The 64,654-nt window shown below is 37.0% G+C and overlaps 2 protein-coding genes across 4 annotated transcripts; one reads left to right on the top strand and one right to left on the bottom strand.

Annotated features, from left to right (window-relative positions):
* Positions 1-4,207: 4,207 nt before the first annotated feature.
* On the top strand, positions 4,208-15,473 carry lnpk (lunapark, ER junction formation factor). 3 transcript variants are annotated; one of them, XM_040000173.1, is made up of 16 exons: positions 4,208-4,356; positions 5,323-5,393; positions 6,596-6,637; positions 6,840-6,890; positions 6,983-7,119; positions 7,335-7,393; positions 7,951-7,991; positions 9,117-9,200; positions 9,294-9,345; positions 9,511-9,627; positions 9,890-9,976; positions 10,266-10,371; positions 11,029-11,099; positions 11,424-11,594; positions 12,367-12,447; positions 13,729-15,473. In XM_040000173.1, exons 2-16 carry the CDS (start codon positions 5,367-5,369, stop codon positions 13,926-13,928), a joined length of 1,326 nt encoding a protein of 441 aa, XP_039856107.1. In that variant the 5' UTR covers positions 4,208-4,356; positions 5,323-5,366; the 3' UTR covers positions 13,929-15,473. The 3 variants fall into 3 exon arrangements, with proteins under 3 accessions (XP_039856107.1, XP_039856106.1, XP_039856108.1); XM_040000172.1 differs by having other exon boundaries at positions 4,209-4,356; positions 9,872-9,976; XM_040000174.1 differs by lacking the exon at positions 12,367-12,447 and having other exon boundaries at positions 4,211-4,356; positions 9,872-9,976.
* A 448-nt stretch (positions 15,474-15,921) lies between these two features.
* On the bottom strand, positions 15,922-37,023 carry LOC120714120 (acetylcholine receptor subunit alpha). Its single transcript, XM_040000171.1, has 12 exons — positions 36,732-37,023; positions 29,912-30,052; positions 29,177-29,308; positions 26,509-26,645; positions 20,942-20,986; positions 20,467-20,576; positions 20,128-20,323; positions 19,793-20,030; positions 19,467-19,690; positions 19,247-19,361; positions 19,021-19,145; positions 15,922-18,537 (listed from the first exon to the last, which is right to left on the bottom strand). The coding sequence occupies exons 1-12, from the start codon at positions 36,784-36,786 to the stop codon at positions 18,409-18,411; spliced, it is 1,647 nt and encodes a 548-aa protein (XP_039856105.1). The 5' UTR covers positions 36,787-37,023; the 3' UTR covers positions 15,922-18,408.
* Between the last annotated feature and the right edge of the window lie 27,631 nt (positions 37,024-64,654).

Below are 64,654 nucleotides of genomic sequence, written 5' to 3'. Positions count from 1 at the left end.
AGATGTGTAAATGTAGTTACTATTATGTTGACAGGCCTGCTTTGAAAAAACTATTCTGATCAGTTTTGGATGGTTTGTGATTATGATGTGTACAGATCAGTTACTTTGCTGGGGAATTGACCGGGTTCAGTGGTAACCAAACTAAAGTTGTATGAAGTACTTTTGTGCAAAACAAATGTAGAGCAAGCTGATGCAAGTCTTTAAATGAGGCAAAACATCCTTGATGGCAGAAACCACAAAGGACTGGTGTATATGTATCAAATAAATATATCCAGTGAAAATGATGCCCACTGCTCACCATTTAACCATATGGAACACAATATGCTTTGACATTTTTCACTTTGTACAATGTGTGTATATTAAACGGTAGTTACTGTAGCCCCTGTGGACGTCTAGGACACACGTGATAATGTCTGGCATGCAGAATAGGCTTCTTTAACACCTTCTCATCGCAGAGTGCCAAATACCGATGTTCGTTCTAAACGGCAGCTTACAGTGGTCATGGTCGTTACCTTTGGTAGTGCGTATGTTTTAGTAAAATCAATATAAGGCTGTGTATTTTTAGTAATCTTGTTCGGAAAATGTAGTTACTCTAAACTGCGGTAAGAAAGAAAAAATAGAAAAAATAATGTTAGGGTGTGAAACGGCAGTTGTAAAAGCAAAAAAACAAACAAACAAACAAAAAAAAAAACCCCACAGAGAATGAATGAAACTTATAGTTCACTAAAAACATGTGTTGTTTGTCCTCCATCGATTAACTAACCAGATTTTCATTTACAGGAAATCCACCCACGCCAGGAAAATAATATCTTGTAAATTCTGTATCTCCTAAATATCCGTAAATTTATTTTTATTATTATTATTATTAGTAGCAGTAGTATTGTGAAATTTCGCGCAATTAATATGTTGTAATATGTGTATAAGTGTTTAGGACAGTGTATTTAATATTTTGTGTTTTGATATATTGTGACACAAAGCACTGAACATTTTGGCCTCGCACCTCATTCAGTGAAACAGATGCCCAAAACTAAAGCAATAAATAAATAAACATAGGCTATATTAAAATAAAATAAAAATGATGCGGGTCGATACATTATTAAGGCAGTTTAGTGAGGGCCTAACAGTCGAATCACTAAATGTAAATAAAACCAGAAAAAGTATAAGAGGCGAAATTAATCAACATGTTGCCTAATGCCCTAATCAGTAAAGTATGTAAAATCCTACAGTTAGAAAGGTAGGCGGAGTGGCGTCATCCAGAACAAATATACGGGCTCTGCGTTGGACATTGTCCGTAAAGCAGGTCTTTATTTTTTTTTTAATTACACACACTGACTACGGAGTCCAAAGAACGATCTATCCCCACCACACTCACTTCGAAATATTCGCCTTCTTCTTGTCACGTTTCGCTAATTGAGGGGAAAACAAAGTGCAGGAGGCCCCTCATCCTGCCTGACGTGCACCCGAATCAACGTCGCCTGTTCAAAGTCGATTGTAGCGCAGCTTTTAATGCAAATAAGGACTTGCATTAAAAGTCCTTGAATGAAGTTGGAGAGGAAGCTGCAAATATCGTGGAAATCATAAAAGATCTGATAACAACATTTAAAAAATTTCTCGTTTTTTAAATTGTTTTTGTCGAGTTATACTTTTTTGTTACATTGTTTCTGTATTTTTAGATACGTATGCAGAATCTGACGTTATCAACAATTACCCAGGCGATGAAATCCCTGTTAAAAAAGCTGTTTCACACATTTTTTTCTAATTCTCTTTAACATAAAAACATCTCTTCTCTACTTTCATCTAAATAGAGGAAAGAAAGATTAGTCTAATTAAAAACTCAATTAAATGCGCGTTTTATTGTACTTTGTCTAAAATTGTCAAACACCAGTGATTATTGTTTAGTGACATCCAGCTGTCCCGCGTAAATTAGCGTGTTTGTACTCTATGCAAGTAGGGCACTGGAGAGTTGGAAAAGTCCCTGTTGCTCATTTTCATTCAGTGTTTAATTTATTACAGGTTAATGAAACGGAAATAACATCAGCATCAGGATTACTCATCAGCTATATATACAGCATAGGCCTATCTTTGTGTGTGTGTGTGTGTGTGTGTGTGTGTGTGTGTGTGTGTGTGTGTGTGTAGGAGTGATTGTGTGTGAGAGAGAAAAGAGGCAGAATTTTATTAGGCCCATAACTCTTAAGACTCCAGAGGAAGCTGGAAGCATAAAAGTTGAAGGCCAAATCTCTGCACACTGCAGCCAAATCTGAAACAGCTCGGCTGAGAGCTGAGAAATAAATATTGGTGAGATATCACAACTTCACATTTCCTGCGATGGGACAACAGTGAGACACCACGGGAACTTGTGATTAAGATGCTGAGCTGGAACCCAAATGGTTTTTTCTTTTTCCTTTCTTTCTTTCAAGCCACTTTCATTTACTAAAGGTTTATATCAAAAAGAAGGAAAAAAAACATAATTTAGACCTATAATGGAGGCTAAATGTACACATATACGAATTGTTCAGTTGTTTAGTTTAACACCTAGGCATATACATATTCTCAGTCCTACTGGTGGGTTTAAAGTCCACATCATACAGTAAAACTGCGACATCTAATGGCAAGAGTTGGAATTACAATTTAAAGTTAGCCTGCAGCTTTGTCGGCCTTCAAGGTACAGATGCTGACAACAAACTGGGGAACTACAAGAAAAAGGCTTGACTGGCACTGAGTTGAATGTTTTCATCTGTAGTGTTGTTATGGAAGAAAGTAATGTCTTATTACACAGCTGAAATAACTGTTCAGTTTTATGCTTTTGGAAACATGGCATGATGCAAGAATTTCAAAAGAAAATACTCTCCAGTGCTTTAGTATTATTATTATTTAGCTTAGATGGTTCTCCTAATTTGAGAAAGACGAGAGAAAAGGCTATTAGAGCTGTAGCTGTTACTTAAAAATGGAGACAAAGCACCAAATACAACTCCAGTTTTTTTCTGATGTTCTTGGTTACACTACTAAATTGACCTCCAAGTTACAGCAGTAAAGATGCCCCAAGGGGCCCATGTATATGTCATCCTCTCATAAGCAGCCAGCTGAGCCACTGTTTTAGCCCATTCATCCTATTTCTCCAGCGAGTAGTATCCGTAAAAGCCCAAACAATCCACCTTCTTTCAAAGAAGAAATCAAAGTCCAAAAGAAAAAAAAGAGCGAGCTTTGTAGAAATCTGAAACCTCTTTTTGAAGACTCCAAACATAATCTTTCAGGTACCATTAGACCAACATCTGAGTGTGTACAATACATTCCCCTGGTTCTGGTTCCCATTATAAAATTGTGTAGTCCATCTCCTTATATTATGATTATTACCTCTCAAAATAATTTACACATATGCATATATTTGTATTGTACTATATGTTGATGATACCCACATAAAGGCAACCTGCAGATATTTGTGCTCATCCTATAAGTCCTCTGGTTTTTCCGCTGAGTTATCAGTTAGTTAACAGAGCAGACTTCTAAAGCGAGAATGGTTCCTTTGATTCACATTGATTTATTTATTTATTCACCTATTCATTCATTTGTTTTGCAGTAGCATCAAATTCATTGATAGATATGTATGTTTTTCTCTGACAAACCAAATTATATGTTAACCTTTAAATGCACAAGTGGGTCAGAAAACCCCCCGCAGCCTTACCATATAGTTGTATATGTCAGAAAGAAAGCTGCTGTACATCTGAGCGCAATGTATCACAACAAAATGGTGGATGAAAATACCAGAAAGGAGAAAAAACACAATTAATCACATTCTACAACAAGACCAAAGGAGGTGTAGATACTATGGACCAGATGGCTGGAAGCTACACCTGCATGTATGGAAATGGTCTGGAAGGAAAGCCAGTGTTAAGTGAAAAGCAATAGATGCTACTGTGAAACACTAGCAGCGCAGAAAACTATCAAGAAAGTGTTCACATCCATGACTTCATGAAAGTACACCAGCATATCCTATACAAGCCATATACATGTTAAACTTGTGTTTTTAATGTAATTTTCAATTATTGTGGACCAATCTGCCTTTCTTGTTTTCATTAGTCCTGTTTTTTTTAATTTTTTTAAAGATTGTTTAATAACGTTAGATAAAAAATAAATTTCACAAAATGAAACGAAAAAGACTACACCGCACAGGACTCTGGGAAATGGGTCAGCCCACCCACGTCACATACGTTCCGTTACGTCTCAACACCGCGCCAAACTCTCTTTCTGGTTGGCAGTTGAAATGTCAGTTTAGGTAGCATTAGCAGACAAGATGTGCTTGTTTCTGCGTGAACTTTACTGAATGGTCAGTGAACAGAAACACCCAGACATCGAGTAAATGTAAGTTTCCTCTGAGACTACGTATTAATTTGAAAAGACCACGTAAAGATGAATATTATTATCACAGCGTGCCTGCTGCTGATGTCGGCACCAGTATGTTGTTATTATAGAAGCTAGCTTAGTACATCAGTTTACGTACTTTCTTGATCAGAGTTCTGTATATGCCCCAAAAAGTAGTGGTCATGCTAAAGCTTAGTTTTCTAAGGCTCTTCTTTCTTCTGAGTATTTAGGTTACCGTGGCTGATTTGCAGCAGTGTAAAATGAGCAGCTAATACTAGCCATAACTACCTTACGTTAGCGGGAATACAGCAAGTTATATCATTGTTTGCTGCTGCTGTCAATAGGAAATGTCTTCTTTAAATAGCTAGGAAATACCAGTTATAAATCTCGGCAGCATCATTAGCGGTTATGTCTTGTGACCGCCCAGGGACTTGACTCCCAACTCTTAAAGCTAGGTCAGCTAGCAAGCTAGGTACTCAGCGGAAATACAGCACAGTTGGAGCTTTATGCATGTTGCTGCGCATTTTTGGAAACTACAAACTGTTTCCAGTTTCAGAAATATTTGTAGCTGGAATGACAGCGGTGACATTAGCCGTGGCTAGGCTCATCTCATTATAGGGTCTGGCCATTTTAAAGTGAAGAGGATGGAACTTTAATCAACTGCTATGCATTACATTTAACCAGTGAGAATCTGAAAATTGAAATAAGAAAGTGAAAAGTGATATATTTAGCCACGTTTGCATGTATAAAGAGCCATAGGGAGAGATTGTGTTCGTAGATCCATTGCAACAAGAGTTGCCCTTGTCTGTGATTTTGTAGGCAGCTTCCTAAATCCTGTTATGATGTAAGTGCATAAATGTCTAGGTCGGGCTCAAACGTGGAGTTTAACATCAAAAGTTGTGTAACTGTTGCAGCAAAGACCATGTGCTTTGTTTACCTGTAACGTGTTGTTTGTGTGTTTCTTAGTGAACCAAAGAAATCAAAGCAAAGACTTGTGTAGTTTCAAAAACATGGGGGCCCTAATATCTCGATGGAAGGTAAGTGACTGACAGAAAACATGTTTGAATACACGAAAATGAAACAGAGAAAAATTCAAAATGAAAACTGGATTTTGAATAAAAACATGATGAGAAATTTTCTTGGTTATGATAAATCACAGAGTGACTGGCATTTAAAAAGTTGATTGTATTGGATTGAATCCAAGTGATTATTCTGAAATGAACCACATGCACTGAATTTCCAGTCAGATGTCTAACCCCAATCCATAAAAAACCCAAAAAACACTTAAAAAGCTTGTCAACTTTGTCCAAAATATGGTCTAAAAGATTTTTTTAGCTCACTAGTCATACTCCAACTATGCATGCACAGCGTTTTAAGTGACTTGTTGTTAACCTTACATTCAAAATAACTTAACTGACTCATTTATATATATATATATATATATATATATATATTTTAATATTTGCCAAACTCGTTATTTTTACTTCACAAGCCTTGAATAATTAAATAAAATGCTAACTCTGGATGCTGATTCTCAGTAAAGTTTTGCCTTGTGTGACTCTACTGTGAGACAGTTTGATAACTATGAACAGATTGAGCTTAGCACCCAAGCTAGGTGAATTCATACACTATATTTAGACATACTAACCAAGTCAAAGGGAAAGAAAGAGGAGCAGACAGGCAGCATGAGAGACTTGGCAACAGTGAAGGTATTGATTGTTGTTCTCACTCAGAAAATCAAACATCCCATTTGCTTTAAGTTTCCTTTGACTAAAATATTTAGTTAATCAGAAGGGTATACTATGAAGGAAGTTTAGCAAAGCCAGGATTTCTTTGCTGGCTTGACAAAACCTAAAACCACAGTCAAAGGTAAGGGCTATCACAATGGGACTTATCAACTTTTTAAGTGGGCTTTCTGGGTTCTGCTTTACATATAAACCATATTACCCAAGCAGAAAATCTACATTGCTCTTAAAACATGTTGTTCTAGTCATAACCTATAACCTGGCTCCAGTCAGGTTATGTGTTAAGCATAAGTTACTACAGTGATTTAGCGAAACAAGAGACACTTTTGTGAGACAGAAAACTCAAAGCTCAAAATAGCATGATAAAACCATTAATCTCGCTTTTTTTGCAGACCCCTCTGGAGATGAACACTTGATAAATCAAAATCGAGTCTTTATTGGCAAATCAGTTGATTACGCTAATGGTGATTTTCTGACTTTTATCCGCAATCCAGGCAAAGCTAACAACAGTTGAGCAGCTGGAGAACCTGGACAAGGTACTGACTGTGTATATTTTTTACCTGATTTTATGGATTTGCACAATGTTTCAATTCCATTTTAGGTTTACTAAAAATATGATGTAGTACGCCACCTGGAAACACCAACATACAACAAATACAACTACAAACCTGAGTACATTCCATAGTAGTAGGTTTTTCTTTTGGTGTATACATAACCTTTACCATGTTTCTCTTGTAGGAGATTAAAGAGCTGGAAGAGTTTAAAACTAAAAACCAGCGTCTGCAAAAGGTAATGTCAGCAAAACATTAAAGATCTATAGTTGTATTCTTGAGCTGTCCTTTCTTTTTCTCGTTGATATATTTGTATGTATCTGTCTGCAGCTATGGGTTGGCCGTTTGCTACTTTACTCATCTGCCCTTTACCTGTTGACCTCCCTGATCGTCTACTGTCTTTACCTCCCCGAGCATTGGTTGCAGAGAATAGCCATGGCCCTGCCTTTCTTCATATACCCTGTGCTGTGAGTGCCAGTGTTGCTTTTCACAATAATTCACAGCGTTGTCTTTGTTTTTATCTGGTACAGATAACTTTCAATGTGTCAAAGTAAAAAAATACACTTCATATTAGGTCTTATTATTTTCCATAAGTTGTGAGGAGAGAAAGGGGTTTCTGAATGTGATGAAGATGATGAAGACAATTTTCTTCTCTCTGCATTTCTTTGTGGCTCTTCAACAGGGTGTGGTTCATCAGAAAGTTATTGATTTTTCTCTTCTCCAAACGCACTGAGAGAAACAGTAAGTGATCTATCAGTCTTCCTTTGCTTGTCTGTCCATTAAACTCAAAAGCACATATATTATTTTCAGGCTTCTGTTAAGCTAGAAGTTGTCTCTCATAAGATACAATTGGGTTGGATCAAATCTGTCTACCTACTGCTCGCGCTGTGCCTCCTTCTATAATTAATTAGGTCATACTCATAGTTGAGCACAGGGAGGCTCAGGCAAAATGGCCTGCTGAGCAGTGGCCTATTGAAAAATGGCTTGAGGAGTAATGGTTGTTGACTATACGATTTGAAGCATTTCAATTTGATTGTCCTTGCTTACAAATGTGTTTTCTTACAACCTCCTAACTTTGCGACTCGAGTCACAATCTTATTGTTGACAGTACATACTGCTTATGCTACAAAGACAATGTAGCATAATTTGATCCTGAGATATGTTAAGATACTAGCAGAATCACAAATTGAGCATATAAGAATTTAAACTGTGTTTTATTTCCAGAGCACGGGTTGATGGAAAAAGGAGCTTATTGGAAATGATGCCAGTTGACTAAAGTTATTCATTCTTCTTTTTAGGTGAAAAACTCGAAGATTTAAAGGCTGCCAAAAAAAAGATTGTAAGTATTCCGTCTTTCACTGTAAAGGCCATTACACACTGAATGCACTGCAAAATAACAGTTTGAAATTACAAACTTTTCACATCTGAACTTGTCGTGTAACACATATGAATGCATTTCGTTTTTGCTGGAAATTCGTCCTCAAAATATGCACTGTGAAAAAAATACAGTTAGTATTAAGTGACGATGAGCTGGGCCTGATGCTTCTAAAGAAGAAAAGGAAGAAACAGATTTTGGGTTCAACTCTCAATTCTCATAAGAAGGCAGCAGCAGAGGGAATTCCATTTTTTAATCCAGGAGTCGAAGCTGTATCACAGTCGCTTTCGCACATATGTCGGTTGGCCTGTTTTTGTTGATGGCAGAGTTAGGACTGAAGAGGCAGAGAGATAATTTGAGAGAGCCGATGGACCTGAAGCAGCTTTTAGCCGTGTGTCTTAGATAAAATAGTTATTTTATAATTTGTATATTCATTACAGGTGTGTATTTTGAGCTACAGTCTGCTTATTGCCAAATACAGTGGTCTGATTGGTCAGATCTCGTTATTTGGATCTGAAAAATTGGGTGTTACACGTCCAGTTTTATTATTTTATTTAACTGTGATTGAAAAATTGTAAGTTTTCCCCCAGTTTTGTCTGTTTGTTTTTTTTTTAGTTATTTTTTATTTCTCTTCAGGATTGCAGTGGTATGTCAGATTAAAATTTCCACTCAATCTCCGAACCCTCTGTGGTATCAGAGCTGGGTCTGTTCTTTTATTTTGTATGTTATTTAGTTTCACGCCTTGAGAAGCAGAAAGCATCTTCAAGAAGAAAATCATTCTGGCCTTTTTTTTTTTTTTTTTTTACCCCTAAGGCTTAATATGTGTATCTGCTAAAATCTCAGATGAATTTGAATCTCAGTGACTTCAGCCTCAAGCTCAAGTTTTCTGAAAATCTTGTGAATGCAATAACTCGAGAACAAAGCAACATAGTGTTTTGAAATTGATACCATAAGTGTATTTACTAGGAGGCTGAGGGGTATCACTGGCCCCATCAGTATATTTTTTTTATTCCTCGAGTTACTTCAACATTTCTTATCCTGTTGAGCCTGGATGTTATAGCTTAGATTTCCCTTTTTTTGTCTTTCCAGCTTGAGGAGGTGATGGAGACAGAAACGTACAAAAATGCCAAGCTCATCCTGGAACGTTTTGATCCTGAGGCTAAGAAGAAAGCTGTGAGAGCTTTTCACTTGCTGTTTATTTTATCTGTTTATTTTTGTATTGTATTTTTATTTTGTTTCACATTGCTCCGCTTTGTTTTGCTGCAGGAACTTGAGTCAACTCCAGTGCGTTCTCCGATGACTCCCAGGCCAGGACAAGGTACCCCATAATTCTGTACAGAGTGTTACTTCATTTTACTTGGAAAGTTTCTGATCAGAAGAGTGGAGCTCTTCAAAAGAGAGAGAGAGATTTCTGTGATGGCATAAACAAATCCTATGTTTGGAAAGGACCAAATGCTTCAATTAATTTCTTCCCCCTGGGCAGAGATTCGGCAAAGAGGGGTGGTAATGAGACCGATGCCAATGGGCACCCCGCATGCAATGGTCATGACTCCTCCACCGGGAGCACGTCCCTTGCTGGGACCAGCAGGCACACCTGTGGGTAAGCAGACAAAATGAGACACTTTAAGTATAATAAACAATCCTAATATTTCTTAAATCTCATGCCGTGCCCATTTGTGATGCATGTAAAAAGAATATTCAGCATCAAAATCTATATGAAGTTTTAGGTCAAAGGCACAGAACTAAGTCAAAGGCAGCTGTAGTAAACAGCAATGCCAGCTGCCTTTGACTTAGTTCTCTTAGATGCCAGTTTGTGTCCATCTCTTGTGTCGCTCTTCCAACAGAACGTGTTCCTCTCTCAGCTCCAGGAGGTCCACCAGACAGATCTGCTCTGTCTGCTTCGGTCCTACAGGGCGCAGTACCGAGGACTCCCTCCTCCCCAATGCTAGGTAATGTCTCTAAGAGCATCTTAGCTTGGAATCAGGCATCTATGCATGGCAAACAAGAACTTCTGCAGTGCCTGATTTCTCCTAACTTTTCAAGGTAGTAATTTGGACATCACCACTCTTAGTGTTTGTACCGTCTATACTGTTTTGAGGCTGGCAAAAAGCCCACAATCTGTTTGTTTTGGGGTTTTTTTTTTTTTTTTTTAACCCTATCTGTTTTTTAAAACTTTTTAAACTTAGTGTATTTGTAATGTGAGTCTGTATTAATTTCCATGTGTGGACTTATTTACAGGTATGCACCCTCCAGGTCCTCCGTTAGCTAGACCCATCTTGCCCAAAGACAGGGGAGCTCTGGACAGAGTTATTGAGTATCTGGTAGGGGATGGACCACAGAACAGGTGAGGATCCTTTTTTGAATTTACAGCCCTTTGCAGAATTGTCTTATTTCAAACTGATGGATTAGGCTCTACAGGAAGTGTTGGGCAGTCAATGTCAGCCCAACACTGCCATGTATTGAACTGTACTATAATATAGAATCAAAATAAATGCATTCACTCATGGTAAAGGCAACATTACTTTATTCTGTGAGCTCTGCAGCTTGTACCTGAATGATCTGCATAGAAATGAACACCATAGCAAAAAATTACACAAGGGTGAAAAGCTAGGCTGCTCATTTTATCTATTATTTGTATGGTAAATGTGTTTTTAAAAAATGTAGTTACAACAGAAACTGTAAAACATAAATAAAACCAGGTGGTGCATGCCAGGTTAGCTGCTTCTCCAGATAGATTGCTGTGGGAAGTTATCCCGCCTGAAATAGTTTATAATGAACTCACACCTGTTTGCTCTTCAGCTGCACTTATAGTATTCACTATGTTTGTCTGTTGGAGTTATACCATTTGGAGAAAAAACATCATGGGAAATCATGAACTGAAAAAGATGAGGCAGGTTTTTGAGGTGTATTTTTTTTCTTTTCATTGAATAGCTCCTGGAATGCAGCGATCATTATTCTCTTTGCCTCTATATTTTTCTCTGTCCTGTCTTGTTTCTTATAGATACGCGCTGATCTGCCAGCAGTGTTTTTCTCATAATGGCATGGCTCTGAAAGAAGAGTTTGAATATCTAGGTAAGCTCAGAAATGCACTACTGCATTTTTGAAGATGTTTTTCAGGTAAGACAGAAGTGATTGGAAGGTTAGAGACATAAAAAATAAAACTGTCTTGACTTCTCAACAGCTCACTGAAAGCTCAGATTCCTGGATAAAGTGTTTCCATGATACTTAGGTTTTCATGGTTCTGAAACCATCTTTATATGTACAACACGTAAATGGTACAGTCCACAAATTGATGAAAACCTGGACATTCACGGATATGTGTACAGAACTTAAGCAATCTAATCGCCAATTCTTTTTTGTGTGTGTTTTCCTTTCTCTCTGTCCTCCTCCCTGCAGCATTCCGTTGCGCGTATTGCTACTTTATGAATCCAGCCAGGAAGACTCGTCCTCAGGCCCCCCGACTTCCAGAGTTCAACTTTGAAAAGAGGCTGCGGGCTGAGTCACGTTCACCTGGGGCATCACCACGTTCTGGGACAGATACAGAGGAGAGCGCGCCACCTTCTGGAGGTACCGGAACACTCATCACACAAATGACACAGTTGTGTCACTCTCACCTAACATGCTAAACTCTAACCAAGCAAGAAGCAAGGCCACAGTCCAACTGAACAAGACTTAATCGAACTTTTTAGCAAAAGTATAGATAGGAGATGTTCCACCTTTGCTGGTGGGGCAATGAATGACATGACAGAGAGAACACACACTCCTAACAACACAGTGTCAATAATTTTGGTACAAATGGCACCCCGTATGCAGTCTTACACTTAGACTCTCCTGTACATCTTGGCTATTTCTTCCATGTCCTAACACCTGTTTTAAATGCTTCACTGCAATGTGCCGGTTGACCTTCTTCATTTATTTATCTTTGATTTTTTTTCAACGTTAATCCTTTTTAAAGCTTTTTAGTGAGCAACAAGTCAGATGAGGCAGCACACGGGCACACTTCGATTGTCACCACTTTTTATTTAAGGGGAATACACCGTGATTGTAAAATCAAGAAATATAATTCCAATGAGCAAGATGGAATGAGTTTCCTGTAACCGCTTTCTTGCTCAGTGCTCATGAAACTGCACAGTCGAACTAATTGAACAGAATTTCTAGGCTACATGTTTTGCAGTTTCTGTTCATGAGGTAGTTGGGCAAGAAACTTCTCTGCACCAAGTGGAAGCAGAAGCAGTTCACCATGTATTTCAGTCAACAGTTGATCAAAAGCTGCATTCGTGCAAGTTTCACAGTACATTTCCTGTGACTGGTGGGTTTAATGGTATGATTTTGCTTCTAGCAAAAGCTCCAGCTCCGTGGAATTTGGTCCACAGTTTCAAGATCCAACAGAGACCAGAGACTCGACCTCTGCGGAGTCCAGGTTTCCCTGCCCCTTCTCTCCCTGCGCTGTGCGAGCTGGCGTAATTTGAACTGATTTGATTATCGCCAGATGGGTCCATCTTTCTTTGCTGTAGAATTCATAACACTGTAGAATGCAGCCAATCCCAAACTGCTACCAGTAATCAGACTAAAGCAATGATGGGTGTTAGCTGGTGATGGATGTCACCAGACCTGGGTCCGATAAGAGTCATAAATGGATTTTATCCTGCCTTAAAGAAATTTTAAAGCCAGACTGCAAAACAAAATAAATAGATAAATAAAAAATATAATGTGACATTTTTATGCTTCTGCTGATCCACTGATCCTGTATTTCTTGAGCTGAAATTATCCTTATAGATTATACATTTAAACAACATGACTTTGATCTGACTTATTTGATCCAGGTTTGGTATTCACTGAGTGTGTAAAATATTTAGACCTTCTTCTTAACTAAGTAATTTTTGCTTTGGAGTCCATGTAGAAACGTGAAAATAATCGGAAAAAAAAAACAAAACCATGCCATTGTTCCTGATTTAATTCCCATTCAGCTCGAATAACATTAATATACATTTTTGGGGCAATTTTAAATTGCTCAAATATCCAAGGACTGGTAGGTGCTTTCAGTCACCCCATTGGAAAATTTGACCTAAATTTATTTACTCTGCACTTATGTCAGGAGATGTGCTGTGTCATGTAATCATTGCCAATCTCCACATGAACTATAAATCCTCCACAAACAGGAATCAAATCTTCCTTTTGCCACAGTCTAGTTCTACAATACATTTCTGTGTAATTGACAGAATTTACACCATCAGATTTCTTTCTTCTTCTTCTTTTTTTCTTGAACTCAAGTGGGTTTGCCCATCACTAAATGAATCATCATACAGTACATCACAGCGTTTTTCATTTTCATCCCTAAAATGTAATAACATGTACTTGAGATGTAGATTCGTATGCTATAGCCTCTGATGTTGATCTTCCTGGCCCTTTAATTGATGGAAGAGGAGAGGTTTCTGGGTGTGTTAGTAAAGCTCCTTACATTGCTTGCTCCTTCCAAAATCTGTTTGTAGAACTCTTGTAAACTCTTGTAAGCTTACAGAATGTTAACCTTAACAACAGGAATGCTGCTAATTTCCTTTACCACTTGATCCAAGAAACCAATCATTCGTTGTACTGCAAACTCTTCACGTTACCCCAAAGCTTGCTCTTTCTCACGCCTCCCTTCTGTTATCTTTTTGCTTCGTGGTTATATACCTTTCTTCCTTGCATGTTTTCTCCTCAGATGAGAAAGAGATGGGAGATTGTGAAGGAATCACTAAAGAAGTAGACAGCGAGTGCCCATTAGAGGAGCAGGATCAGCTGCAGCAGAAGGAGGAAGAGAAAGAAGAAGAAGAAGAAGAAATTGTTCAGGAAGAGGTGGCCGAGGATAAACCAGAGCAGAGTCGCAGCAGCCCCTGTGAGACAGGAGCTCAGCCATCGTAGTTTCTAAGAGGCCAGAAAAGGTCCACAAGGATGTGATTGTTCTGTCCAGGCAGAAGGTGATGGTAATGGCCAGGATAGTTATTGATATTTAAAAGCAGCATTGATGGACAAGGATTACCATCATCATTATTTATATTTATTAGTGAAATTGTCCAACAGTATTGCCAAAAATGATGCCAACATATCTTGGTCATGAGTTTGATCCGATGACTGGGAAGGAGTCAGATTGAGGGTTGTAGTTTGAATTTTAAGGCTATTTCTCTGTTGTGTAGTTGGTTGATTGGTGATATTGCTCTGTAGGTGCACTGACTAACTTAAAGTAACGATTTACACTCTAAGGTCCTTTTAGGGTTAATGTAGTTGGATGCTGTATGGTTTTGATAAGAAAAAGCGTTTTAGATAGAACTGCTGGTTCACACATTGTTTTTCCTCAGATGAAATGACGTTAAAAAGAGGATTACTGCTGATTAAAATGACTTCCTGAAGTGGGTGAGAATGTCAGATAGTTGTAGCGAAAGGTCAACACAAACACTCCTTATCCAGTGTGGGAAACACTGGATTTTCCTACACTATCCAAACACTGACATGCATAACACATGAAGTTCATCTCAGGATAAACCTGTTGTGAATCAGGACAGCTTCTGTTGTGTTTACAGTATGTGCTTACAAGTATGCTGTTAGGTTTCAGGCTGCTGCTGCTGTGGCTTTTTCATCTTCCATTTTAAGTCCCTGATCCGATATTTTAGGCTGACAATAAAAAAACATTTATCTCTTTGGATACCGTCTGTTATAGTGATGTTTAGCCAATGCTGATGCATGTATGCTTTTATTCCTATACATTTTAATGCTTTTTGTTTCTCTTTTGTTTTCATTATATTACTGGATCTTTGTCCCAGACTGCCAATGATGAGATATGAGCAGTTAGTTGCATTTAAATCTATTGGAAGCAAAAGTACTGAAACTGAATGCTGAATGAGGGGAGTAAACCAGAGTGTGGCTAATATTGCATCAAGGAAAGGAAGGATGCTTATTACAGAAACAATTAGCTGTAGTCTGTTCACTGAAAGAGGGGGAAAAAAGACTCATTCTCACTTTTTTTTTTTTTTTTTTTTTTTTTTTTTTTTTTTAAGAGGCTGACAGAATGAATTTAAATAATGTTTAACTTCAACTGTTACGCTAAAGAATCTGTGCTCTACCAACTGGTATGGTATTCACCACTTTTCTGATGCTGATGGAAACTGCTAACATGACTCTCATTACTCTTATTTCCTTTATAATCTCTGTGTGTGTGTGTGTGTGTGTGTGTGTGTGTGTGTGTGTGTGTGTTCTCTCTCATTTTGTGGCTGGATTGAAACAAACTGGCCATCAAATCTGGAAAATTAGATTAACCAGAGGAAACATGTTGACTCTATTTTTCCTTGCCATCTTTGTGCAGAATACATTTAAACTAAGCTCTTACTTTTAATCAATGTCTGCAAGATATTGCCTGTCAAAAAATGTTACTAGCTTAGTTATAACATTAGTATTTATTAGCTGGTAACAATGAAAAAAATTGCTGAATAAACTTCTGTATAGGAAGCAGAAGAAACAAACAACTTTGAGCTTAAGATGCCAGGTTATCTGTATGTTTTCATTGCCAATGGTTTTACTCAGTTAGGATTATAATTTGCCAAATCCATTGCTTTGCTTCGTCTCTACTTCACGTCGTCATTTGCACTGAGTTGTATTTTTATTTTATTTATTTGGCTATACAGTGTTTTTATTAGTAAATCAGACATTTTTTTATAAAATGTACTCATTTAACCTTTTATTGCCATTGTGTTCACAGCTATTTAAGTGTATTCCTTGATTCTGTTTCGGTAAACATTAGATCATAAAATATTGAAAGAGTTTACGTCTCAGTGTTTACGTTCATTCTAAATGTTAACAGTAGGTACCTGGTGCCATTATTCTAAGTCCTAGCTGTAGTTTAAGGGATGGGAATTAATTCTTCTTTTGGCTTGTTGGGATTAGGTGGAACCAGGAGAAATGGTGAGTGTCTATGCAAATGTAAATGTCCCGCATCACCTGTGTTGCACAGGTTGGGTCCCAGAGACACACCCTGATGACGTGGGGAAAATAGTTTTGCCAAAAGTTGGCTGGTAGGATTGGGACAGCCCAAAGAATCCAGAGGCAAGAATATTTTTGGCTAAACCTTGGTCAAATGTTAAGGAGAGAACACTTTGTGAATTTCAAGTCTCCTGTCATGACACGTAGAGTATCACTTGAATTTTTAATTTTTTTCTTAATCCCGTTATTTCCCTTCATCTGATTGTTTTACAAAGTTGGGGAAAAAACTGGTACCTGCAGCATCTTACTGACTTGTGGTTAGCTTAATGCTTCCAATATCAACAAACCGTTTTTGGTATTTTTACATGCTGGTGAAATATGTGTATAACTTCAAAATATGAGGCTGCCTGTTAAATATTTAAAGAATGTCCCAGATCCTCAACATGGTGTCTCGCATCCTGATGTGTAATACTTGTTTCTTTTCCGTTTGTAGTTTTGTTTTTGCCTTCCTAAATTTATCAAATGGATTTCTACCCATGCTTTTTGTCATTAAATTTGCACTTGGAACGCCCAATAAAGAGTTTTTCAACAACAAAGGACGGCCGTGGTTGTGTTTTGTTAATTGTTTTGATCCTAAATATTACGATCCTTCTCTTAGATTACTGTAAATCACTTTTCAGTTCACTGTCAGACACCACTTGTGATTTTTAGTGGACTTATTAATTATTCAGTCACAGGTTGTGTACTCTAAATGGGTTTTGTGAACAACCAAATTTACTTTGACCATCTTTCACTCACTGCCAGGCACACCTGTTCAAGTGCGTGTTAATGCGTGTAATTAACACGTGTAATCAGCCAGTCACATGGCAGCAACTGAACATTATTTTTCCATTTAATCAGGTGCACACTGCAATGATGACCTGCAGAAGTTCAAACCAACCACCAAACTGGGGAAGGCAGGTGATTTAAGTGACTTTGAAGGTGGTGTAATTGTTGGTGCTGTTGTAAATGCTGATCTATTGGGATTATCCTCCATAATCATTTTTGGGGATTACAGAGAATAGTCTGAAAATGAGAAAATATCTAGTCAAATAATGAGTCGTTACAACTAACGAATGTAGAAGAGCATCTTTGAATGCAAAACACATGGAACCTTGAACCAGATGGGCTACAGCAGCAAACCCACCAGGTGCCACTCCTGCCAGCTCAGAACAGGAAACTGGGGCTACAGTTCACACGTGCTCATCAAAATCAGACAATGGATGACTGGAAAAATATTGGGTGGTCAAATAAGTCTCACTTTCTCCTGCAAATTAAGACAGTATGGTCAGAATTTGACAAAAACAACATCCTGCCTTAAATCAGCAGTTCAGGTAATATCTGGTGGTGGTGTAATGACACACTGACTACTGTTGACCCTGGCTGTCCTTTTGTGACCACCATATACCTTTCTTCCAAGTAAGAAAACAACACAAAAACAAATTAAACTGGATTCTTGAACATGACAAGAAATGAAAACATCCAGTGATTTGTCAGTGTAGTCTGAACTTCATAACACTAAAACAAAATGTTATTTTTCACTTTATTCCACATCTAGAAAACTACAAATTAAAACAAAAAAAACAAACAAATGATTAACACAGACAGCAGGACTGAACCATATCATTATACTAAAATAAATGGTCTGTCGCAGCTGCATACATACATCAAGCTGTCTTTAGCTTGTTAAAGCACATTGGCCAATACTGCAGCTGTGGTATTTCCATTGTTTTTCACTTAATGGAATCAAAGCTGACTAACAAATCTTAATTATTTGAACCACTTTTACTTGCTATAGGGTAACTAAAGATCTGCTTGACTTTAACATATTTTGGAAAAATCTGCTTGATAAAACCTTGCTATTATCTTGTGAGTATAGTAGAAAAAAAAACCCTTAAGATATTGTCAAACTGAATGTCTGGAAAAACCAATCAATAAAAGTTCCAAGGGGAAAATAATCCAAGACAACATCTGACAATAACATTTAAGAGAACCAATCACACAAACCTTAAATCAAGCTGCCAAATATGACAACGTAACAACTACCGTTCGTGATTTTACATGTAAAATAACAGTCTGCGCAATTGTGAGGGCAGCAATCACCAACTGTAGAAATACAAGAGAAACAATAGAAAAATGCTGGATTGTTAATAACAAGAACAGCTTTGTGTGACCCAGTATAACCCATCAAGATATTTGTGTATCATCATACCTGTGAGATGCCTGGAGTTTTTACTGCAGACTCCTCAATAAAAGTAAAAAATATCTGCACATTCAAAGTCAACACAATTAAAGGCCCTGAACAGAATTTTGAAATTAGCTCGACCTTTGACTGCCTATCTGTGCGTGAGGGACAGTGGGATAAATGCATTCTCCTCCATCATGAAGGCCTCTACAGTGTGTTGAGCTCAATGAGTCTCCCAGCAAAGACAGCAAGAGTCCCGATGATGCACACAGCCATGAACACACAGAGCAGGATGTGATCCAAAACCATGGCAACGAACTTCCACTCCTCTGCTGCCTGCAATAAGACGGTATGGAAGAAACTTTAACTTTGAGCATTCACCTTGAATTTTGTCATTGCTGGACAAAAAAGATAAGCTTTCATTGATCAATAAATACTAAAGATGTGAACAGATGACCTAGGTTGCCCAACAAATATAACAATGGCAAATAAGAAGACTCTGTCATTCTCTCGTGTAAAATTGAATGTGAAGCCAGAAACATTCAAAAATAAGTTATGTGGGAACAATCAGATGTATAGACGGAGTTTCCCCAGATGGGGTGACTTCCTGGGGCCACAGTTACACTTACTGTCTAAAATTAACCTTGATTATCATGTTTTGGATTTCATTAGATCCAGATTGATTAAAAGTTTGCTGTGCCTAGAGATAAGTTTTAGAGAAGCACAAGAATGGCTGGGGAGTTGAATGCAAGGCTCTGAACTTCTAAGAACTTTTATGGATTGATACACTATCAATAATTCATGCAGATTTTCTCTTACATTGTTAAATTCTTCATCTGACTTCATAGTCTCTGCGATGTACTTCACCCCCTCGATTGCGCTACGAACATCAGGGTTTTTAACAATGGGGGACTGATAGGTGACAGCCGTCGGGGTAGGATTACCTACAGAGGAGAGAGGAAGGTCAACAATTTTAGGACAGACTTAAACTAAAACTGTTCACTAGCATGCAATAATGGTAATGGGAGTTGCAGTTTAGCCTCGCCTGAGATGTCGGAAATGTCCATGTCAGTAGGGAACAGCCTCTTCTGCCGGATCTCCTGACTGGGGCGTTTCATTGTTGAGAAGAACATCATGTTGGGAATGGTTTCAATGAAGACCTGAGATGCAGGGAGATAAAATTATGATATTACTAGTCTTATAAAACAACAACAATATTTCCCATTTATTACAAGTGGAGAGAGAAAAAATACCCCCATACAAACCTTACGGATCCACCCCGGCATGGTGTGCGTACTTGGTGAGCGATGATGTGTGTTGATGACGATAACAGTGATGATGATGGAGGCAATGACCATTACCATTGTGAAGAGCATGTATTTCCCTATGAGGGGAACAGCACTCGAAGTGGAGGGGATCAGCTCCACAATAACCAGCAAGAAGACAGTCAGAGACAGCAGGACAGAGATGGAGAGAGTCATCTTTTCACCTGCAGAGAAAGTGAATCACCTCTAAATTCAAAATAATCTGAAAAAAAATAATCACTGACAATTGTTTTCTGTTACCTATCAAGCTTGCAGAATGAACGTACCAGAGTCAGTAGGCAAGTAGAAGACCAATCCCGTGAGAAAAGAGAACAGCATGCAGGGAATTATGACGTTAACGATAAAATAGAGAGGCAGTCGCAGCATCAGGAAATGGTAGGTAATGTCCAGGTATGGTGTGTCAGGACAGCAAGTGTAGTACACCCAGTGCTTCCACCCTCTGTAGTCCTTTAGCACCCATTCACCTGACTCCATGAAGTTACTGAGGTCAGGTCGATCACTCTCCTAAAAGACAGTGGTTCACAAACATTTTAGCGTCTCCGTGTTCAGCTGTTTTGCACACAGTCTAAATTCCCAGATTAAAAAAAGCATTTACGCTCACCGGGTTGATTACGACCAGCAGGCCATCGTATGTCCAGGTTCCCAATTTCATAGTACAGTTCTGTAGGTCAAATGGGAAGTGAAGGACAACAATCTCGCAGTAACTCTTAAAGATGGCTGGAGGGTTCCATATGATCTTGCCAGTGTGCTCTAGCAGGACTTTAGTTTCATGGATGATGGCAAAATCACCATCAGCACTGCAGATGAAAAGGAGGGTAGAGGACAGAGGCAAAGGAAAACCAAGCATGTAAGTGGAGCAGCAAGTCATTAATCCCCCCCACCACCACCACCAAATATAGGTTTGTTTGCTTTTTTTAACACAAAGAGAAATGAAAATTACTTGTTGTATAACACAAGGTCAGGTTTCCATATGTCAGATGAAGGAACTCTGATCTTTCTGATTCCTCCATAGTCTTCAGGATTCCACCGTAAGTTAACGTCTACCCATTGCTGTAAAGTGAGTAAAAATTTTAGATCATTATTTCACTTCTAAGGTTGTATTTAGCTATGTGATGCCGATTAGAGGATTAAATGGGATGACCAGATCCCAGTAAAGTAACTGTGGGACAAACACAGTGCTTGTGTGGGACATAGTGGAATGCTGGGAGGAAATCAATTACATTATAGTTTAATTTATTTTTTATGACTTATTTTCTTCAGTGCTTTGCATCATATTCATCAAAATCTGCGAAGCTTGTGATTTTCTGGTAACTTGTAACTTTCAGTGATGTCCATAGCATTAGGCCAACCTTCAAATGGTGTGCAGTCCCGCTTAAAGTTATAATGCATGGCCAGTTGTAGTCACACAGACTTACCTGTCGGAGACGGACATTACTGGTCACAATTTGGTTAACTTCATCCTGGGAACAGACAAAAAGGTCAAGAACAGGTGAAAACATTTTTATGACAATTTATTTTGTGATGTCTACCCCACATACATGTTTACATGACCTGTATTAAAAAGTAAAAACTAAAAACTAAACAAAATGATGGCAACATCTTTTTTTTTTAATTTCTTGCTGGCATCACCCCATATTTTAGTTATTTATCACAATAAAAATAATCCAAATTTAACATCTTGAACCCCAAAGGTGCCAGCTTGATGACATGCCCAAAATGAATAGAGTATTTCTCTGCAATTACAAACTCTGTGTAAACAATCAAAATAAACCTAATACTAATGAGACTTCATCATAGGTGTAAATATTACAGCAGATGCTACTGCATCATAGTAACTGAGGATGGAACACAGGTAAGAAGATTGTTTTCCTGCTTATTTTTTTTGTGAATGTTACAGCATATAACCCCTTTGATATTATCCTGTGGTAGACAATAAATTCCAGAAATCCACGAATCAACATATAGACATTATTTGTGCAAAGGCTGATGCTGCTGACCAAAGTTACAGATGGTTCTGCAATTTGGCACATTTTGGCTCATCTTGGCAGAATCTGTGACAGCTGAAATTTCTTAGGAATTAAACTGCAAAAATGATCTAAGTTTATTGCATGCCTAAAAATGCTTAGTGGTTTTTTCTATATATATATTGAAGGATTACCCACGCACAGGTATAATGGGCCTTGTTTTTGCATTGCGTCTTTGAGACTTTAAATTCTGTGGAGCAGGCACTTCGGTTTCTATTGGCCAATTTGCATGATTGACCCCGCCATTTAAGCCAATAGGATCACGGATAGCGTCACCACGTTTACGTCACTCCCAACAAAACGCAAATTGCAAGGCCAAAAACTTACGCGCAGCAAACGCATGACACTTGCCATTGTCCAATCTCTGTCATCGGGCTGACTTTGGCGATTTTTTTTTTGACAGAAAATGGCTCTGAGGCATTATGGGAGATGCAGTTATTCAGTTAATGTAGCTGGCATCGGTGGAAACTTGTTTTGGATGCAAGAAAGACAGCACAGGTAAGATAATTCACTGTTTTCTAAAAATGAATCATAGTTTTGGTCTTCTTTTGCTGCTGGTCCAGTGAATTTCGGTCGCAGTGTGACGAAACTTGCTGTTTTGGAATCTGCCAGATGTCGGCTTTGAGTCCAGGTGTTAATTGTCCGTGTACCTGCTATCAGGTGAATCGAACATTCGTGCTTTGTGTTTACAACATTTTGCAGAATGTGCTGTAATGCGCTTTTAATTGTTTGTCGTCTTAGTGGTCGTAGCAATGTTTTGTATGCGGTTTCTGTGAATACCACAGGAGGAGCGTTTCTCAATTATTCTAGTAGACTTTGTAGTAGACTTTGTAAGTTCACACAGGAGTCCGAGAACGCAGCGCGATCATTCTACAATTGGAACGCTAGTGTACTTGATGACATCTCCATTCCAGAGTTTTTACTGCCATTCCCTCTTAATTTAACTGTGATTCATATTTGCAATGGAAATTACACATGACATGAAAAAAATTACATATAATGTAGTAGAATTTTTTTTTTCTTTTAAAGAATTTTTTTTTATCTTAAGCAATTTTGCAAAATTCGCTTTTACGTGTCATCTGTTTCATAATGTCTAATAAGCTTCATACAGTTAAGCACAATCACTACATGACAGAAACACAAGCTTTTCTCTCTATTAATCAAAATAGGATAGGTGTGTGTGAATAATAACAAACAGGTGAGATGGTAGAACGGTTTTATTTTCATTTTAGTAGACACTCAAAACTTACAAGCTGCTGAGGTTTGGAAAAGAATTAAACAAATATTTAAAATATAATCTAATCATTTTTGGAGCAGGCTTCAGGATCTCCATGTATTAACATGCTGTTTTTGCTCCCAGTGAAAATGTTTCCTCCTGAATTTAAATATTTTTAATGTTAGATTTAATTCCCCCAGCTTTTTAAATAAGAACAGAACATTTTACTTCAGGTCGTGTGACTGGTGAAATTTAAAATACACTGACAGCTCTCCAAGTAAGACTTAAGTATTAAATAAAACAGTACAGTTATGAAGCTTAACTTTAATCTCAGCCAAACTGATTCACCCAGGAACAAATAAAACACCAAAATAAACCAAACCTTAACTTTTAGAAGCTAAGTGACTTATATATCATGTTTAACCTGAGGTGCAAAAGACCGCTGGGGGGTTAAAAACGATGGACCGGGAGTCCGCCGTTCTCGCCGGTTCCAGTGAGCCTTGACCACCCTGTCATTATTGCAGCGGTCCCCACCCTTTTTCGCGCAACGGCCCAGTAATAATATTTTCACAGACCGGCCTTTAAGGTGTTGCTGTAAATACAACAAAATAAAACCAATACCGGTACCAAAAAAAGGAAAATTTAGTCATAACACATGGGAAAAGACCCAGGGAAACCGAGTTAAAGATAAAAACCATAGAAAAATAACAATAGAAAAATAATAAAATCCCTGAAAACCATAAATTTCACACCCGAGCCTCAACTCTCGTGGCCCGGTACCAAACAACTCACGGACCGGTACCGGTCTGTGGCCCTGGGTTTGAGGACCGCTGAGCTATTGAGCTGGTGGGGTAACAGATGTCTCCAAAAACGTCAGAGCAATTTTGCAAATATGCGATGTCTTTATAAATCGAGCAGATATTTGAAGTTTACACAGGTACATTCTCACCTGGAAATATCTTAAAAGTTTAGCTCCCCTCCTCCACCATTGCTGCGTTTGAGTTTTGGACAAAATGCATTCTGGGATATTTGGCTGTACCAAGTTCACACAAGTCACCACCGATGCTTGATAAAATGGAAGGAGCGAGAACACATCCAGGAATTCTGAGCATACTTTGATGCATACTTTGATTTGGAAGCATATTTGGTCTGCGACTGATGACATATCACAAGTCCACGTGAACGCAGGTACACACAAGTATGTATATTGAGAAACAGCCCTAGCAACACGGTCCATGAAACCAGATGTTCCCCCTCTTGCCCCCGGCTTTGGGGGCGTTGGGGTTTAACAGGTTGGGAATTCGCATTGCTCATGTCTTGAAATTTGTTTTTCTACTTGGTTTTGTGGTTAACAGGGAAATTAGCCACCTGTGAACTAGCATTCATGTTTGAGGCTAAAATGGATTTAAATTAACTAAAATTTTAACAAACACTTTCTCATGTTTTTGTATTTTACATTTTTCGGTAATATGAACACACTTGGGTTAACACGAGATACAAACATTTTTATGATTATTTTATTTTGGTTTGGCATACAAAGCAGTACCCTCTTGACATTATTAACTTTTCATCTTTTTTGTCAGCACTGGTAATACTAATTTGTTGTCCACTATAAACTGCTTGGGGTAAAACTGAAGTGACAAGAGGAAACGAGAAGACTTTTTCCATCTCCAGGAATCTCTTTTTCCAGGAATAAAATGGATGAAGGGACTGTCCCAGAGACTTTCAAACCTAGTCATCTTCATGGACTTAATAAGCATAGAAGGAGAGCTACACACAATGAGAGTTGCTCATTTTTTTTTCTTTTTATTTATACCTGTATCGCTTCTTTGAGGCTGCTGTGCCATCCTATATGTTTGTTGTTATCCTGGTTCTTGTGTCTTAAATTCAGCCATAGCTGGAATAGTCAAGTACCAGTTTGGTGTTATGCTGGGGTGTAACCCTTAGATGGCAGCTTGTCATGTTTTTGCATTGTATTCTCATTAACAGGATGTCTGTGGAACATGTCTGAGTTCAAGTCTTGGTCTTAACAGGGTGTCTATACCCCCAAAACACCTTGGTTGTTTGGGTGGCTTGTCATCTCCTGGTATAAATGAGATTTGGGTATGTATGTGGCAGATTAAGTAACTGCTTGTGGCGTGATATCTCTTATCATATGTGTTATTTGACTCTCTTGGTTTCTTCATGTGTTATCTAGGTTTTCAGAACTGATTTGGTGTGTTCACTACCAACCAAAGTGATATTGCTGCATGACTTGATATGAATTATTCTAATTTTATATAATGGAAAATGTCCACTCTTTGGAGTTCCAGTTTTATACAGTGCACTACAAAAACCAAACTGGTCCTCCAAATCAGCACATGGCAGTCCTCATCTTTTAAAGACTTCATTACGTATGTTCTTTTGTTTGTCTTATCCAGTTCATAACATTTGGTATAATAATTTCTTTCCAGAATAATGGTATTATCTCTGTGGCACTGACTGAGATTTAATTATGTACGGTCCTTTTTATTATTTTGCTTTGCTGTTGAATACAGTCAAAAAAGAAAAGCTTGGGATCATATTGACACATGACTCCTCTCTAAATACTTTATTTTTCAGTCAAAGACAGTGTTCCTTTAACCTCTGTCAATTTTGTGCACTTATTTGGCAGGAGTTACATATGTTTGCATTAATTACTTTTCGGGGCCACATGAGAAGGTGAGAAAGTTGTGGGGCAATGCAGCAATAAGCTCAACTCAGTTCTGCTCAATATTATTTTGATCTCTTTATAAATGTTACTGTTAAGTGTAGATCCCACAATAAGGCAATGAAAATGTAAAACGGGGATAATAAAGGCACTTAGTTTATCATTATTGATTCAACATTACCCAAAACAAATTTAAATCTAACTCTGTGCTAATGCTATTTTACTTTCAGTTTTATGATCTAATCTGCAGTTTTAAGTTTTTTTTTTCCCTGTTCATTGCGAGAAATCTGGTCTGTTTGGGCTTGAACACGTGCACTGCAGTCAAGTCCAACGTTTGAGGTTGTAATATGAAGGACAGCAGGCAGGTGATCATGACCGCGAGAGGATCTGGATTAGCTTGAACTTCACCACAGAGAATGTTTGTTCATATATGAAGGCAGATCCAAAGAGAACCAATATCGTCTAAGCATATTTCCTTTTCCGTGCGTAAAGTTCTTCTCTTTGAGAAAATAAATAATAAATAAAGACAGACCACTGCTTGTTTTTTTTTTTTCTTTCTTTTTTTCCCCTAAGTGGTCTAACCATAGTGAATCAAAAGTGCAACAATGTCTGTGATTCAGTGCCTTTGCCCAGTTTTTAGTCCTAACATCAACAACAAGTAATTTCTGGGTTCATTTCAGTTACTGTGTCTTGCAGCATTTTTCCCTGTCTGATTTAGACAGTCATCATCTGTAACACTTTCCAGTTTGTCCAATTTCAACCTAAGACTATGAAGGTGCATTTACCTTTGTGAACAAATCATTCCCTGTCACCATAGTCCTTTTCATTGAACACCTTAAGGCCAGCTCCTCCATAATCAAAAATCTTTGGTTATTGTAATTTCATTATATTGGTTAGTATTTGAAATTTAAGCCAACAATTGTTGATTGATTGTTTGTCCTTTTAGAGAAACTGCAATTACAGTCAAAAGGTCAAAGTCAAGAAACAACACAGTGGTGACAGCTGGTCATATCTTTCTTCATGTAAAATGCAGACAAAGAGTTACAAACTTACCACACTTATAAGCTGTATTAACTGTAGTCCCACAGTAACCACTACAGCTTCACTGAAGTGGTTAACAGGACGAACCACTTTGTTGTAACCAGTGAACAGTCGTTTCACCAGCGTCGTCTCATCGTTTGAGCAACATTCTACATTTAGAACAAACAAAAATAAAGTTTGGGCAGTCAGGAGGATTGAAACCGACAGCATAATGGTGTCAGACTTTAGCAGACTGATCGATAAAGAAGCTGAAGACAGTCTGGGTTGTCGAATTATTAATTTAAAAAGTGTCAGATTTATTGGAAGGAATTTTACTTATGAGGTATTGATTTTTGCACACTAACTCTTCACCACACAGCCATTACTAATTATATTTTGAAGTCACTTTGACAGTATTACATGATAAGTAGAACATCTTGCCACCCAAGTATCCCTAAATGTATTTTCTCTGAAGTGACAGGGAAGGCAGTAAATTACATTTTCTGTGATTTACACTCCATTTTCCTGATGTAGGGACCAAAATGTGTATCTTTGAGTATTGCGGATGTAGTTCCTTTGGATTATTGCTTTGTCTCACATTTGTTACCATGGTGATATTAATTTCTGGTAAATGTTTCAATGGGTGTGGTTTCCCCTTACTTACCTGGTCTCTTCTCAAGTGGCAGACGAAGTGAGAGGGTGAGAAGGACTCAGATATTTTCTGTTGACTGTCTCATGTGCTCCTGTTCTTATCACTTATACATCACTGGCTGATTGCAATGGAATATTTCAATGTTTCAAAAATCAGCATCCGTAAAAGGCAAGTGGTTTTCAGAATGGACTTTGTTGAAGTGTACAATGACAATAAAGGGCTATTCTATTATATTCTAGTCTCTATTCTAATTTAGCTTCTCAATATTGTTTTCAAAGGTATTTGTTGCTACGCCTGACTTACCACATGTAATCTGAAACATTGCGTTTATCTCAGAGAAAGCTAGAGTGCATATAGAAGAGAGAAGGACAGAGGCGGGGATGGACAGATGCAAAAAGATCAACAGCAACAAATGGTGGTCATTTTATACTGGTGAAAAGCCTCTGCACTGAATGTCCTATGAACACTGTAATCAAATCTGTTTATATAAGTCTGCAAGTCCTATGAGTCCTTGGTGAACTTTTGGGGTCTTAGGATGTTTGGGAATACCAACCCTGGCTAATCCATTTGACATTAAGGTTAGATCGGCTTTGGTTCCGAAGCACCATGGAGAGCACCGTGCCCTGCAATTTTTTTTTTTTTTTTTTTTTTTTTGTCTTTATTGCCCATGCTTTTCCTCTCCACTAGGTCTGATGAAATTCAGCCTGGTAGTTTTTTTTTTATCTGATAAATAAACCAAGACAGCAAACAACCATCAAGCCAACAACAGGAGTTTTAATAGTCTAACATTTTCCATTAGCTTCACATGTTTGTCCTAAATTTAGTTTGCTTTCAGTTCTGTTTACAGAGTGGGTCTACTCATTTCTAATGGTACTGGGAGTTTTAACTTTTAATATATTATTGGCATTTGTCAGTTTGTGAGATATAAAGTACATGAATACTTCTGTCACATATAAACTGCTTTAAAAATATGTACCAATGCACCATTACTTTACTAAAGAAACTATTTACTTTAGTTACTTTAGTTACAAGGCCCTAAAAAATGAATGAATGAATAAATAAATAATAAAAACAAAGTAAATAAATATTTTATTTACTTGTATTTATTATAAGGGCCCAAAAAGCAAAAGAGGCAGTGTATTGGTAATCTTACTGAGTATCATAGCAAAGACATCATGTAATTTTGTCTAACGTGACCAAGCAAACAGCCCTGTGAGCAGGTGACAGCTTTTGCATATTATTTTGGGAATCTGTTGGCTGGCTACATTGAGCTGCGTGAGCTCGGATCTGGTTTCATTTAGCCACCATGAGCAAATTCTCTCTCTCTCAGAGGAGCACTCTGTCTGGGCCGCTGATTCACCCAGGCACTCTGGTCCATAAGGAGGCTCTTAGGCTGCGGTTAATACTGATCTACTTTGTGTTTTTATTTGGAAAATTTAGTTTTTGAATCTTACCAATGTCATATGCCCTTAATTTTTTTTTTGAGGTCATTTAACATCTAATTGTATCCTCCAACAATTGTAATTAATTTACATATTAAAAATAAATTACTTTAGATGACAGCTGATGAGATTAGAGCTGGCTAACGAAACAGAAAACATTTATACCAGCTCATGTTGGGCTTTCATAAAAAATAATTATTTTTTCCTGCTGATAAATAGTTTGATTACATTCTCATTTTGTATGAGTTTATTCACTAAGCATTAGATGGATGCAAAGTTGCATCCACTTTAAAGAAATTTTCCCTAATGCCATGAACAGTCCCTTTTAAAGGATAACGATAGCTGACAGTGGCAAAAATGACATGTCAAAAATGAATGGGGTATTTCTCTGCAATTACAAAGTCTGTGCAAACAATATTGGTATCAAAATAAAGCTAACGCTTGTGACATTTCATCAGAGGTGTAAAAATTTCAGCAGATGTTACTGAGGCTGGAACACAGATAAAATAAGTAGAAATTTTCCTCACCTATTTTCTTTTATATTTTTTTGTTTCTTTTTGTTTTAGCATATAACCCTTTTAAAAATATGCTTTAGTTCAGATTTTACCTCCTTTGGGCCCTTGCACTAATGGCATGGGGGGCTGTAGGATATCCTGTCTTTGTGGAACATCAGAATGAACATTTGAGGTGTAGGGAAGATCCAAGCTGGTCTTGCTCAACAAATGTTGTTTCACGTGCTCTGCAGACACACACAGACCCATAAGGTCAAAACAGGAGAGACGCACACAGACATACAACAAATAAAATAAACAAACAAAATAAAGAAAAACATAAGCAGACCATTTGCTACATTGTTTCTGCTAGTTGCCTTTTCCTTAATCAGATTTTTCTGTACAGAGAAAATCTTAAATTAACAAAACAAAAACGATGCTCATAGCTTTTCACCCCAACCGGTCGCGGCAGATGGCCGCTCCTCCCTGAGCCTGGTTCTGCTGGAGGTTTCTTCCTGTTAAAAGGGAGTTTTTCCTTCCCATTGTTGCCAAAGTGCTTGCTCATAGGCGGTCATATGATTATTGTCTCTGTATGTATTATCAGTCTACCTTACAAAATAAAGCGCCTTGACTGTTGTTGTGGTATGTTGCTGCATTTAAAAAAAATAAATAAATAAAAAAAAAAAAAAAAAAAATTTTTACACTCTAAAAGGTGATAATGGAAAGGACAAATTCAACATTTAAAATGCATAAAAATGTTAATTATTCCTACAGGGATGGGCTTTTCTTGCATAGAAGATTCAAGAAAAGCTAGATGCATATAAAATCTAGAAAATCTCCTCATCACTGACCAGGGAGTCCGTTCAATATGGTTTTGAACTCCTCCAAATCTACGTCTGATTCCATGTCCAAGTTCAATTCTTTGAGGAGCTGCGGGTTGTCCTTGACGAAGTTTAACATCACCTGGATAGTATTCAGGGAGAGTTTTTCTCCTGCAGAGAAAGCGAAGAGGAGCGGACAATGGTATTACATGTTTTTCACAATGTTCGTTAACTCTGAGCAACACACAAACAACAAAATAATAAATCCACTTGATGATTCTCTTAATCAGATGTAACAACACATTGGATCTCTTTTTCATTGACAAATCAGTGAGTTAAATGTACCATCTTGCACTTGGGTAGAAATTAATAAAGACTGTACTATTATTGGCTGCTTCATGGTTTTCAGGCTGCAGTATACATTTGTCTGATAAACGTAGTGAAGACATTAACAGATGTGCATCAAAATTCTAAACTTAGTGTCTGATCAAATGGGAAATATGGGCACATCCAACCATCAACATCCATGGCAAAAAAAAAAGGAAACGGTGAAGTGTCAAACCCTGCAGTTCCTCCAATGTCCACTTGAGATTAGCTTCAAAAGTAGGTCAATCTCCCAACCCCACAGTGAAGCCATTCTTTCAGCTATTAGGTATGAACTATAAACACTTCATGATTTTATGTTATTGGATTTTTTTTTTTTTTTCAAAATTACTATGTGAATTCTTAAGTTATACAGAAACATGTTTGCTAAATTTAAAAAAAGAAAGGAAAATCCCATTAATAAACTAGCATCGGAGTGTTATTTATTTATTTTACTGTATTTGTACTTTTATAGGATGTTTTTCAACATTCTGTGTCTAACATGAAGCTACAGTTTCACTGAAGTCTTATGCAAATACAGGATATCAGGACAGAAAGTCAGATTACTGCAGATTATTAATGGGAGCATGCCACTAAACGTGTCCTTTGTGTTTGCATGTTCTCTCTGTGCTGAGTTACAGACAAGAAAGCTCAGATGGTGATTACTGTGAAGGTGGACAGAGAATTTATTTATTTATTTTTTTTTGTCAACAGGACAAAAACTGCATTTAAACATGGAAATACAAAGCAAAATCCTTTATCTAATGAAAATAGCATCTGGCCATCCATCATTCCTCACTGAGTCAATGTTAAATGGAGGTAATGCCTTTGAATTCATATGCAGATGTTCTCATTCAATTTGTTCAGCCCTCCAGTTGTAATGGCAGGCAGGTTTGTTTACTTACTTTTGCTGAGAGAGACGGGCTTTTATTTTGAAATGGCTTTGGTAGTAGGAGACACTTAATCAGTTTATCTGCAGTTTGTGTGAATTCAGTTCAGTTTTTATAGTCATTTTAATGTCAAAGTATCACCAAAAAGGAAAATCTCAAAAACAGTCAGTGCGTCAAACTTGATAAGTTTTTATCAAACATTTCTGGATGGACACCACCTGTGTTGAAGTTTGTGTGTTAGCTGAACTTTAAAAGCCGAAGAGTAAAAACATTCAGAAAGTGTTTCATTTTGCTGTAATTATTGTTGTAAACCCTCATTAATGGGAACAATGGTCACATCTCTTTGGCTCACTCCTGACTGATGAGTTTTTAATGATTCTGCTGCCCAGTTATTTATCTCTCCTAATAAAATCATCTCCTTTCTGCAGCAGTTAGTTTGTTAAATAGTGACATGTGTTTCTGATGAGGGTTTTGATCCATGAGTAGTGAAGTAAAATCCACAGTTTAGCATTTTTGGGGAATTTGGCTACTTTTTTTTTTTTTTTCTTCCCTGTAGAGGAGTGGGAAACCATTACTACAAGAAAAGACAATCAATCTGTATGTAGGCACAAAATATATTTTACTGCAAAAGTAAACAAAGAGTCCTATTGTAAAGCATATGATTAAATTTGATTGGTGTGTGTGTGTGTATATATTTAAAAAAAAAAAAGGGTCAGAGAAAGAATAGATGCTTCATTCTTGCTTGCTAAAGTGCTTTATACACTTTAGTGTATAAAGCACTTTAGTGTCCTAGAGTGCTTTATACATCTGTATTCATCAAACTCTGAAGCTGTCATGTAGTTTGAAGAACTTAGGCACATATTTAATCTGAATAGAAAACCAAGCCACCTGGTACATGTGAAGGGGCATAATATATTTAATGGGAGAAATTACCAAACTGACACACTAATGTCAAAAGCTTCAACATAGTCTTTTGCTGCTAGTCCACCAGGGTAACATCCCTCAGACACATTATACTCCCCACCACCAGATTATCAAAACGAATACAGGTTTTGAAAAAGTGAGTGTTATCTTACAATTGAGTGTTATTCTATATTTAAACTGCTTCTCTACAGCTGAAATTTCTCCAAGGACTAGCAACCTTGGGAGTGAGTACCACTTTTAGTCTTTATTAAGTTTTTGAGAACTTAATTTAACCCCTTAGTTGGAGAGGAGGCATTTCTGAAAGTAAGCAAAAAAACAAACAAACACTTAGTTGTTGTGAACTCTGACTTGGAGGGGTACTCTACTTTAAAATAACTAGCAGCTACAGGTACATGGAGCAGTTTATTTTTGTCAAATCACTGCCACTTCCCTAAAGAGTTTATGGTCTCACTTATTGAACACAATATGAGGTTTATGATCCCATTAGTGTAACCAAAAAAAGGGCAATCATTTTAGCTCACTGGTTGAGCAGGTGCCCATATGCTGAAATGCAGCAGCCCAGGTTTAAGGTTAACCGTCAGCTCTTTGCCCTTCCCCTGCTCTCTCCATCTCCTTCATGTCTATTCTTCACTGCTCAACTGTTAAAAAAGGCAAAAAGCCACAAAATTGATCTTTAAAAAAATATGTAAGATAAATTTGGATAAAAGCAATAACACAGGGTGTGCTTCAGGACAGGCAACCTATGCAATTTACAAGTTGTAGTCATATAAGTAAGTAGACTCTCAGATTTACAGACATGCTAAATCTAAGCATGTTATGTTTGTGTGTACAATCTGAGCAATAAGTCTGAGCAGGACTTTATGGTTCAGGTTTACAACTTTTGCCATGTCCCTGGTAAGACTCAACCACCTGATAACGCATCAGGATTTTGCTTGTTTTAGGCATTATTGATGTGTTGTGGTGGGCACCAACAAGGTTTTAGACTCCAGACTGAGAGTGTCTTCTTGAGTTTTAACATGCGAAAGAAAACAAAGTTGGATTCACAACACATAATACATGATGTCTGTGATGTTGCTACTGAATGTTAATACTGAAACTGGTTCCTCACATGTGTTACAAGAACATGCACAGTGCCCAGCCCATATCTAGCTGAATGTAAATAAACATCATTAATACACATTAATACTACAAGACACACAATTTGTGGTGCACAAAGCAGAACTTGGAGAGCAGTCAGATTAAGTTAAGATGCCAAAGTGTGTGTATGTATGTATAATAGTATAAGCCACTACCATGTACACACACATGCACACAAAAGCATGTTTTGGTTTCCTTTCAAAGTTTCATTTGGGATCTTTATCGAAGATCTGTATAATGAGTGTGGTGTTGTTGTCTGCAGTGTTGATATTCATTTCCTTGGCTGTCTGCCATTAGCTGTGCCTGTTGCTGTGTGCATGTCATCTGTCTGTTGCACTGAGAAGCTTTGATCTGACCACATACAAAAATAGAGAAGAGGCGGGACATGGGAGCCACTTGGAGCTGTCAGTCATTGCCCACACTCTGCATTTTCACATGATGCCGCTGCAAAATAAAAATCTTTTTGTCTAATGCAGTTTCATGTGGGCTCTTGAAACGTTTGAACAGAGATCACTAGTTTGAGTGACAACACACAGAAGGTGCAGACAAACAGTCCACTTTCTCTTCTCTTCATGTGTCCTACTGGAATGGGCCAAATTTATTGGGGTAGTTGAGTTGGGGTGTGGATGACACACCAATACTTTATTAACTTAATTATTCAAAAAAGCCTCTAAAAGGTTATTTTCTGCAAATATTCTAACTACCTTGTAACAAATGGAAAAAAATGTAGTAGTATGTTTCATTTCCTCTCCAAAAGTTCCTTCTCCTACGGACATAATCCAACTCTACCATCTCATATTCAGTTAGCTGTGGACCAGCAGGACCATATGCAGCTGGTGTCTAAGATCACAGATTTTTCATTTGATATTTGTAAATTTTTTGCAGTCATGATATTCTGTTTTTATTTACAAATTACAGATTGTTAGAACTTTTTGGCAAACAAGAGCCTTTAAAAAAAAACAAACAAACCATATTTCAACTTATCTCTGGGCTTAAGAATTCATAAAGTACCAATCTAAAAAGATGGTTTTTGCTCAAAGGGTTAGGGTTATATATTAAAACATGATATGCCATTGTAGAATATAGTTTTTTTTTTTTTTTTTTTTTTTTTATCTGAATATCTAATTCTTACTATATTTATGTAGAGTTTTGACATGCTGAAATGTCGATATAAGACCCTGGTAAATGTGTTTCGAGGAACACTCATAACATCTTGAAATAAAAACCTTTTCAAATTCTTTATGAGCATCAATTTTTGTTTCACGTCTGCAGTGATGCAGATAATATCCAACTGGTGGCTTACATGCTACACCCATTCATCCTGACATACCACCTCCATCTTACATCAATTTATCATCAATGTGTTTCATGAAATCTATCAGTATGAGTCACTGAATTGAAATAGAAAAATATGTTATTCCTGGATTAGTGGTGGACACCAACAGTGTGGACAAGTAACAAACTACTGACTGCCAGTGGTTGTGTGTTTTCAGCACTTTAATTTATTTATAATATATTAATTATAATTCTATTTAATTATATATAATATATAATATAATTATATTTCTGGAAATATTGAAAAAGCAAAACAAAAAAGTACAATTTGATTGATGCTTGCAAGTAAATGAAAGGCATTTTCCATTCTTTTCTAGTGAGCTACTGTCATTGATGACACACTACCTAATTTGAAGTAGGAATGCATTGAAACAAGGTGCCAGCAGTAGCAGCAGTGCAATAGTTGCCATTTGGCAATATGTGTTTGGAACCTGTGCAATATTGTCACATAATAAACTGAAAAGTATTTTCTGACTTGGATATTGTGTCCCAGCTGCTTAAAGCCCTACTTTTCCTCCATATAACCACATCAGTAATTTCCATCCACCATTTGCTTTTCCTGTTTTCCAAGTTTCTTCCATATTTTGCAAAGTACACTGCTTTGTTGGAGGTTGTTGAAGTAGCTTTTTTTTTTTTTTTTTTTTTTTTTTTTAAATCTAATAAATTGTCCTAGCGGTTGCCCTCTCATATCTGGGCTTGTCCCCTGTTTGTACACACCAAGGAACATAAAAACATGGCATTTCTCTAGCAATGATATTGCAATACAACACCTTTACATAGTGTAGAAATTGCTATTAGTGATATGGTGGATGATCTTGCACAGCCCTATTTTCAAGAGATTGAATGAAACTTCAGAATAAATGAATTTTATTTATTCCAGTTGCACATACACTAGCCTTATGTTCTAATCTTGGATACATTTGTACATATTATCTGCTAAATATTATATCCTTAGGTTTTTTTTTTAATTTTTGTTTTTTTTAAAAACAAACTCTGAAGTGCTATTTTTATGTATCATCAATACAGAGGACATGCTTGTGTTTGTTCTCCTTGACTGATTTCATGTACAGTTAATCTTATTATAGGTTCTTTGAGATAAAAGTGGCTGAGGTAATTTGATACTAAATAGAACCAGAGCATCTTTCATCTTCCTTTCAAAACAGTATATGACATGAGTAAATGATATGTGTACTGTGCATTCATTTGTATGGGATGAGGTGATGAAAAGTACCATACTCCATGGGAAAAATAGTAGTATAAACCTCATGAACCTTGCAGGAATTTATTCGAAAATGCAGAGAATATAAGACTCTGAGGTTTTTGGTATTCTGGTACTGAAGTTGTGGTTATTTAACTATCTAGTACTTGAAAGGTCACCGTTTTAAGTACACCAAGAAACGGTGTGTTGATTAACAACTATGTGTCACATTAAATGTCCTTGGGCAAAGGCACTAAATGCATACCTGCTCAATGATAAATACACAGTATTGAATGCAAAAGGAATGTTAACAATGCTGGAGAGACTTTTTTTTGTGGGTATGGGACATTTCAAGGACAGATGAAACCACAGCGTCATTTTAAAAATGATTTACAAGTAAAACAAAAGACTGAATACCATCACAGTGAAAACACGATACAGCAGCTGTAAACTCTAAAGAGATGGTCTTCACATATACATAAAAAGCACAATTACCAGAGACTTTTTTCTTTCTTTTTAGACATTGCTCCTTTGTAAAGGGTTTTTCAGAAGTAGCAAACGCCTATCTCTCACTGTGCCAGTTGTTTCCAAGGGGATTCAATCTTGTGATTATGATTATGATGCTTCGAGATTTTTTATTTGGATTTATTTTATGCTTTTCATCGATGCGATGAAGCCCTTTGATTTCAGTATAATGGATTTGCCAAAATCAGCTGCTCCTCTGTGGTTGTTTAAAATGTTATTAACGTTGCTTAACGTGTTTATTTTTGGTCAGAAAGTGATGTCCTGTTTCCTGAGACTGGTCCTATAGAACATAATTTACAGAAGACTAAAATTTCACAGCATGGAAAGTACTTTGTAATTAACCATTTCTAATCTCTGATTTTCTAAATAATATATTTCTTTTTCTTTCTTCTTTATCTGTTTCGAACCAGCACTGTTACAGCAAGCTAAAACATAACCGATAAGATTGAAATATCAACACATACTGAGGACTACTTACCAGAACATACACAGAGGATGCATGTCAGTAAGAGGTGGACCTTTGGAACATTCATATTTCCACCAGATGTTTAAAGAAACGGCTTAGAAATCCACGGCATCCGTTTGGTAATGTGTTGTTGACTCGTTATCAGGTCAGAACCAAATCTAACCTGTATGCTAACTTTACATAGACACAGAAACATGCACTAAAGCTGTAGCAGTCACCTTAAAGCTGAAGTGAGTAGTGGGAAGGGGATCATCCAGTATGTGAGCTCATGTTTCTTATGGTCAACTCTACTTCCCCCACCCAACAACATCCCGACCTCTCAGCGCGTGTCATGCAGAGGAGACAGCTGGGACTGTGTGTGTGTGTGTGTGTGTGTGTGTGTGTGTGTGTCTGTGAATTGAATATACACAAATCAGCACAATCATCATTTTCTCTCACTGAACCCAACACAGGCTCTGTCAATGAAACAGAGTAGCAAAGAACAGTCAGACATAAAGAAAGCTTGGCTTAAATCAGTGAAGACAAACATGCTAACACTTTAGGAGACAGAGACGGGAAGGCCAACAGGAGGACAGCTGATAGCTGTCACTGGTGGAATGAGAAGCATGTCCACACATGCTGCTAAGCGGTAATACACACTCTAGCAGACAGACACACACTATACCCACTACACTGCTAGCTTGCATGAAGCAGTGCGCTTCCGATTGACCAGTATTAAACGTTACAAAAAAAGTTTTCCTCCTTAAGGTGAATTTTATTTTGTTAAAATGACTCGGAGCAGTTTTATTTTATGACAGAACCACTGACTTTTGACGAGGCAATTTATTTAATTTTTGTGAAGTGATTTTCATTACTGCTTTTTTCCTTTGAAAAACTTTTTAAGTATACATGTGAGTATGCACTTAGAATTTTCAAAATCACACATTAAGTTTTTTGTTACTTTGGGCTTTTCATTGTATTGATTTGCATATTGGTAGAGCAGTCTAGATAGATTAATCGTGATTTTCAGTTGGTCCTTTTCTAGCAGGACTTGTTAAAATTCAACAAAAGGTATGATTAATTTAACAAAAAGTGGAAATTGCATATTGTTTTTTTTATAACTGGAGACAATATTACAAACCCCTGAACATTATTTTGTTTTGTTCTTCAATTTCTTTTCTTTAAGTGTGCTACATTTCCAAGTAAGTGTCTGTAAAATGTGAAGTAACTTTAAAAAAAAATAAAAGTATAAGGGGTGGAAAAATAAATAAAATTTTAAAAGGCCCAACTTTAGGGAATGGTATTTTTACAGGTTGGTAAAAAATATGCTTTTGACCACTATAGTTTCCTCTTTTATTAAAATTCAACAAGGGGTGATTTTTATAATTATTTATTTATTTATTTTCATTAGTTATCCATTTGGTTACTTGGAATTGGGGGCTTGGCTACTTTGACTGACAGATCCCATGACACAGGCAGCTGAAGCTCATCATTGCCTGCTAGGCCTCACTTCTGCGCACTGAACTGGACCTCTCCACTGTGCCTGCATTATGAAATATTCTTAATAGAACCCTTTAACACTTGCTGTGTAGTATAGGGCATCTAGTAAATTTGTGCTTCAGTTTGAGTTAATGAAATTCTAGTGTTTTATCAAACATTTAACAATAATATGTTTGACCCACTGTACAGTTTATGAATGCAGTTGCTGTTAGCTGATCATGCCAGCCTCTCTTCTAAATATAGCAACTTCTGGTTACAAATCAAGCCAAAAACAAAGCAAAACAGAAAACACGGTAGTGGCCAAAATGCTAATGTTCAGGCCTCAAAATGCAGAATCCAAAAAGCAATGGGTGACCACACTACACTACTACTGGCTACATTCAGCTGCTAAAGTATCTGCTAGTTCAAAAAGATAGAAGATAAGCTAGTTAAATAAAAATAGTGATCCAAGAAGAAAAGCAAGAAAAAAGATCATCATGGAGCTCAAACATTGTAAAAATAAAGCAATTCTGACACTGGGGCACTGCTCTTCCTGATCTTAACCCCTTCTTAAACTAACTGCTAATCTCCAGAGGAGGATGGTACCAAAGTCCTGGAGAGCGAGAACAAAGCATACTATTGTAGCAAAAACATCTTTTAGGGCTGTGATACTGCTCATAACACTAGTACGAAGAATACAATTTACCAAGACCAACAACATACTGTTATCTAGGCTGTGGTTATGCTGCTGTTCATCCACTAGATGGCAGGATTTGGTTGAGAGCAGAAGCTTAGCGCATCAAACCAGAGAAAAAATCGTGAGAACACGAGCCTGAATGTGAGTAATGTCTTTAACTGGGAGCAGCAGAATATACTGTTGTAACAAAAAACTGCTCAGAAACTTTGCCACAAACTCTGGGCTGAAGTGACAAAAAGCTGGTTTATTTATCTCCTAACATGATATTACTTTGTATGTGATGAAACTGCTCAGATCAGAAGCCTTGTCACAAATCAGTAGGTTTTATGATTAGACTGGGCAGCCATTAGCAGCTGTGAGAATAAAAATTTAATGTAGCTCAACCTCTAAACTCGAATGGACCACAGGGTAAAATATGACACCATTACCATTATATTAATTTATTTTGAAGAAGCAAGTGAACAAAATTTTATGATGATGATCAAAACAACCCAGTGCTACTTCACATTAAAAGTGTACCAAAGACACATGAAGTTTCACTCCTAGCACACACAACTTTTACTTCCAGATAATCCCAGTGATGAACAGTAACAGTAATGGGTCTTAAATAGACTGTATACACTGTATTCTCAGTGCGTTCAAATCAAAACTAAAATCGGACTTTCTCAAAAGCAAATGTAATGCCTTGTTACTTTTCTTTTCTTTATAAACCTTTGCACTAAATGTGCATCAGAAAAACATTTTATCTAGAAGTCAATGTCATTATGCAGGTAATGATAGTCAAGAGTTTTGTATCTCCAACTAATGTGTAACTTGTTCATTATTAGAGGTGGACTTAAAGGTGGTGGTGTTTAAAGAATCACAGAATTGCATTACACTGACATTATAGCACGCGATTAGTGTGTAGCAAGTCACTTAGTTAATAAATATTCACTGAAATAACTCATTAACCTGAATGAACTGACTGCTGTCCACAGTAGATGGCAGTACAAGACTAAACAACAGGGTTTGATGGCACTGTGGCCTACCCTGGGTGTGTGTCTGTGTGTGTTTGCCTCTATTGCCCTGTCTAAAACTCTGTGCTTCTCTCTGCCACTCTGTATATTTCCTCTAAGCTTTCTCTCTGTCTGGCACACTAGTTTCACATGTCTTTATGTGTTTTGCTTCCTGTCTCAGGTTCTGTTCAGGACACACGAGCCCACACACCAAAATCTAGTTTTCAGTCTCTCCTCTTTCTTGTAAAAGCTGATACTGGTCTTTGAAGGGAATATGAAAGAATACTTTGAGATAAGTGGTGATAGCCGCCTGCCACTATCTCAAAGAAATCACAGGATCAAATGCCATGGCGAATTTACATTATTTTCAGTTATAAAAAACCATTTCTGCGCTACAATTATTACCCCAAATTTGACTGTTTTACTGGCTGCACAGTTGACAAGGTACTGCCAATCAAGACTTTACATCTGCACACTTACCATCTCTTTCAAGTGTCAGATCTCATGTTATAAAACTACATTTCTGAAAAGATTGTCATTATTAAAAGGACGTTTTTTTTTTTTTTTTTTTTTTTTTTTTTTTGTCTTCTTCTGCTAAATCACAACAAACCAGTAACAACTGTTTTCCCAGAGGGATAAGTGACACATTACATGCACTACGTTGTCTGTGTTCATTTTAGGCTGCTAATTTTATCTGAAAATGAGCAACCATGATTTAATATGACTCAAGGCTTACTGAAGGTTATTTAGTAGACACACAGGCGTGATGCTCTAATTGGGAAAGACACGATTTTAAGTTAGTGAGGAAACAAGCTGTGAAAGAAATTTGGTATTAGTGCATCATGAGAGGTTAATTTAGTTGCAGTGTGAGGGAGTTGCCTAGCTGTTAAAAGGACACTCTTTCCTTTGAAAAAAATAACCAGCCTGCTGGACTGAACCAGGTTACAATAGCTCATTTGAGCCAACCTAGTGAATTAGTATTGCGTACACTTTTTTTTTTTAATGAAGTCATAATAAATGTGCATTTAATCTTATTTATTTATTTATTTATTTATTTTTTACCTAAATATAGCTTCCTGTAATCTTGACTAAGTTAATGGCTTTGATCAGAGATGCTATTAAGCAAACTGAAATCTTTTGAAAAAGCCGATTTGTTTAAAGCAAATATTCTTTGCATGTTGCCATGACTTTTTTTTGTTTCTTTTTTTGTTCTGTGTCTGCTGTTTATTTATAAAAGGGTGGGGGTGGTGGTATTAATATTTGAATCTACTTTGGGTTTGAGTTTTCTGTTTTTTCTCGGTTTACATATTACTTTGTAATTTACTTTACTTTAGATGGTAGTTAAGGAGCCTCCACACTGGAAGTGTGGATCACTAGAAGTGACGTGGCGATGATAACCTACAAAGTCAGCAAGGTGCACAGATTTTTTTTTTTCTATGTTCAGCTCTTGTGTTTGGAGGTTCTGTGAGGCTGGATTATGAAAAATATTAACTACATTGAGCAAAAGGCTGGATGACAGAACCAAATGTTTTAAGCCAGGAATTTGCAAAAATGGGTCCAGACAACTGTTTTCCAAATGCATTCATTTGATCAGATCATACAGTTGCTAACTAAACACCAGTGAAGTCTGTAATACTGATTCCTGTTAGATAGTTTTTATAACAAGCAAAACATGCAGTGCAAAAACACATTCATGGAAATAATTTTACTTCCACTTATTGCTGAAGAGTCAACCCTCAGTGACCCTGTCATCCCAGCTACTTTCTCATCCAGACTTATTTGGCCTCTGCTTTTGTCAGTATTGCTAATGTTACAGTTATAGTTGTTGAACCACAGCCTTCATTTTTCTTAACATCTCCATTCCCACAAGATCACATGAAGTGGTAAATTGCTTCCTCTGCCAAAACAGTTTTAATATCCCTGTAGTGTCTATTTTCGCATTATTTTCAAGTCTTTTTCTTTCTATGCTTAAATTTTGAGAAAACAGAATTTATGCGCATGATGCAAACAGTTTCTAACAGGTTAACAGACATTATTAGTCAATTTGAGGCTTCTTTAACTGCTGTGCAACCTTTCTGCTTGACATCATGGTGAAATCAAAAGAAAGATGGCACACAAGTCTAGTTCATTCTTTGAAGTCATTTTGAAATGTTTGAAGGTATGTTATTCATCTGCACACACAATAATATGCAAACATAAACACAACTCGATCATACGGCCATCACGCAAGTCAGGAAGGAGACATAATCTGTCTCCTACAGATGAAAGTAAATTCCAGAATCACACCAAAGAAACTCATGAAGATGTTGGAAGAAATGGGCACCAAAAAAAAAAAAATCTGTATTCACAGTAAAATACAGGCTACTCAGTAAGGACGAAGCCACTTATGTTCTGACATAGAAAGGCCAGACTTAGGTTAAAGATGACCTACTTTTAGACATATACACTACATATAGAGGAAAATCTCAGTATGCTTAGTTCTTCAGATGAGCTGACAGTTTATCTATAGTAAGGAAAATGAAGGATTATTTTTTTCTTTTATTTGTTGCACACTAGTTTCCAAAACATGAATGTGCACTGAAAAAGGGTTAACAGCAGACTTTCTTATGCGTATTGGATGTAAATACAACCACAGCAAGCAAAGTACAATATGACACCATCAGTGTTTGCTAGGCTTAACTGACACTGATCTTTCATAAATACAGCTAACTGTCAAAACAAGAACATCCCAAATGATTAAATTTAAGCTGCACAGTTTCTTGTTTGAAAGACGAAATTGGATGACAAGTAAAAATGTAATGCTTTAACTTGACTACGTGTGTAAAGCTACAGGATTTGGTTCATACATAGATGTTTGGGCCACCTAGTTAGAGTGAACAGGCCTGTTCACTTTAAACCATGACTGGATCTGGAACAAAAAACAAACTTCTATATTCAAACGTATTTCTAGCGTGCTCCACACATGAAACATCTTTAAAACCTCACAGCTTTTTATTTACTCAGCTATTATTCTGACCAACTGAAGGACTGGAAAGACTCCAAATGCAAAACAGCTTCATTTTAATTTGTTGTTTGGGATAACATATTGCAGATACAGATACTGTGTGTTTATTCAATATACTCTTTTCTCAAGCTGGGGTGTTGATGGTTACCACAGCTGTTGAATGAAACTGGACTGGAACATATGAGAGGAGGTGGGAGTAATATTTCATCCATGCAATATGCTGGAAGTTAAAGTCTGAATACTTTGAGATTAGAAAGAGCAGATTTCTCCAGCTGGCTAAACGATGTCTGGTGAAGAGCTTACATTCCAGTGGTTAGAGTCTAAAAAGACCAGACAGAAATATGTTTAACATATGTTAAATAAAAATGCTTGCAATTTGAGGTGCTTGATGAAAATTTGAAGTGCTGTGTGAGGGGATATTGGTCTGTTTACTCATTCTGTCTGGCATCATTCAGTCATTTTAAATATTTTGCAACGTAAAAACATCTGATTATCACATGAATACAACAGACCACATAAAGGGAGGGAGAGACATAAAAGATAGACATACTGAAGAAACAAGGATAGTCATTCCAGCCAAGCAGAGATTTTAAAAAATGAAATCTTTTTTACAGGGTTTTTGAGAAAGGCCTTTGTCGTGAGACACCATCAAGAGAATTGAAAGTGTCCTTACGAGGCACAAAAAATCAATTTCATCCTGCCATGGTCTCTGTAAATGTGGCTTTGTGTAATAAATGATTGTGTGTAATACAAATACTGCCCTAAGAGGATGGTTATTTGTAAGGATAGGAAAATATGTGGATGTCTTCTAGACTATTGGGTATTTTTAAAGTATAGTAGAATAGGGAGCACAAAAGATGGAAGATGTGCAACTTTTTTCCACCCATCACTAAAAATGAAATGTATTACATCACATATCTCAGCTCTTCAGGGAAGTGTAGTTGCGTAGTCTGCTACAAAGTATCTATGGTTCTCAGGAGAAATCAAAGGCAAATTGCTGAAGGTAATTTGACCAGAGTAAACTGCGGTCACTGGTAACAGCAAACGCCATTGCGTAAAATGCAGAGAAAGAAATTACTGATTAAGAGGAGACAGTTGTCAAAAAGCTGCCAGTCTCATTGCTGTCATATAGTCAAGGAAAAGAAATAGGCTTTTGATTTTGTGGATGTATTAGACCCTGTCTTTGCAAAGTTGTTCTTTTCTTTTTTTTTTTTTTTAAATATCAGGAATCCAGTATCCTGAATGAGAACAGAAATGATCTATTCAGGACAGCTGTGTAGCTCACATCCTTTTCGTGTTATTCTTTGCATATAATGTTTTTCTACAAAGACAGAAATGTTTTCAAAAGTTTTGATGTATTACATAAGGTGAGTATCATGTGAGAGACATTATATGTTGAGAAGAGTTTCAAAGTCAAGCAATCCTGCATTGAAGTCCATGGAAGCTTAATGAAACACTGTGGATGTTCTCCCCAATAGAGCGAGTCAAGATCTAAAAAAAAGGGAAAAATACAGTTTAATTTTCAGTGGGAGTATATTCAGTTCTTAGAAGACTCCACCCCAACTTACTCTTAAATGACACTCCCACACTTGTGACATGCTATCTTCAACTGGTGCTGTGGGTGTTGGACCACGTTTTGCTCATTATTTAAAGGAATTCCACACAAGACTTTTTGATGGTTTTAGGTTTGGCTCAGCATGTTTTTTTTTGCTTTAGTAAAGCAGCATGCAATTACGCTACACCATGAACACTGGACTGGACTGCAGGACTTCATTCACCTGATGGTTCAAAAACAAAGAAGCTATACATTTTAAGATAAAAACAGTCACATCAACCTTTCTTTTTTGCTTATTATTTTCAAACATTTGAAAATCACGATCTTGTCAAATCTGAAATGGGGGGGAAAAAAAACAATTAGTTATGTTGTTGATCCTTTTTTACATCTTTATAAACTCAAGAGTGGATTTTTAAATCTTCTGTGTAGTCAGGTCACACTTGGCTTAATGTATTCACTCATTTTTATAGTGATGTCGAGATATCAGAGTATTTGTGCGATCATGCACTGAATAGTGTTTCTTGGAATGTTGTCCAAAGGGCACTAAATGGTTAAAAGAACAAAAATAATCACCCAGCCACATGATATTAATCCAAATACAACAGTGTCAAGGGGCTCTATCGTTACAAAATCGAGACTGTGCTTTTTATTGTTGTGTGCTTATATACCGGGACAGTGAACAAAATTGACTTTGTTAGAAAACATGTTCAGTAACTCACCTCTCTGACTCCACAGCATGGGGTATTGACTATAGCACAGTATGAAAGTAGAAGGCAAAAGACAGAAGAGATGGACAGGAAGCGAGATTTAATTTTTCTTTTGAGGGCATGCGCCTATCTTTCTTCTCTGCCGCTTTGAGTTCTGTGCTCATGATTCTTTGAAGTAGGAAAAATTCTCGCTTGCTCTTTTGTTTCAAAGAAACTCTATTAGAGAAGGAAAGTCAAAATCCAATGTCCCCTTGAACAGGCCCCAGGTGAGAGATGATCACTTAAGTCCCTAAATGCCAAGAGTCCTAGTATATTTTAATTAGCCTCAATTCTTGGTAGAGATACTATATTTACTTACATTTTGTCCTTGTAAGATGAGAGCACTGATGTGTTTTTAATTTACCTACATCTACTACGTTTGGTCCCTGGTGGGCATGAGGTAATATGACCATCTTGGTGTACACAACAAGAAGTTTATTTAGTTTGTTAAAGTGTCTAGTTAGAAAGATGGAAATCCATGTCCCATTGATATTGTTTTTCAGTCTCTGTATCAGTTTAACAGTAAAAGATGACTTTTTTGTTTTATAGTGTACTGAAATAAAACTTTCAAGAATTTTAAGATACTGTGGTATGCTTTGAATTGATTAAAGTATACTGGCTTCTGCAAATATACAGACTTGAGGAAACAAGATTTTGGGGGGCTGACAGAAACAGAAGCATAGTTTTAGTGAGTTTATGTCTGAATGTATCAACTTTCGAATTCTTACGATATGCAATGCAGTCTTAACTTGTTTCAAATATGTAGTCTAAGAGTACATACATGATCAGCCCTACATGTCACATCTACAGTTCGTAAGTGTATATATCATTTTCTGGTTCTACTTCAACCCAAATGACCCCCAATAACTACCGTACAAAAAAATCAATTCTCCCTGTGACCCTAAAGCATGTCAGAGGAGGAATCACAGTACTGATTAATTTTGAAAAAACCCACAGACCAGACTAAATAGCAAAAAGTCTGCCTGTAAAAGAAAAAAAATACTTGTAAACACTGTAATAACAATAAGCATTATCTATATTCCTAATCTAACAAAAACGTGCTTAAGTGACTTTACATAAAATAGCATGACCTCCACTTTTTGTGTCTCAACTCCATCCTTCTTTTCCACAGTCATGAATAATCAAAATGTAGTGTCAAAATTTTCATGCAGGATCTAAGCTCCAGTCCTACAAAGGAAAAGAGAACTTTGAAGCTTTCAGGGCTAACCCTGTGAGCATGCTCTAGCTGATGGACAACAACTGGTGCATTGCCAAAATATTCTGGGTGGAGTTCTTAGAGTTCAAGTGCACTTAAATCATTTGAAGGAACTCAGTATGATTTAATGAAGTACAGAGTTTGCGTTTTTAAAAAAAAAAAAAAAAATTGTCAATTATACAGAGAATGATGAAGCAGCGTAAAGTCCAACACTGGTAGGAAGTAGAACATGACCCCCAGATTCTAGACACAGGCGGTGACAGAGATGATTGTATCACAGAGCATACTAAGGGCTTCTAGAACAAAGAAGAAGCTTGGCAGCCATGTTGAAATGATTCTATTATTTTGTAGCCACATTCTTAATGAATGTGACAGAGCTGTTACAACACTTGGTCCAGATGTCAACATGAACCACGTTTTTGTTTGTCACATGAAAACACTTAACAAAGGCTAGGCTAATTTGTGTTATAGACACAGTACATAAAGAAAAGCTTAAAAGGTACACTTAGCTATATATTATCCAAGCTATATAACTGCTTATAATAAGCACAGAAGTATGTTGGCCATCGCACAGCTGAAATATTATTATTATTATTATTATTATTATTATTTTAAATCCGCTCCCATCCAACAATGCATTATGATTAGCTAATGTGTTTCACAGTTTGACTGTTGATTGGCTCTTTGGGGCCAGTGAGGTCATCTTTAGCATTTCAGAATTCTCCAGTATATTCTCTCCTCCTTATAAAAAGGATTGTGGGCATACCTGAGGGCTGTTTATATTGAACTGAACATAAATTAGTTAAAATGGTCAAATCTTAGCTGATATTACATTTTCTCTTATATATATCTTTGTCATGATTCACTCGAATACAGGTACAGTCATGCACACACGATGTATGTAGTCCATAAAGTACACAACGAGACCACAACTGGACTTTCAATCCCATAAACTCCCACACTAGGGGTCAGCGTGTGCGACCTGCGAATAATGGGGTTATGGCCCCTGCAGCCACTGTGGAGAACTCATCACATGGGCTCTGAACTAAGTGCAACTGACAATGCTGGTATTTTCTCTCTGCCCCCTCTACCTTTGTCTCTCAGTCACACACAGACACCATTTTCACACATTTGCAGCACAAAAACTGACTCTCACATACACATTAGTATGCACATTACACATATGGGCTCACACCAGGCATTTACACAAAGATGTTAAAATTGTGAATGCATAATTACTTGAGTGCATACATACATAGAGGCGCTCTATGCAATTTAGGGTGTGATCCATATACCTGCAGTCTGTTGGGGATGATGTGTCCTACGTGTGCTTGACTGTCATTATCAGTATAGCCTCATGCGTATTATTGGCTCGAGAAGGGCAAATCAATCTTTACCCTCTATGAAAAGATTATACAACTCAAAATAAACAAAGTTTTATAGCAGATCTCGCTGCTAGAAAACACCAGCTGCTTATAAAAAGGCCATTCACAAGTGATGTTTCACAGTATGAATAGGTAAGCATTAAAAACAATGTGTTAATTGGCATTAGTAAGCACACTGAAACATCATTATTATCTTATCACTTTGACATACCTTTTAATAGTGTAATATTTAGAGAACATATTTTACAGTAAAAATGGAAAATTATGTGTTCAGTAACATTTTAAAAGCAAAAAAAAAAAGATAATTATAAAGATAATTAATTTAATTCAATTTCACTAAAATTTCACTAAACTGTTCACAAAGAAAACCAAAAATCCTGTCTGTTCATTTTTGAGTGAGGTAATTATTTTGGCCAAATTTAAAAAGAAAAAAATATTTCAAGGTGTCAAGGACAGACAACCTGAAAACATAAAGCTTCCAGCAAGAGCTAACAATGCTGGGATAAATAAAATGCTTGTTGTTCGTTCATTTATTTATTTAGTTAGTTCATATAAGACTGAAAACTGGACACTACATCATGCATTTTGCAGAATATTTATTTCATTTATTACATCCTCATCTGTCGGCAGTGTGCAAACAACAAAACATGAAAAACAATGCAAAGCTAAAAATATACAAATCAAAAATGATGCATTTGTTCTTAGCTTCTGTGTTGCTGATGCCCATGCTAAGTACATTGAGTAACATTAGATACACTTGGCTAGGCTTGCTATAGTGACATTTAATATTTTAAAGTGATTAGATCCATGAGGGAAGTCATGTACTGAATTACAGAGAAATGGGAAGCAACATTTTTTTTTTTTATGAAACTGTTTCATAATTTATAGCTAAGTTAAATCGTAATGGACAGACTTAAAATTATCAAATTATTTTGTCAATGTTAATCAGTCAAGTCAAATAAGCTGCATTTCTCAGGAGACACTGGGTGGTATACAGGAAGTAGCAGTTTTAAACAGTAAATGGTATCCAGTTACATAATGTTTTTCTACTTTGGGGTTACTTAAAGCACTTCTCAGTATGCACGCAAACACCAATGGAAAATCTACTTCACTGCTTCGGCGGTTTATATTTTTTTTAAAATGCTAGATTGTGTAATTTTGGTTATAAAGTTTCAGTGAAACAACACTTTATCTTTAGAATACACTGTAGAGAAAAAAAAAAGTTGGTTTTCGTCTTCTACCTGACAGATGTGGCAAGAAACCATAGCAGAAGGGTGGGGCTGCAGAAAGATCTGCAAAAGAGCGGAAGAGAGAGAGTAAAATGACAGAAGAAGGAAGAGAGCTGCTGTGGAAATCCTCTTCATGTCTGATATGGAAGTGTTGTGATGTTCCACATTGTAAAACCTCACCTAGACGCAACATCTCCCCAGGGCTTCATGTGTCTGCTCTTTTCTGACAGTCTGTTGATCTATTTCTGTGCTTCCACCTGTCTTCTTTTTTTCTCTCGCTCTGTTGTGTCTAGATGGTTAGACTTACAAAGTCAGAATTATGCTCGGAAATAAAGATTTAGCAAGAAAATTAAGATTCATTAATCTACAGTAATTGTTATTTTCTGTCACAAAGCAGAATGTATGTAATGCTAAGCTCTATGCCAATTTAGGCTCTATTGCTGATTTATTAACTTGCATAGCTGAGAGTTTCAGATGGTCTGCTAGTTTGTTTTTCATTTTGCCTGACATGAAACATTTCAGATTGTATTTTCTTTTTATAGTACATAAAAGTAACAATTGGCATGTCTCTCTTTAAATATGTAAATTGCAGCTTGTTGTAAAACCAGGCTATACAGAGTTGAAACCCTAAGCATTGTCAGACCTAAACTAGAGACATAACACTGAGATAATGTCTAGTGTGTGTGTTTACTGTTCAAAATAAAACTCTTTTGATGTTTGTGGTACTGAAGCTTGGCTAGCTGAATGCATTCCAGCAAACTTTTATCTTACCTCAGACGAGTTGATGTCAACAACCAGTGTATGTTCCACTTCAGTCAGGCATGGCAAACTGTAGGACACAAATCTTGATGAGTTCTCAATAATCCAGGTAAGGAAGTCCCAGAAAATTGATTCCATTCATCTGGATGCAGGATTTTTAGTGCAAGAAATGTTTCATGGCCACAACCCATATTCAGTGGCCAAGAGTACCATTCACAGAGATCTCTATGTACTCAGGGCCATGAGAGCCCTCTGAATAGTATTCATGGCCATTGATCAATGATTCATGACAGTTTGCACATTTATGATCATAAAAGCTTGTGGCTCATTGTTATGGTAACTAATGCTAATACTAGTTTTGGTTGTTATGCATCTGTACTCTTTATAAGGTTGGGGAAGCCTGCAGTCAGCTGGACTGAAGAAGTAACTTGAATGAATGATGATGTTTCTCCCACTAAAAACACTCTGTCCAAATGAACAGAATTAAATGTGTATATCAGTTTGAAATAACATACAGTGGCATGAAAAAGCCGTGATGCCGGGAGATACTGCAATGCATAGATTTAGTTCTTGTGCACATAGCATACACGTATAGTGGTCTTCTTCCACACTTATTCTCTGTCTGTACCTCTCCCTAATTAGCTCCTCCTCCTTTTTTCCTTCTCTCAGCACCTCTTGCCAGTATCACAGTTCTGCTTCTGAATGAGTGTACAAAAAATTAAGTAGAGCTCAAAGAGCTTTTCTTGGGAATTGCACTTTTGTGTCTACTTAGAATAGAAATACACACTAAGATACTACTACTACTACTGATGATGATGATGATGATGATAATGCAGGTATAACAGAAATATTCCCCATACACTTCCTTCTTTGGTTGTGAGGTACAGCAGGCTCTCTAATGGTGATGGCAACATGGCTCTGTCATTTAGATCCAGGTCATACTGTAAATTCAGTGTGATTGCGAGTTGCTGCTATATCTAACCCCTGGATTTGCTTCTGTTTCATCTTACTGAATGCCTCAACACCTTTAAAGGTAACTGCAATATTTTCATCCTAAATTAACTAAACAGAAAATGGCAATTTTCATAAACTTGAGCATCCGTCTTCCTCTATCATGCCTGTTCCATTCATTTTGGAGGTACTTTATCCATCGGTAGCTAATGGATAAAGTTCCTGGAACAATAGCTGCCTCAGTAAATTTCATTTCATTTTAATTCAGTTTCATTTCTATAGCGCCAAATCACAGCAGCAGTTGCCTCAAGGTGCTTTATATTGTAAGGTAAAGACCCTACAATAATACACAGAAAATGGAGAAAAACATTGTTCCAATGATACCTGAAAGTTGATATACAAATAAACTAAAAATAGGATTACATTTCAGGAATTTTAGGTATTGAAAGGTATTGGATGTGATGTAATCCCTAACTGGCATGTTGTGGGCCCACTTACTCACTGCAAATCGATACAAAGTTCACCTGAGGGATCTTTGTTTTTTTTTTCTTGGGGGAAACCTTTCTATCCTATTAGGTATAAAAAAGGTCTTGGCAATTTGTCAGAATTCAAACCTAGCTACAATTTTTGTTCCCAGTCATTGCAAAAACAAAATAGTATGTCAAGATTTTTACTTTGTTGATTATGTATTTGCTACAGAGATTTCTGTGTTCTAAGTTGCTCTTTTCCTGTACAACAATGCACTTCAAATCAAATTTACTTGCTGTTTAGAGCAGTTTGAACCAACAGAGCCTGAAGTCTACAATAACTATCTAGAAGTAAAACTGTCAGGATTTTGTAGTTGAATAAATTTAAGTAGTATTGGTGTGGAGTATTGCCTGAAGCTGTCTTTGTCTGTGGATTGCTGCTACCTTGGCCTCTCTTCAACCTTGTGGTGGCAGGCTGGCAGGCATCAGTGGTTTCCCCTGTAAGATGGCCTAGAATGCCTTTTTATGCCCAGTTCAGTTCATTTGAATTTCTTTTTTTCAGTATTTGAAGTTGTTTAGAACCACAGTCTCTATTTCACCTTGACAGCTGTTTGGTCAAAATGTTTTTATCTGACAAAATTTTCATCATTAGGAAAAGTCGCCATAAATTTTCATGAATGGAAAAGTGATCTAAGTAGCTTGGAAGTCGCTTTTCTTTCCAAGCTCCTTAGATTACCATGACCTGGATGACTGAGAACCTTCACAGACAAGTGGAAAAGTGCTTTAAAAATAGCCTTTCAGGATAACTCAATTATTTTTGACAGCGGGACGAGCAGACTACATCTACATGTGGCAACCTGACAGTGACAGCTAGCTTAATTGTTCACTCTGTGGCTGCACTTTCTTAAAACAGATGGTATAAAAGTGGAGTGTAAACTTTGTGGCAGTTTGTGTGTTACAATCTAATCTAACAAGAATTTATATTGTAGTGAGACTTACTGTAATGCATGTTTTCCTGTGCTGACTTTTCTAAATTAGAAAATGTTAAAAATGGCAGAAGAGCAGCTTTTTAATGTCTGTTTATAATTCAGGCTAAAAAGGCTAGCAGGCAGAGTGTACCTCTACACTGTAGCAGATTAAGTTCATCAAGAGAAAAATCCCCCAAGCACGCATGCACGCCACTGGTCAAGGCTTTCTTTGGTTGAAAACAGCCCTAGACGCATTAGGCTGGATTCTCTGACACCATCAGCAAATGAGGGATTATCTTTAGGAAGAATTGAGTTCGATCTCTCCAGTAAGGCTTCATGGACCCGTAGAATCAACACCAAAACACTATGAAGTAGTTTTATGTGCACATGGTGACCTAACAACATAAGGCTCTTCATGTTGGCTTTTCCTTTAATTTATCACACATCTGTGCTTCATCTTCTGTAAACAGCTGGAAGCTTTGGGGCTAAATACTGCGTAACCTTGAGGAGTTTGATGCCAGTGTATGTCTTCACCCCCGCAGTGAGAATAATTTAACTGATTCCCCCGGAGCACATTAGCAATGCGTGGTGGGTCAGTTCGTTTGACCCAAGCTGTCAGACTAGCAGCATGTGGCAAAGAACCAGAGGAAAAACTCTCAGAGCGAAAACGACAAACAGCAGACAAGAGTGATCTTTTCATCTTGGCACAGAAAACCGAAAGAGCAAAGGAGAGACCGCAGATTGAGAGAACAGAGATGGCACGAAAAAACAATCTGACTGAAGAGCACAGCAAGAAAAAAAAAAAGTCATCCTCATCTTTTTATGAAGGGGAGAATAGAGGAAAAGAGAGACAGATGAGTACTGGCATCATAACAGTATGGCCCATGAAAGGCATGAATCGGACTGCAAACAGACAGATTTCATCGAAGCTTCAAAAGCCCAACAAGAGTGGAGAGATAACAGAACAAACTGCAGTAAACAGAAACAGTAAAAATCTCTTCTGTGATTCACTTTCCTATTTCCTGTAAAGGAAGTGACGGGAAAGACGAGTTGAAGGAAGAAAAGATGACGAGAGCAAAAGATACAGGAAGAGGGACGAACATATTGAGCAAAGGGAATTTAGATGATCCAAATACTTAGGATGGGGGGAGGATTATTCTTTGCTTACTTGTTACACTGGCTTTGTGAAGGCTCTTAAATTGGCAAAACAAATCCAGCTTACCGAGAGGATGATGGTCAGTCTAAGCATTATCATATCTGAATCTCAGTTCCTGAAAACCAACCTTTTGTACATGGAAGATTTCATCTGAAAGCAACAGTCATTTCCTTTGTTGTTGGAAAGAAAGCAATCAAGCCGCAATCATGGTTACAACACCCCTACTCAAGTCAACCCTTGTAGTGAGACTTACTGTAATGCGTGTTCCATCTGCTGCTGTCTAAATGATGTCCCAGCAGTAATAGTGTTCGCCGTCTGAAGCTCACTGAACCAATCCCGAGAAAATCCCCTTTTTGTCATCGAGTGTTTTGGAAAATACCTCCTAGGAGCAATGAGGGTCGGCCTGCAGCATCACGAGGACGGGAATCAAAATCAGTCAACGTCAAAGGCCCAGTTACATGAGTGAAGTGCTACCATGCTTTTACTGAGAGACTTCTATTAACCAAATCAAGGAGAGATTGAGTGAATTGTACTTTTTGGTTGTAATTGTGATGTTGAAGATCTAAAAAACTTAAAAAAATGTTTAGTTCAAAAGGATGTGTTGAAACCACAGCCATGGCTTTTTAAAGACAGCTCACAAAACGTGAAGAAGTTTAACTCAACATGAAAATCACACTATCAAGTGTGGACGGTAAGTATTTATAAATTTTTGAATGGCCACTCATTTATTTAAAAGAGCAATGCATTATTAAATTTTTTTAAAAATTGCCATAGAACCCATTAGCTTTTGTGGTGGTAAGGCATCCATCTGTCCCTCCATGGTTCAAAAGAATTACTACTCGTCAGATCAGATTTTAGTGAAACTTGCACACAGCGATAACCGAATGGGTTTTAGATAAAAGGTCAGAGCCTTTGACATTTTATGGGTGCATTTCCACTTTCACATGAAATATGACTTCTTGAGTACTAGTCCAGTTTTCATTTGTTTGCCATTTTGCACAAACTGCAAACAAATGAAAACTTTCTTTCTTTACTTCACATATTACAGCAATCTGTGATGTCTAATGAATTGTGATTATTTGTGGAAAAAAAATTGTTCAACAGTGAATGTCGACCAGTGTTTTTCCTTTAAACACTCATCTGAATCATCATTTATCATTAGCAAGTACAAACTTGTGCTTGTGGGGCAGGAGCCTACATGCAGTTATTTTACAAAGGGGAAAAAAAAACAGTATAGGCATATGATGCAGAGTTGCTAAATCAAGCAAAATAGTCTTTAAGTTGACAACAACACAGTAAAAATTTCAAGAGTCTGTGTTGTAATTGATAAAGATATTATCTGCCCAAGCCAAGATAGTAGTCTTAACTAAAAAGGAAAAGATAAAAACCCTAAAAAACAAAAAAAAACCAAATCAATGTTTCAAAATTGAAAACTGAATACCCATCCGATGAGAATATCCCAATGTCTGGGTTTAGCTCTGATCTCTTCCTTACAAAAATATCCTTTGTTCTGGCACAGAAACAGCTGCCTCTCCACATCAAAATGTTGCTTTTTAAATTATTGCATTTCTGTTTCCTGACCATAGAAGTTAGTAAATATAGTCTGGACCGTCTGAAGCTGCAGATACAAGCTGTTGTTTAATTTATCAATACTATTGCTATTCAGAGTCAGGGTTTGCCTTATCATATTTCCATGCAAACAGCTTTATGCTGTCAAATGACGAGTATTCCTAGCTGACACCATCTAATGCAAGTCAGTAGCTTTCAACACTTTCCGTGATTTAAAGTATCTGGAGTTAATGTGTCTAGGATGACTTCTAAGTAAAGAAAGGTAGCGGTTGTTAGAGGAGGCTTTAAAACAATCACTGTTTTTTTTTAAATAACTTTCTGCACTACGTCTCCTGTAAAATTAATTTCCAGCTCTGTGACTGGCATTGTAATGATGATCCTTTCTTTCATTTCACATTGCCCAAGGTTAATAATACAATATGTTAATAAATAGCATTTTAAGCCCCTTAAGTGGAAAAAATGTAACATGAGTGGAAAGTCGATCTTGTTTTGTTTCAAGAAATTGTTCTAAAGTTCATCTCTTGGATGAGGCGCCACTGTATTGCTTGTATCGGTGCTTTTGTTCCAGAGCTGTTCTGTGTATTCTGTTATATTTCTTTTTTTAATCCTTCCTTTTGTAACTTATCTCCTTTTCATCCTCTCACATTATTTGTGTGCATACTCCTGTCGTGCTCTCTGTCTGCGTTTTAATCTACCTGTCAGTCATTTTGTCATGGTGCTTCCAAAGTCTCATTTCGCAGATAGAAATCCATTAGCAGAGGGCTGCTCTCCCATTACCTGTGCAATTGCCAGGCTGTCCCTGACAATTAGCTGAAAGATGGGGGACACCAATCTGTAGTGGACATAGCCCTCCTGACAACTGGCATGCAGCCAGACACTTGTACACAAGGCTCAGAAAAGCAGGATTTTTTTTTTTTCCATCAAAGGATATTCCCCCAAAACTATTAGGAACAGCTTTTTTTTTTTTTTTTTTTTTTTTTTTTTTTTTTTTTTTTTTTGTATTTCCAAACAAAACAAAAAAAACAACCAAAAAAAAAGAAATCTTGTGTCAGCTGAGTGATTGCTAATGTGTTCATCTGCACTTGTGCCTACTATGGGCAGCTTCCCCTGTCATACCAGGGTGATTTTAATAACTCATCCATGTGGATTCTGGAGTTAGGGGTGTGGATGCACAGTTTTACTGTCTTTACAGAAGACTGTCAACACAAGCAGATTTTATTCTTTCTCCTTTGCATTAAAGGGATTGGTGATAGTTTGTACAGATAACCCAGAAATTTACCTTTTTTTGTTTCTCAGGCTTTTTAACATCACTAAATCAATCTGTCTTAAAGCAGGTTTGTCACTGCATTAGAAATTAGATTATTGTAATCCTGTTACATCTGTTTCTTCCCAACTTTTGGTGTCTATGCTATCCCAGTCTTGTTCTGCCAGCATAACGTTGGATATCAATTTTCTCAGAGCTATGTGTTGATTGCTTGTTTTTTCTGATGTGAGGTGTTGTGTTTTTATGAGATGTTGAGGTCGTATTTTACAGCAGCACAATTTAGTTTTTCATCTTGTTCTGCTTTTCCCTTATTGGTTTCATTATACATCTTTGCATTTTCATTCTAGTGTACATCAACAGAGGAAAACAAACAATATGGGGATTTTTGTAAACCATTCCTTTACTAAGCATGGTGCTGGGGAGGGAGTAGTGAAACACTGATCTTTACTGTTAAAGCTTTTTGAATTGCTGAAACAGTAACTTCCATTCTCTGCACAAAATGTTCTTAAGATAATTTATAAAATCACTCCCTTTTGGAAAAGCCTTAGAGAGCTTACATGTATTTAGACACAATTTGAGAATATCATTCAACTTTTTGCAACACTTTAAATAGATTCTTAATGACTAATTTATAGTGTTACCCTCGTCACTAACAACATATGTCAGAGGTTAAACACAACAGCAACTTACTAGATAAAGTTGATACAGTTTAATCATCAAGCGAGTTCACAACCAGAGGTGTGTGCCATTTCGTTTCATGAACAATGGCTGAAACCCCACTGGTGCCACAATTTAGAGAATGCTGAAAACAAGCTGTAGCTCCTTACATGTGATGAGGAATCACACTAAGATCTACACTGAATTGACATCCATTTTATGAAATGTTTATCTAACTAGCCGCAGTCCACCCTTTGAACCTGTGTCATAGGTTGAGAATTGGGGTACCCCATGATTGCTAGTTCATCAGAGGGCTAACAGAGTGAGACATTAGACTGTACACTCTGCCCATACACCTATGGGCAGTTCAGAATCATAAATTCCCATAACCAAAGAGGAAAACCAGAGTACTTGCAGGAGATCCATGCAGTTAGCAATGAAAACAATACCAAGGCCCCAGCTGATGAGCAGAAAGGTTCAGGTTTGAACAGATGATTTACAGAGGATGCAGCTACACTGATAGTCCAATATTTTTTTCCAAAACTAACCAAATCCATTTCCTATGTTTACCATAATCAGCACGAACTGGGCGTAACAATATAAGTATGACATAATTAGCCATTTCCAGGTCCAAATGCTCCTTAAATTCCCCAAAACAAACAACCACAGGGCTAAAAAAACGATCCAGATTCTTTCAGCTTTAATAAAATATACAATATGTCTGTTCCTCCAGGTCTTACTGAAAACTGTATTGCCAAGTCCTCCATGAAAAAAAAAAAAAAATTGGATTTCCTAAACAAAATGAATCCACAGTCCTGACACACCTCTGAATATACACAAAAAGAAAAATCTCTATACTTGTGATGTTTGGAGGGTTAGTGAAGTTGGGCTAGATGATGTGTAAATCTTTGAATATGCTCCAGACACAGTGTCTGAGGTATAGTCTGGATCCAGAAACGAGGTTGATTGATCGTCACTTGATAAGCAGATACTGTACTCGTGTTTCTACAATGATACTTGGTCTGCATTGTAACTTTAAGAGCCAGAAGGACACGTTTGCACTGACAAAAAGTTGTTTCCTAGTTTATCTGTTTTACATTCTAACCCAGCCTTATTCTGTCAACATGTGACTGTCTGAAGCTGGATCAGACAAAGAGCAGCCTGGACATCAGACCTTTGATCTAACTGCCTTCTGTGTGTTTGACTATTTCTGTGTGGAAGTTAAAGTGAGTGTGTGTATTTTTGTGCTGTGGTTATTCTACATTAAAGAGACACACTTGAGAGGAAAAAGGACAGGTAGATCCTGGCCTTTTGATCCTAACCTTGGATGAAGAGAAAAAGAAAGTATGTGTCAGTGTATATATTCTACCGTCAGAAGACATAACCAGAGTCTCAAGTCTTTTTAAGTGGCTGAAGTGCAAATGCGGGGGAAAAAATAGTTTAACGATACTTTCTGAGTGAAAAAAGCTGACATATGTGATAAAACCTTGAGAAAAGGATTTGAAAAATGAGAAGCTAGGAGTGTAAAGGGATAATCTGAAGAAAAAAGATATAAACACACACTTTGAAAAAATATAATACAGTCTGCTGGGAATTATGAAATGTTTAGGATCAGTCATTAAAGAATAGTAACTCAAGAATTTGCAATATATTCTTCAGTTCAATACATTTGTATATGTATATGTACATAAATTAACCTGTGGGTTTAAGCAGGGCCCACAGGTTCTCAATAGGGTTTAGATCATGTGAGGAAGGGGGCCATGCCATTATTATTATTATTTTTTTTCATCCTTTAGGCCTTTACTGGCTAGCCATGCAGTGGAGTACTTCGATGCATGGGCATTGCATGAAAAAAAAAATCATGGTCTTCTTGAAAGATGCAGACTTTTTCCTGTACCACTGCTTGAAGAAAGTGTCTTTTAAAAACTGGCAGTTGGATTTGATATTGAGGCCATCTTCAACCCGAAAAGGTCCAACTAGCTCATCTTAAATAATACCAGTCCATACCAGTACCTCACCTTCACCTTGCTGGCATCTGAGTCAAAGTGGAGCCCTGTGTCCTTTACTGATCCAGCCACGGGCCCATCCGTCTGGTCCATCAAGAGTCACTCTCATCTCATCATTGCATAAAACCTTTGAAAAATCTGTCTTCAGATTTTTCTTGGCCCAGTCTTGATGTTTCAACTTGCGTGTTTTGTTCAGTAGTGGTCGGGTTTCAGCCGTCTTTACCTTACTGTACTGTCTCTAAGTACTGAACACCTTGTATTTCTGGACACTCTGGGTAGGTCGCAGTTCTGGAATATGACAGCACTGGAGGATAATGGGTTCCTGGTAGCTTCACTTCTGATTCATCTCAAATCTTTGGCAGCTAACTTGCGTCTTTTTTTTTTTTTTTTCTCAATACGTTTCTCGTATTGAGACACCGTCACTCATTACGCAAATACACATCACCTGATATGCTTAAATCCAATAAGCAAGTTTCTACAGCTTGAAGTTGGAAAATATGCATAAAAATTATGATATGGCCAAAATATTCACTAATAACAATAATTGTGCACACTTTATTAAAACATGTTTTTAACCTAAATGTCCAGTTGAGAAAAAAATGATTGTTCATTCAGTATTCAAACCTGAAACCAGCTTATTCTTAATAAGAGATTTAAGGCCCTAATGAAGTGGAAATCTCCTTTAGTGCTTTGAATATCCTAAAAAAAGACACCATACAAAATGGCTCTAAGAGAGCTGCAGTGGAGGTCATTTTCATTGAGCCATATCCAATTGGCATTCTCAGTCAGTTGGAATCCATTCCTGTAGCATCAGTTTGAGCATACATCAACGTGCAGCGTGTACACACATGCTAACACTATTTCTAATGGAAACATTGTCGGGCTGTGTGTACGTGAATGATTTTGTGTTGGGGGTACCATTTGTACTGGTTTTGTTGTCAGCTAGGGAAATAAGCATTTTCATCATGTTGTTGTCCCATTACGTTTTAAAATGATATCAGGACGTCATTAAGAGCCGACCCATTCTATTCTGTTCTATTGCATTCAATCCCCCGACACTGGAGATTGATGGTACAAACATTCCATCACATCTCTCCCAAATCCAAATTACACTTCAGGTAAAGCAAAGGCAATGGGGTCAGCTTGTAATCTGCTAAAGCACAATCACTCTCATGCATAATAGAACGGTCTTACGGTGTAATCATAATGCAGACATGGAGATAGCTAGTTGCACAGGCAATCAGTTATTTGCAGTAGACAGTTCCATTTGATGTTTCAGCCATCTAACTGATGTTTCTATACAGACATACTTACAGTAAGGACACAGGCTAAAAAAAAAAACAAGTTGCACATTACTTGTACTGCTCCGGTAAAAACTTTCTCCACATGGGAGGCATTTTAATAATATTGGAGGGTGTAGTGTTTGGGGAAAAATGCTTCTAGTCCTTATACACAGGGTTAGCAAGGTGAAATAAAGGAATCCCATTGTTCCCTATAACTGTTACAACCAATTTTAATTTTCCCAATATTGGTGCAAGAAGCAACTGCTTACAACAGATTAAACAATACGATTTTCCCAGTTGGTACTGCCAGAGGAGAATTCCTAAAGAACTTTAGAAATGACTCTGATTTGATGTCTTTGACTGGATAAACAAGTACTTGTAAATAAGAAATTTGACCTAGCAGATTTATTTTAGCTCCAAAAACTTTAAAAGAACACGGACTAAGAAAATGCCCCATGAAATACCAGGAAAAATCCCCTTTAAAGTGTTATACTAACACTTAAGATATATTAACTGCATTCAGTAACATAGAACATTCAATTACATTTAAGTATTTTAAGTAATAATTAACAGTGTTATACACTCAAACCTTCTGTCCTTAAAAGAAGATTAAAAAATGTTAGCCATAAAAAATGAGCTCAGTCTCAACTAAATTTTCCTTTACTAACCACAAAGACATTCTTTTAAAGTGCAAGGTTAGTACACAAAATTTGTTGAAAAACATCATGCCCTCATCATTGACCTAGCAGATTTATTTTAGCTCCAAAAACGTTAAAAGAACACGGATCTATGCATTTATCATTGCATAGATAAAGCCATCTGCCACACTTTTACAACCATTGAATACCTCTTTCCCTCCATTATGATCAACACACAAGCAGGGGTGTAATCTTCTTGCATGGACAGCCCTTCATTACATGATCTGTCTGTCTGTCTAAAAAATATAGTTTCACATATTATACATATTCTAGGAGTTACCTGTATTTTAGATTAGGTTTAAGCAAGTGCATCAAGTCTTGTGCAATATATGGTGAAAATCATGCAAATACAGTCACTGTCCTTGGTGCGTCTAAATAAAGTTGTAAGGAGCATTTGCATAAATGTGACCCGATTATGGATGACAAAATGCTGTTTTGTTTTTAATAGCTTGATTAAGTAGGCACAGTAATGTATCATCTGCAGATTTTTTTTATTTATTTTTTTTCCTGGCTGAAAATAATTACACGTAATTGTTCTGCATTAAATGAATATATAAATTGTATGTTTTCTTCCTGTCAACTAATATATTTGTCATGACTCAGGAAATATCCTGACGTGTCTGCAGGAGAACCATCATTACTAAGAGACCTACAGTTTAAGCACACTTTTTTGCATAATATCCAGTTTGTTTCTCTTTGCTCAACCTTTCTGTCTACCCTGTGTGTAAATGGCAAGGGATATGTGTTGTTTAAACTCTATTTTTATGTATTTGTGTGAGCATCTGCCTGTGCATGTATGTGCCACTTTACTCAATAGCCACCTATGTCAGATAATTGCAACCCTCAGACTGATTTCTACTTGTGTGATTTCAATATATCTGCTCTTTGACATCAAGGCTGTTCATATGAGTATGTGGAGAAAGAGGGTTGGTGAAGGGTAAGAGGAGTTTAGACATAAACGAAAGAGCAAATCATCTTGATTGCATGTCTGTTCTCTTTCAGTCATCTTCTGTATTGTTAGAATAAACAAGTTAAAGCTTGCAACGGAGTGCACACAATACTTGTTACTTTGAGGTTAGTTATATTGGAAAACTTCTAATATAATCAAGCACTCCGTCTCTTTGAACTTTGTGTTTTTAAGATACACCGGTGAGGAAGTCCACGAATGAATATAGCTGTTGCCATAAAACAGAAATTTTGCAGTCTAATTATTTTTCCTCTGGCAATTTTCATCATATTTTTTTGATAGATAAAACACGATCAAGCGTGATAAATGATTAATATTAGATAAGTATTAAAGACTTTATGATATCCACAGTTTAGATTGCATGAAGTGAGCAAGAGTGGAGATCCAGCAGTCGCTTGTGGTTTAACTATTGGTCAGACATGGGTTCAATCAAAAAACATTTAAAATCCTAATAAATTAGCTCGCATTAGCAGAAAGCTTCCACTTTATCAGGTGAAATGGCTTCCTTGTGACACTAATAAAATAAACAAAAGAATTTCCTTTTCTAATTTGGATGTATTATCAATACTGCATTTGTGAAAACTAAAACTAAATAATTGCTTTTGTGTAGAAGTAGGTGTAAATGACAGTTTCTACTACTGATTGACGACTAGTTCTAAAGTGCTCCCTACCACAGTAGGCAGCGTTGACACTGTGTTTGTAAGCTGAGCAAAGTGCAATTAATAAGACATACAATGACTAATCTAAGAGACGCATTCAACAAGGTGGCTAAAGTCAACCATACGTTTTTATTTTTGCTTGGTTTTAAGCTGCTTGTGGTAAATGAAGGACTTGATATTTTTAAAAATTTAATGGGGAGTATTTTCTGTTGAGTCAGTTTGATATACAGAGAAGATTCAAATTTTTGCACAGTGCACAGCAAGTGTGATTTTTAGTAGTTTAAGTTACTAACTAGTTACGGACACTGTTATAGTGTTTAAAAGCTTTAATTTTATTGATGGACTTCATGGTTTAAAAGGCTCTCTACAGCATAGCACAGAATTCAATGAGTTAGTTTTCCCTGCTCAAACCCAATCATTTGGACAGCATGTTGCCTTAGTAGTCAGACACCCTGCTTTGTAATTAATTTCTGTTTTCTTTTCTAAGTCTTATAGTCCAATAGCTAAATCTATTTCTATCAGATTTCTCTTTCCCTCCACCTGATTGGCTAATTATCTGCCAGCTCTCCAAATTTCAAATCTTCCCATCCCTTGGATTTTAAAATCCTGTCTTTTGTTTGAATTTAATTTCAAGCCTTTTTTCCCCCTCAATGCAATTCTAATTTCTTTTTGTAGGAGATACAATAAAGTAGTGGTACTCTGTGATGTAATCTGACTGTAAAGAAAGTATAAAGCCTTTTTAAAGGCCATGGTCATAATTGGCCAAAAAAACACTAAATAAACCAAAAAAAAAAAAGCTTTTCATTCAGACTGGCCAAGTAATTATTGCTCCAGACCACATGGTCCCAGAAATCAGGCAGCATATCAGCTTCTTAGACCCTTATGTAAAATCGAGCCTTAGAAACCTTGGCGTCACATTTGACAGCTCGATGTCGCTCGAGCAGCATTCTAAGCAGCTGGTCCGAAACTGTTTTTATCATTTACGGAATATTTCTAAACTCAGACTAATGGTATCAAAGCTTGAACTTGAGATGATTATTCATGCGTTTGTTTCCTCTCGTTTAGACTACTGTAACAGTCTGTTTACTTGTTTTAACAAATCAGCCTTAAATTGTCTTCAGACTGTGCAGAATGCTGCAGCACGACTCTTAACAGGCACCAAGAGAAGATCGCATATCACTCCAGTCTTGGCCTCCCTTCACTGGTTGCCTGTAAATTTTAGGTTTCATTTTAAAATTTTAGTTCTAACCTTTAGTGCCCTACATGGTCAGGCTCCTCAATATTTATCTGACCTGCTGAAACCACATTCATCTTCTCGGGCTTTAAGGTCATTAGATCAGAGACTGCTGGTGGTACCGCGCACTCATTTTTAAACTCGTGGTGATTGGGCCTTTCAGACTGCGGCACCACGGTTGTGGAATTCTCTCCCACTGTCTCTTCGCTGCATGGACTTCATTGATTCTTTAAAAAAAAAACAGCTGAAGACATTTTTATTTAGAAAAGCATTTGATTAATTTCCTTTTATGCTGTTTTTATAGTTTTATTGTTTTACATTGTTTTATTTGCTGTTTTATTTACTGTTATATTGTTTTATATTTCCATTTCCTGTGTTGTAAAGCACTTTGATTTTTTTTTTTTTTATCTGTGAAAAGCGCTATATAAATACATTTTACTTACTTACTTACTTACTTGGTTACAAAAGCTAGTTTTGTGATACAAATATCACATTCAGAAATTTCCTGTTAAAGGACAGACTATGAACTGCTTTTCCTTCTTGTTTTTCTCTGCTGTTTCTCTTCGTGTGGGTGTTGGAGAAAATCAGAGCTGAGTGCTCTACTCCCTACACAGTGATCAGTGTTTTCATGGAGACCCTCTTTGATGCCGTAATGAGACCAGTGTGCTAGGTTATTATTATCCAGAGAGACCGCAAGTGGAGAAAAGACGGATGGACAGACAGAGGAAGAGAGGGGGTGGAAGTGAAAACAAGTCAGTGGGTGGCACATTTGGAAGTGTCTGAACTTCTGAGCACTTTGACTCATTTGAGATGATCATCAAAATGCAGTTTTAATGGGTAATTATGGCACAGAGACGTGATGAAAGTCTGTCTTCTTTCAGTGAGACTGCATAATAAAAATAACATTTAATACAAAGTTTGTCTGAAATGGACACTGCTGGTTTTGATTAGGTGAATTTGATTAAATTGGTGATGCTGATTATTGGTAATCAAAGAGATAAAAACAAAGATG

This window comes from Simochromis diagramma, unplaced genomic scaffold, assembly GCF_900408965.1.
Source record: "Simochromis diagramma unplaced genomic scaffold, fSimDia1.1 OVJJ01000596.1, whole genome shotgun sequence".
NCBI classification, from domain to species: Eukaryota; Metazoa; Chordata; class Actinopteri; order Cichliformes; family Cichlidae; genus Simochromis; species Simochromis diagramma.
This window is presented reverse-complemented; position numbering and strand designations above follow the sequence as displayed.

What these genes read in the sequence shown, in the direction of transcription:
- LOC120714120 (XM_040000171.1), bottom strand. Translation starts at nt 36,786, where the DNA reads ATGAATGTTCCAAAGGTCCACCTCTTACTGACATGCATCCTCTGTGTA. An exon ending in CATATTGAACGGACTCCCTG is followed by an intron (nt 29,309 to 29,911) that starts GTCAGTGATGAG and finishes GTGTGTCTGCAG; the next exon opens with AGCACGTGAAACAACATTTG. An exon ending in GTAATGTCCGTCTCCGACAG is followed by an intron (nt 20,577 to 20,941) that starts GTAAGTCTGTGT and finishes CTCACTTTACAG; the next exon opens with CAATGGGTAGACGTTAACTT.
- lnpk (XM_040000172.1), top strand. Translation starts at nt 5,367, where the DNA reads ATGGGGGCCCTAATATCTCGATGGAAG. An exon ending in CAAACGCACTGAGAGAAACA is followed by an intron (nt 7,394 to 7,950) that starts GTAAGTGATCTA and finishes TCTTCTTTTTAG; the next exon opens with GTGAAAAACTCGAAGATTTA. An exon ending in AGAAGAGTTTGAATATCTAG is followed by an intron (nt 11,100 to 11,423) that starts GTAAGCTCAGAA and finishes TCCTCCCTGCAG; the next exon opens with CATTCCGTTGCGCGTATTGC.